This window comes from Hemiscyllium ocellatum, chromosome 28 (assembly GCF_020745735.1).
Source record: "Hemiscyllium ocellatum isolate sHemOce1 chromosome 28, sHemOce1.pat.X.cur, whole genome shotgun sequence".
NCBI lineage: Eukaryota > Metazoa > Chordata > Chondrichthyes > Orectolobiformes > Hemiscylliidae > Hemiscyllium > Hemiscyllium ocellatum.
The window spans coordinates 40,002,361-40,074,449 of record NC_083428.1 but is presented as its reverse complement, the minus strand read 5'-3'; the positions used below and the strand labels follow the sequence as shown (position 1 = coordinate 40,074,449).

At 39.5% G+C, this 72,089-nt stretch overlaps 1 protein-coding gene across 1 annotated transcript; it reads left to right on the top strand.

The window, feature by feature from the left end:
- The first annotated feature begins 32,952 nt into the window (after positions 1-32,952).
- LOC132828987 (ELAV-like protein 1) lies at positions 32,953-66,841 on the top strand. The gene is made up of 6 exons (XM_060846235.1): positions 32,953-33,117; positions 46,355-46,581; positions 58,254-58,357; positions 60,967-61,120; positions 62,058-62,283; positions 65,437-66,841. The coding sequence occupies exons 2-6, from the start codon at positions 46,371-46,373 to the stop codon at positions 65,762-65,764; spliced, it is 1,023 nt and encodes a 340-aa protein (XP_060702218.1). The 5' UTR covers positions 32,953-33,117; positions 46,355-46,370; the 3' UTR covers positions 65,765-66,841.
- Positions 66,842-72,089: the final 5,248 nt, after the last annotated feature.

The following is a 72,089-nucleotide window of genomic DNA, read 5'->3' as shown; positions in this document are numbered from 1 at the left end:
AATTCTATTTGCCTAAGCTATCTCATGTCCCCTTTTTGCCCTCCTGATTTCCCTCTTACGTATACTCCTACTTCCTTTATACTCTTCTAAGGATTCACTCGATCTATGTCTATACCTTACATATGCTTCCTTCTTTTTCTTAACCAAACCCTCAATTTCTTTAGTCATCCAGCATTCCCTATACCTACCAGCCTTTCCTTTCACCCTAACAGGAATATACTTTCTCTGGATTCTCGTTTCTGAAGGCTTCCCATTTTCCAGCCATCCCGTTATCTGCAAACATCTGCCCCCAATCAGCTTTCAAAGGTCCTTGCCGAATACCGTCAAAATTGTCCTTTCTCCAATTTAGAACTTCAACTTTTAGATCTGGTCTATCTTTTTCCATCATTATTTTAAATCTATTAGAATTATAGTCGCTGGCCCCAAAGTGCTCCCCCACTGATACCTCAGTCACCTGCCCTGCCTTACTTCCCAAGAGTAAGTCAAGTTTTGCACCTTCTCTAGTAAGTACATCCACATACTGAATCAGAAAATTGTCTTGTACATACTTAACAAATTCCTCTCCATCTAAACCCTTAACACTATAGCACTGTTCAGAAAGTTAAAATCCCCGACCATAACCACCCTATTTTCCTGACAGATATCTGAGATTTCCTTACAAGTTTATTTCTCAATTTCCCTCTGACTATTAGGGGGTCCATAATACAATCCCAATAAGGTTATCATCCCTTTCTTATTTCTCAGTTCCACACAGATAACTTCCCTGGATGTATTTCCGGGAATATACTCCCTCAGCATAGCTGTAATGCTATCCCTTATCAAAAATCCCCCTACATTTTCCAAAGCAGCATACCTGTTTGAAATGGGTATATCACAAAAGACTCGAGCTCTAGCTGCCTACCTCTCTTACCTTTCCTGGAGTTAGCCCATCTATGTGACTGTATCGAGATTTTCCCGCCTTCCTATAACTGCCATCCATCACATACTGTTGCTGTTGCAAATTCCTCATTGCTTCTGACTGTCTCTCCAACCGATCTATTTGATCTGATAAATGCTGCTGGCAGTGAATCTTATGGCAGATATAAACTGCAGTAACCCTTAAAGTCTCTTTAAACTCCCACATCTGACAAGAAGTAAATATCACTTTATTAAAGGCCATTTTTGCTCCTTCACAATCTACAGACCCAGAAAATAACACCGTCTTATTCCTCTACAAACACTGCCCCAGATTAAATTAATAGTTATGGCATATATTTTAAGTTTAATCAAGAGACATTTCTCCAAAAACATATAATCAAGAAAGAACCTACTCGACTCACTACTGCAGATTCTCTGTAGGCCACACTTAAAACAACGATTAACTTATCTGATTCTGTGCTGTGAACTTCGCCCAACAGTTCCTCCAAGATTAGTTGTGAATTTCACTGTTTGTTAATTTTCCCAGATGCACTGATGTCCAGCGATACACGAATTCAAACAGCTGCAACACCTTTTACACTGATGAGATACATACTGTGTCGAATTGATATTCTATGTGCTTCGTTGGAAAACTATGAGAATTGGCTACATTTCTATTTTAATAGATTTCACTTTTAAAAGTAATGTGTTTAATGCAACTGGAACCCATCTTATTCATTGCAGTCATAAATCTCATGCTGGCATACACATAAAATTGAGATTGTGGATCATTACTTCCATTATGACCATGTGGGTATATGTAAAACTAAACATCAGAACAGGAGGACGTAATTCATTTAGATCGTGGTTGAGCAGCAATATGACACCATCTACCCACCATGGTTCCAACCCTTTCACATTCTTTGTCAAACCAAAGTCTAAACTCCATTTGAAAATTTGCAATTGAACTGACCCCAATGATTTGTCCAGCCCTCCAGAAAAACACGTAAAGTAAGAGAATCCTCAAGTCCATTCCAACATTCAGTAAGGTTGTGGCTGATCTCCTTGTTCTGAACCCCACATTCCTATCAATCCCAATTACCTTTAAGTCCATCATCTAACAACCTGTATGAAGAGCTGATTTCTAACAGTCAGCCTGAATACTGCTCCTCGGATGCTGCCTGAACTGCTGTGCTCTTCCAGCACCTCCAATCTAGTCAGCCTGAATAGCCTAGTTTATATGGTTATAGCTTCTTGTACAGCAAATTATTGGGATTGAAGGCAGCCAAATCCCCAAGGCCTGATGACCTACATCTTAGGATCTTAAACGAAGTGACAGCAGAGACAGTGGATCCATTGTTTATAATATACAAAACTCCCTGGATGCAGTAAAGTTCCAGTGCATTGAAAAATTGCAAATATGATGCGCTTATTCGAGGGGGACAGAACGAAAGAAACTATAGACCAGCTAATTAAACATGCGCCATTTGGAAACTGTTAGAATTCATTATTAAGGGAGGAATAACCGTATGTATTCAGGAAGAAATAACATTTGGAAAATCAAAATGCAATCAAGAGTCAGCATGATTTTAAGAAGGGTAAACCCTGTTTGACTAATTTGCAAGAGTTCTTCAAAGATCTAACAAGCAAGGTAAATAATGGGAATCCTGTAGGCGTAAATTATCTGGATTTCCAGAAAGCTTTGATAAGGTGCTGCACAAAAGATTAAAGCACGAGGCAGGATCATATGAGGCTAGGAGTAATTTATTAGTTTGGATTGCCTAACCAACAGAGGATACATCAGCCTTTTTCCGGTTGACAAGATGTCTCTAGTGGGATGCACAGCAGGTTTTTAGTCCTTAGGACACAACTATTTACTTTTTACTCCTGAGGTTGGTAGAAGAATGTTTTGAACTTTTAAAACAGATTCTGTAACTGCAGTATTTATTTCAACATGCATTATTTGAAAAAAATGAGCAAGATTGCTTCCTTCAAGAGGCAGGAGATGCTTCCACCAGAGTCCACCTGCTAACCAATCTGCAATCTAAAGCAATATAAATGTCAATTTTCTCCTTAAGTTGGTATTTCTTGGGAATTATCCCAATGAGTGTAGGACAAAATCTATGCAGGTCGTTCTGCATAACACACGTTTCGCGAATGCAAATTTACCATAACGCAATTGACAAATTGGGGACACAGTTTCTAAAGTGCAAACTTTTAAAACATGTGTCGGCTGTAGCGCAATTACAACACCATCACTTTAAATGCTGTTTCTAAAGCACAGTTTTTCTACAACACGGGGTTGAACAAAAATGCAACCAACACGTTGTAGAAAAACTACCTGTATTAATGAGGAGGTCATGTCTCACAAATCTGATTGCATTTTTTTCTGAGGAAGTGACAAAGATCACCGAGGGCAGAGCAGTGGATGTTGTCCACTTGGACTTTAGCAAGGGCTTTGACCATGTCAGTCATGGCAAGCTGATACAGAAGGTGAAGTCACATGGAATCTGCAGTGATCTGGTGTGATGGATTTGGAACTGATTTGGCTATAGAAGACAAGGAGCAGTAAAGGGTGGTTTTCTGACTGGAGATCTGTGACCAATGGTGTTCCACAGGGATCAGCCTGCTGATATTTGTATTGTGTATAAATGATTTGGAGGAAAATGTGGGTGGTCTGATTAGTACGTTTGCTAGCCACACAAAAGTTGGGTGAGCTGCAGATGGTGAAGAGGATTGCCAAAGGATACAGCAGGATATAGATGGGCTGGTGACTTGGGCAGAGAAATGGCAGATGGAATGTAATTCAGACAAACGCAAATGAAACATTTTGCAAGATATAATGCAAGACGGTAGTATACAATACAGAATCCTTAGAAACATTCACATCAACAGGGACTTAGACAAAATATCCACAGTTCTTTAAAAGTGGCAGCACAAGTGGATAACGTGGTGTTGTAGGAAAAAACACCAGTCTCAGTCAGAATCGGGGTTCAATGGCAGAGTTTATTGCACAAGGAAATACTGGAGCTACGGGGAGAGAAAGGTACCAACAGCACAGTGGTCAGCTGCGAGTCTTCTCTCGATCAACATGTCAAGAAACTTTTATACATGTTGTGATATGATAGGTCAGTGGTGAGATTATTGTCTTGGTAACATGGTTTGTTTATGGCAATCGTTGCAGAATCGTTGATAGTTTCAATACATTCTTTGTCAGTTCCAGCACAGCCTTTGTTAATTTCCGCATGGTCATTGTCAGTTTCAGTGTAAACATTGTCACTTTCAATGTCTACATGGAAATCCATTGCTGTGGTAATGCATGCTAATTGCTCTTCCTAAGAAGGACGATTACTGCAGACCTGGCTATTAGCATTTTGTATTGAGTATGTATCAAGCTGTTAGCATTTCTATAAGAGGTGTTGGCTGGACCCAGACACTTTGGCGGGCAGTGTTCTTTACTCATGTATATTCTCTCCCCCACCCACCTTAAACTAATCAACTGGGTTGAGTGTGCATTCTGGTGGCCCCAGACAGTGTCTGTATCTGCTCTGCTGTTTCTGTCCATATTGTGATCCGGCATCTATCTTGTATGTCAAGTTGGCCAACTGATGGCTCAGCAGCCATCTTGTGTGTCCATGTGCCTGCTGTCACCCTAGGTAAAAACAATGACTGCAGATGCTGGAAACCAGATTCTGGAGTAGAATGGTGCTGGAAAAGCACAGCAGTTCAGGCAGCATTCGAGGAGCAGGAAAATCCAACGTTTCAAGCAAAAACCCTTCATCAGGATTTTGCCCAAAACGTCGGATTTTCCTGCTTCTCGGATGCTGCCTGAACTGCTGTGCTTTTCCAGCACCACTCTATTCCAGAACCTGGTGTCACCCTGCCCCATGCCATTTCCCTCTTCACTCCTCCCTTTGTGGTTAAGGAGGCAACTTCAGAGGAGCTCAGTGGTTAGCACTGCTGTCTCACAGCTCCAGGTACCCAAGTTCGATCCCTGTCTTGGGTAACTGGCTGTGTGGAGTTTGCACATTCTCCCTGTGTCTGCGTGGGTTTAGTCCAGGTGCTCCAGTTTCCTCCCACAATCCAAAGATTTGCAAGTTAGGTGAATTGGTTCTGCTAAATTGCCCATAGTCAGGGGTGAATATGGGGAATGGGTCTGGGTGGGCTACTCTTCGGAGGGTCAGTATGGACATGTTGGGCCAAAGGGCCTGTTTCCATACTGTAGGGAATCTAACCTAATCTAATGACTTGCATGCAAGTAAACAACGTACTGAACCAAATTTGTCCAAAGGTCACACTAAAATGAGTGGGAAAATAAGTTCCAATGAAGTAATAAAAACTTTACAAATGGAAGTGAATAGGTAAGGTGAATAGGACAAAATTTGATAGATGAAGTTTAACATGAAGGCTATCTATTTTGATCAGAGAAATAGAAAAGCAAAGCAAATTATCTAAATAGAGAGACACCTCAGTGCAGAGGAATCAAAGTATCCTTGTACATGAATCCCAGAAAACTAAAATGCAGGTAACGCGCAGGTGACAAGGACAGCAGATGGAATTTTGGCATTTATTGCTAAAGGAATACAGTTAAAAAAAGTGGAGAAATGCTGCTGCAACTGTACAGTTAATGAAACAGCACCTGCTGTGCCCTTACATGAGAACGGATGTTGTTGCAATGGAGGCAGCTCAGAAAAGATTGATTCCAGAGATGAGGAGGTTCGTCCTATGAAGAGAGAATGGGCAATTTGTGCATATACACACGAGAGATAAGAAGAATGAAAGGAGATCTAATTGATGCATATAAGCCTCTAAATTGACAAAGTAGATGTAGAAAAAATGCTTCCTCATGTAGGGCAATCGAGAACAAGAGGATACAGTTTTAGGATAAGGAGTAGCAGATTTAAAACAGATTAGTAGAAATTACTTCTCTCAAATGGTCGTGAATCTGTGGAATTCATTACCCCAAAATGTAGCAGACACTCTAATGTTATGTTCCACATTTCCCGACCAGAAGATACCATTTCTATCTTGTTTTTATACCACCAACTCCATTAATTACCCACATCCTTCAATTACAGTAGCCTTTAAACATCAATGCTCAAGGATGTGCAAAGCTGGTCTATGCAAACTGTTCTCAATTTAACCCTTTCAGCTCTGGTATCCTTGTGAATCCATAAAGCTAACCTTCAAGGTCAATGTACCCTGAGTTGCAGTACCCAGAACTGAATGCACTGATCCAGATGAGATTTAACTCGATCTCTGGTCAGCTGAGACATATTATTCTAATAGTCTTTGAAAATTATATTTTTCTATTTGTTCACGTGTTTTTAATAGTTGCTGTGGTTGGACCCATTGAAATAACTCTTCATAAGTCAGCATCCCATCATCAATCATCCTTTATTTACAAATGCATAGTATTATGACACAGAGGTGAACACCTCTATTAATTAAACCAAGCACCCAGAAAAGCTTATCTTACATTGTAATCTATTAAAATATGAATGACAGAGAACTCCCAAATTCCACGATATAAAGAAAATAACATGTTTTTACTCTAAAAGTGAACATTAAACAACTCACAACTCTAAGTCTCCCTTTCTCTTAACTGCTTATTATCTGCCCTCAACTCTATAACAGTAAGTTGTGCCAATAACACACTTACTAAAATTACATCAACTTAATTTTTTTTTAAAAAACCACACAGGCATTGTCATTTTCTGTGACTTCCCTCTTCCAGTTGAATTACCTGGGTCATCTTCTTTCTTTATACTGCGAGTATGTTTCATATGAAAAGATACCTTTGATAGAGAGTGTTTCCTAATTTCTCGAAGAACAAGATATTAAATCTCCAGAGGTTTGACTCAATGGTGGCTGTTCTCTGACCAAGTTTCAAAAGATCTGCATTTTATACCCCCCTCAACATCAGATTGTCTCATTGGTTCAATGTTGGCAAAACAATAAATGCAAACTCATTTGGATTTTAGTATAATAATTTATAGCATAATTTAAACTGTTCGGTTAAATTCAAATTGTTGTCAAAATAGCAACCAAAATTCAGGTATCAATTTCACAGCCAAATGTTACATACTTTCAATTTTCCAGTACACTCTGGGACTGCCATCTAGTCATATTCATAGGTGCATGTCAGCGCCCAGTTCAGAACAGCATTCACTCTCTTTTAAAGATACAGTACACATCTTCAACTTCTTAACAATAGCCTTTGAAAATAGCAGTGCTTCTCACTGAGTCAGGCACTCAGGGGCTCAATATCTCCCACATTCAATCTTTTAATGTCATCTAGGTTTCCCTGATTGTGGCTGTTAATCTTGGCAAATCAGGGAACTCATTCATATTCTTGCAATCATTACATCCATAAATTGTTCTCCTCATCCACTTTTAACTTCTGCACAGTGAGAAGATAGCCATCCATTTCTCTTAGGTCCAACTATGATGTTCTCACAGTTGCCTTGTAAAAATCCATTGATCATAGAACTGCCTACACAACTCATCTATCAACTACTCTTTGGAGGTACAGTACCATCAGAAAATTTAGATGAATAGTTCTTTCTTCCTTCAAATCATTTGCAAACAATGAAGAACCAACATTCCTGTAGAGATTCCAATCAAATACCAATCACATCTAACCAATTTCAATATATTATTATGACACTTACTCATAACATCCAAATTCTAACACAAACCAATCAACTTTCATTTTTGTTCAGTCTTTGTTGTTGAGCCTTGTTCAATGATTTTTGGAAGTCAGTGTAAAAAATATCAATAGCTATCCCTACCTTAAGACCTCATAAAACAAATCAACATGGTTAATTGGGGTGTAAAATTGTTCAAAATGTAACCATTTATTGATAGTCTCCTTGAGGGTCATGCACTTTGATGATTGATGCCATTGGGCTCTGTACTCCCAGTAAGAGACAGATTTGAGTGCCCAAAATATCCTCAACAGTAGGATAGCCAAAGAAAGGCCCTGTCTCTCACTAGCTGCAGTGATAGAAGAAGGTTATAATAGTAAGTTGATCCTTGTATCACATATGTTTGACATGTTACCAAAATCTGATGATCGACCCATTAACTTCACAAGGGTGATGACAGCACTCCAAAGACCCCATGTTAAAAAAAAGTCACAAAAAGGCTTTCATTTTCCAAGTCCTGTGACAATGAAAAATTTCAATGAGACAAGTCTGTGAATATAATAGACCATGTACAAGTATTGATACAAGTGACAGATGAATTAATCATACAGTAAAGAGGTCCTTCAAAAAATCGAATTAGATTAGATTCCCTACAGTGTGGAAACAGGCCATTTGGCCAACAAGTCCACACTGACCCTCCGAAGAGTAATCCGCCAGACCTATTTCCATACATTTACTCCTGACTAATGCACCTAACACAATGGGCAATTTAACATGGTCAATTCACCTGACCTCACATCATTGGATTGAAACTGGAACACCCAGAGGACACCCACACAGACACAGGGAGAATATGCAAACACCACACAGACAGTCACCTGAGGCTGGAATTGAACCAGGTTCCACGGCCTGTGAGGCAGCAGCGCTAACCACTGAACCACTGTGCCACCCTAGTTAGTACCACCAAAAATACACCATACTACACTCGACCCACTTTCCCACGCAAAGCCCATAATTCCAAATGGTACAACACTTCAAATGTTCATCCAAATACTTTTTAAAGGTTGTGAGGTTTCCTGTCTGAATCACCTCCGAGATAGTGCATTCCAGACCCTCCATCACATTCTGACTGAAAAAGATTTTCCTCAAATCCCCTCTAAACCTCCTACCTACCATTATAGAAGTGAGTTTCCACATTCTTGACCCTTTAACAAAAATAATAGCTGCTCTCTATTCACCCTGTCCATGCCCTGCATATATCTTACACACCACCATGAGGCATTCCTCAACCTTCTCTGCTCCAAAAAAAAAGCAACCTGAGCTTATCTCGTCTTTCTTCATGGCTGAGATGTTTTTCCCAGGCAACATCCTGGTCAAACTTCTCTGCATCCCTTCCAGTGCAATCACATCCTTCTTAAAATGTAGTGATCACAGCAGCACAATGCTCCAACTATAGCCCAACCAAAATTTTATACAACTCCAATCCTTTGTCTGAACTTACTAATGAAACTTTCTTCCACCTTTGCAGCTGGTGAGACATTCAACCTTCTTTGGCTATTCGACCACAGAGGACATGCAGGACCTCACTTTCTCTGGCATCCCAATCATGCTGTCATGAGCACTCCTGCTCTTATAAGCTCTGTCTTGAATGTTAAAGACAAGCAAATGCCTTAACAAATATCCATATTACAGAGGAGGTGGTGTTGGATGTCCTAAAATGCACAAAGGTGGATAAATCTCAAGGACCTGAGCAGGTGTACCCTAGAACTCTGTGGGAAGCTAGGGAAGTGATTGCTAGGTCCCTTGCTGAGATATTTGTATCGTTGATAGTCACAGGTAAGGTGCCAGAAGACTGGAGATTGGCTAACATGGTGCCACTATTTAAGAAAGATGGTAAGGAAAAGCCAGGGAACTATAGACCAGTGAGCCTGACATTTGTGGTGGGCAAGTTGTTGGAAGAAATCCTGAGGGACAGGATGTATATGTATTTGGAAAGGCAAGAACTGATTAGGAATAGTCAGCATGGCTTTGTGCGTGGGAAATCATGTCTCACAAACATGATTGAGGTTTTTGAAGAAGTAACAAAGAGGATTGATGAGAGCAGAGCAGTGGACGTGATCTATATGTCTTCAGTAAGGTATTCGACAATGATTCTCATGATAGTCTGCTTAGCAAAGTTAGATCTCATGGAATACAGGGAGAACTAGCCATTTGGATACAGAACTGCTCGAAGGTAGAAGCAGAGAGTGGTGGTGGAGGGTTACCTTTCAGACTAGAGGCCTGTGACCAGTGGAGTGCCATAAGGATTGGTGCTGGGTCCACTGCTTTTAAACATCAGTAGTATAGTTAGTAATTTTGCAATGACACTAAAACTGGAGGTGTAGCAAACAGCGAAGACGGTGACATCAGTGTACAATGAGATCTTGATCAGATGGGCTCATGGGCCGAGGAGTGGCAAATGGAGTTTAATTTAGATAAACGTAAGACGCTGGATTTTGGAATGCAAATCATAGCAGGACTTATACACCTAATGGTAAGGTCCAAGGGTGTGTTGCTGAATAAAGACACTTTGGAGTGCAGGTTCATAGCTCCTTGAATGTGGAGTCATAGGTAGATAGGATAGTGAAGAAGATGTTTGGTATGCTTTCCTTTATTGGTCAGAACATTGAGTATAGGTGTTAGGAGGTCATGTTTTGGCTACACAGGACATTGGTTAAGCCACTTTTGGAATATTGTGTGCAATTCTGGTCTCCCTCCTATCAGAAAGATGTTGTGACACTTGAAAGGATTCAGAAAAGATTTACAAGGATGTTGCCAGGTTGGAAGGTTTGAGCTATACGGAGAGGCTGAATAGGCTGTCTTTCCTGGAGCATTGGAGACTATGGGGTGACCTTATAGAGGTTTATAAAATCATGAGGGGCATGGATAGGGTAAATAGACAAGCTCTTTTCCCTCTGGTGGGACAGTCCAGAACTAGAAAGCATAGATTTAGGGTGAGAGGGGAAAGATTTAAAGGGACCTAAAGGGCAAGTATATCACGCAAAAGGAGATGCGTGTATTGAATGAGTTGTCAGAGGAAGTGGTGAAGGCTGGTACAATTACAACATTTAAAAGGCATCTGAATGGGTATACGAATAGGAAGAGTTTAGAGGGATATGAGTCAAGATTAGAGTGGTGTTGGAAATTCACAGCAGGTCAAGCAACATCTGAGCGGCAGGAAAATTGATGTTATGGGCAGGAACCCTTCATCAGGAACCTCTATTTTCCTGCTCCTTGGATGCTGCCTGACCTGCTGTGCATTTCCAGCACCACTTTAATCTTGACTCTAATCTCCAGCATCTGCAGTCCTCACTTTCACCTCAGAGGGATATAGACAAAGTGCTGGCAAATGGGACAAGATCAATTTAGGATATCTGATCAACATGGATGGGTTGGATCGAAGGGTCTGTTTTCGTGCTGTATATCTTTAGGGCAGGACTTGTACTGTTAATGGTAGGACCTTGGGTAATATTATTGAACAGAGATACCTAGGGGGTTCAGGTACACAGATCCTTGAAAGTTGCATCATAGGTAGACAGGGTGGTTCAGAAGCATTTAGCACACTTATCTTTCATTGCTTAAACCACTGAGTATAGAATCTCAGACATCATGTTAAAGTTGTACAGGATGCTGATCAGGCTACTTTTGGAGTATTATGTACAGTTTTGGTCACCCTACTATAGGAAGAGTGTTATGAAATTAGAGAGAGTTCAGAAAAGATTTATCAGAATATTACTGGAATGGAAGGTTTGGATTAAAAGAATAGGCTGGAAAGGATCAGATTTTTTTCATGAAAGCTTAGGAAGTTGAGGGTGACCTTATAGAATTTTAGATAAGATCAATAGCAAAGGTCTTCTCCTTCGGGTGGAGGGAGTTCAAAACTAGATGGCATATTTTTAAGTTGAAAGGAGAAAGATTTAAAAAGGACTTGAGGGACAACATTTTTCAAAACAGACATTAGTTCATATGTGGAATGAACTGCCAAAGAAAGTGGTGGATGTGGGTGCAGTTAGAATGTTTAAAAGATATTTGGATAAGCACATGAATAGGAAAGATTTGGAAAGATATAGGTGAAGCATAGGCAAGTGGGACTAGTTGGACCAAAGGGTCTGATTCCATGCTGCATGATTCGGACTGTAGAAATGGATAAGCTGAAAGAGGAATTGGAAAGTGGCACATGATAAGGCAGTGGTGATTAGCAAAGGTCTTTTCCCTAGGGTGGGTAAGTTCAAAACCTAGGGCACATTTTTAAAAGGTGAGAGGAGAAAGATTTAAAAGGGACACAAGGGGTGTCTTCCATGCAGAGGGTGATATGTGTGGAATGTACTGACAAAGGAAGTGGTAGATGCAGGTACAGTCACAACATTTAAAAGACATTTGAATATGTACATGAATAGGAAAGGTTTAGAAGGATATGGGCCAAATGCAGGCAAGTGGGACTAGTTTAGTTTGGGAAACTTGGGTCAGCGTGGAAAGTTGGACCAAAGGGTATCTTTTCATGCTGTATGACTTCATGACACTTATGATACTCGAAGATTGAGCTTCCACAGTCTTCTATGGTAGAGAACTCAAAAGATTTACAACCCTGAGTTTAAAAAAATTCTCCTCACTTCAGACCTATGCAGCATCCTCCTTATTACTAAATTGTGCTCCCTGGCTCTAGAATTCCCAAGCAGGGATACACAAAAGTGACAGTCAATTCTTTACCAGTAAGTTTCCACAAACAACAATAATTATATAGTCTTTTTTGTGATGCTTCATTAAAATGGGATGGATTATAAATGATAACACGCCTTCCTTTAGGGAACCAAGGTTGTTTGTTAGAGTTGTGATACTAAACAGCCCTGGTATAAATGAATAGCAAAACAAAGGATGCAATATTTAGCTGACCCTTTTCCTATCTTGAAGACATGCCATCAACCCATGTTTAGGCCACCATAGGTGGCATGCTGGCTCAGTGGTTAGCACTGCAACCTCACAGCAACAGGGACCTGAGTTCGATTCCTGCCTCAGGCGACTATGTGTGTGGAGTTTGCACATTCTCACCGTGTCTGCGTGGGTTTCCTCCGGGTGCTCTGGCTTTCTCCCACGTCCAAAGATGTGCAGGCCAGGTGAATTGGGCATGCTAAATTACCCATAGTGTTAGGTGCATTAGTCAGAGGGAAATAGGTCTGATTGGGTTACTCTTCGGAGGGTCGGTGTGGACTGGTTGGGCCGAAGGGCCTGTTTCCACAGTGCAGGGAATCTAATCTAATCGTGTAACCGCTCCATCATTAAGGCTCATCATCTATTCCTTTGGAACACTTTTTGGGAATTATAATTCAAACAAAAATTATCTCATAAATGATGTTGCTGTTGTTCATCGTTCTGGTAACAGGCTAACACCTCTGCTCTCTATATCTCGCATTAACATTCATGATGAGCAACAAGTCTGTTATCAGCACAACAGCAAATGCATGGGACAAGCTTGTCACTTTCATACAACTAAATCCATCTCCTTTAAATAGGCCCATAAACTTGATACCTGCACTTCTTCAGTCTACAATTCTACAAGATTACAAGAAAGCCTCTTTCTTAGAAGATCATTTGTAAAACATGCCTAATGAAGAACGATAATTAACAAAGACCATGTCATGCTGCACAATGTATCAAAACACAAGTCAGAGGACATAGAGATTATGGTTACTTAGCAACACAAGTGCTGCACCCAATTCTGTTCACTGAGGTATACAGATAAGATGCAGATAAGCTGAAGACTGGAGAGGGTTGGATATATCAGCCTTCAAAAGAAGGCATCCAGTGGTAATCTTATAGATTTTAAGCAAATTGAAAAGATATTACGTTGCTTCAAGTAATATTGCAACAGTACAACCTGTGATGAATCCTCAGCAGTGCTCTTTGTAAAATAGATTTCCTGCCAATGTTTTTTTAAGGTTGGGATCTACAGTGCCTTCTTGGTCAAGTATAGTAAAGGAGAACCATGCGGTAATCTAATGAGAAGATGCTCTTATTCTAAGCAAGACATGGTCTATTGCATTATAGCAATCAGGCACAAGTTACATTGTCCATCATATCAATGTTTAAAATACTATAAGGGAGATGTAGATGGTAACTTTAACATGCCTGATCAATCTTTTCAGAGCATAACCCCTATACAGCAGGACAAACTAATGAAAGTAGCATTTAGGATTGATTTTAGAAACTCTCTTCATATAAACTGATACATTTTTGTAATAGATTTCCAAGATTAGTGGAAGTGAAAATCCTGGAGTCTTTAATGAATCCTAAGATGAAGATGGAATGCTAGAGATGAAAAGATTTATCTGGTCAACTAAAATAGGCTGGATTGTTTTACTCGTTCGCAATTTCTTGCAGTTTTGCAAAGCTAGTTAAGAAATTTCGATTGATAGTTTAGGACTGAAATATGTAATATCTAAATATTCCACATTGGTGGCATCAGGTAAAAGCAGACTCCATTGCAAACTGAGCATTCTTTCAGTTTTCCAGCTATTTCTGAAGATTCATTCCTAACGTTCACAATAGGACTATACTATTAGCAAAATAATTGGTTGAGTAGGTTGGGCCTATACACATTGCAATTTAGAAGAATTTGAGATAATCTTATTCAAACATACAAGATTCTTAGAGAAATTAACAGATAAATTCAGTAACATTGTTTCCCCTTGTGGGAGAGTCTAGAACCAAAGGGCATAATCTCAGGCTATCACATAAAACAGAGATAAGGAGGAACTTCTCCACTCAGAGTAATGAATCTGTGAAAACGTAATGGACATCTTACTGCAGGAAATTGGTCAGACTCTGCTGTTCACAATGTTCAAGGCCAAGATAGATTTTTCATCAGTAAAGGAATCAAGGGTTATAGCGAAAAATAATGTTGAGGGTCAGATGAGACATAATTGTATTGAATGGCAGAGCAGATTTGAGCCGAATGGGTCTTCTTCTGCGAAGTCCAATGGCTTTGTATTGAAGATAATGCTATTGGCCAGGGTAGAAAAGACTTTTGTAATTGTAATTAACTACATGCACAAGCTACCAACTATCAAAGTATCAATCTTAGTTAAATGCTAGCACTCTGACCTCTGTGTGAACAAGTCAAGTCTTGCATGTTCAAGTCTTGAAAATTGAACACAGGCTGACACTTCAGTGCAACATAGAGCATGCTAAAATGGTTAGGGGTGCTGTCTTTTGGGTGGGATATTAAGATTAGACTTCAGGACTCTATCATCTCAGGTAAGTGATCCCATGGCACCATTTGAGAAAAAGCAGAGAACTTTTTAAATCCTAAATAATAGTTCTCTCGAATCCAGATTATTTGATCATTACCACACTGCTTTGTGGGTTTTGCTTTTCTTCCTCCTTCCAAAACAAAACCATACTTTATTCATAAAATTTGTAAAAATGCATCACAAAACATTTCAACTCAAATAGTACAGAATCTGAAATAAAATTAAATTTGGCCCCAAATATTATTTTACACATTATATCCGTAATAATAATAATCCGTAACAAATTAACTTTCCACATCAGACATATAGACTGAGGACAAAAACATTTAAAATAGAAATTAAAGAAATTGCAATAGACTTTTCTTTCCCCCTCTATAAACCATGTTCCATTCTGGGACACTTCAATGCATTTTCAATCCTTTATTCAAAATATATATTTCTTTTAAGAAACACAGCTTTTTTTTATCAGCCCTTGTGTGTGTTATAACTGAAAGGTTTTAGACAGTAACCTCTCAACATTGCACCTCTGTAGTGACTGCCAGGAGTTTTAGTAGTCGTTTAGCACTTTGGAACATACCAGTCTGCAACACTGAATTCTTTCTTTGAATGACCAGTAAGTTTTGTGCAATTATCTTTCACCAAGTAGATAGCCCTCCAAGTGGATATGATATTTGTCTCACAGTGCCTCCCTAAGAACAGCATTTACAGCACACAATTCTGCACCATGAAGTTGCTCAGAATGAACCTTACAATTGCATCTTTCTTTAGACATCCTTAAAAAAGGGTCAAAAAGTGTGGTGCTGGAAAAGCACAGCTGGTCAGGCAGCATCTGAGGAGCAGGAGAGTTGACTTTCAAGCATAAACTCTTCATCAGAAATGTAGGAAAGGGGGCTGAGAGATAAATGGGAGGGGTGGGATTGAGGGGACAGCTAGGAATGCGATAGGTAGACAAAGGTGGGCAGTGATTTGATAGGTCAGAGTCGAGGGCGGAGCAGATAGGCGGGAAGGAAAGGCACATTCCTCATGGGAGGTGAACGACAACACTTTCTTCACCACAGTCATCTAGAGGGAGGTGTGTGGTGGGGCTTGTGGAAGAATATCTCACCTGACCGTTAAGGGGACAAAGGATATTTGGCCCTGTTCCCAAAGAACAACGTTCACTCTTGCTTTCATCTACCAATGCTCCTGAGACTACTTCAAACTGGTCATCAATGCAAACTAGACTGTACAGCAACAGTGGATTTGAGCTCAGCTATTATGATCTCAGCTGATGACAATACTGTCAAGTTAAATCCTAGAGTGAGACCTGGATTTATAAATTATAAAGTTTTAATTTTGCAGTGGGGTTACCAGGGTGCTTACTCACACAAGGCTGTTGCCAATGTTCTCTAACAGAAGAACAAAAGTTTATTACAAAACAGAAACAAATAAAACCTTATACAGATAAGACAGTTAAGCTATATATTACTACTATCAGCAAAAATATTCAACACATTTCCAGCAATATCCTTTGCAGATATTTCCAGTGAAGAATTACTCCTATCTTAACTATAGTTTCTTACATGACTGACTTTCTCCAGCTTTAATGATTTAAGAGACTTCTTTCCAGTTCTGACAACTTTGATTCCTTTTTGTCTTCAACAGCCAGACTTTACAAACCCTCACAATGTGGAGGTTTTAAAAACTAACAACCTGCCCTGCTAGGATGAAATTGTTCCCTTGACCTTAAGCTACTAGTGGACCCTGACCATTTGTTTTCTCTTATGTTGTAAAACTCAGCAAAGTAAAATCCAATTAACACCACATGCTTGGCACCAGGAATATGTTTTGTTGGAAAATATATATTTAGTTCATTGTTCCAAATAAGTTTATGACCTCTCAAAAAAGCTACCTTCATAGAATTGAAATCAAAAACCGATTTGTCTCTTCTTTAAAATGCCAAATGATGTTACCTTATACACCTTTATCACAATGGTGACTTAAGCCACATATAAGGCAGCTTTGATCTGATCACTCCAATACCAGAGATAGCTCTAACCCACAACTTTTCCCCCACATCTTTCTTGATGGACTATAGCAAAAAGACAGGATGGAGAGAATGGCAACCCTACCTGACTCCTGATTTAAATCAGGAAGCTTTCTGATTCCCACTCATTGATCAAGACTTATGTTATTGATGTTTGTGTAGTGTACTTGTATCCAACTACAGATCCACTCCCCAAATCCCATTTTGAGCTTTACTGTGCATTAAAAAGAACTCTAGTGCTTTAATCAGACTGCCAGAATAAAAAGATTGTTAACAGCTTCACCACATACTAAGACCATAAAGACCAACATAAAGGATTTCCTCAAAATGGTAAACTGCAACAACTTTACCAAGTCTTCTTTCTTCAGACTGCTGATCAGAGCTCCCTTTGTGTACTGTACTCTAGTAGAAGATTCGTGATTTTGTCTCACTGCTCTGTCAAGAAGAATGAAGGGCAAATTTAACCGTTTATTTCTTCTTAGCCCAAAGGAGACTGTTTCTTTGTTTAAACATTTATTCGTCCACGAGAGATGTATATATCCAAAATTAGCATACAACTTAAATTGGCAGGCAGTATATTTTACTGTTTCCATTAGAAATGTGGAGGTGGCTTCAGAACTTCTACATTCAAATGAGATGCCACTCGCTGTACATTGAACCGGCTCCAATGGAGAATCATTCTGAAAAAGACACATTATAGTGACAAATTCCAACACTTCCACATTAAATACAAATGTAAATTCATGCCTCACAAATACCACATTCACAAATTATATATATAGGGAAAATATAGAATATGAGCCCCAAGTAGCGGCCCATCTTCGTTTCACCAATTATTTGTTCTACATTACAACACTGGCTAAATTTCAAAAGTAATTAGTTAATTGCAGTCATAGAGATGGACATCAATGGAAAGAGGCCGTTCAGTGGATAAATCTGCTGGTCGTAACCAGACATATCCAAGAACACTGCAAGAGGCTGGAGAAGAAATTGCAGTGGCCTTGGCTGATATTTTTGTATCATCGTTAGCCACAGGTGAGGTCCCAGAAGACTAGAGGGTAGCAAATGCCGTGCCTTATTCAAGAGGGCTACAAAGAAAAACCTGGGAACTACAGACCAATAAGCCAAAAATGCATAGGAGGTAGGAGCTGAAAATGTTTTGCTGGAAAAACATAGGTCAGGCAGCATCCAAAGAGCAGGAGAATCGATGTTTCGGGCATGAGCCCTTCTTCAGGAATGAGGAGAGTGTGCCAAGCAGGCTAAGATAAAAGGTAGGGAGGCGGGACTTGGGGGAGGGGCGTTGGAAATGCGATAGGTGGAAGGAGGTGGAATGACTTTTTGCGTGGGAGATTATGCTTCACAAATTTGTTAGAGTTATTGGATGAAGTGACCAGGAAGGTTGACGAGGGCAGGGTGGTAGATGTACTCTATATGATTTCAGTAAGGCCTTTGATAAGGTTTCACATGGTATGCTGCTCTAGAAGGTTAGATCGTATGGAATCCAGGGGAGCTGGCAAATTGGATACACAATTGGCTTGATGGTAGGAAGCAGAGGATAATAGTGGAAAGATGCTTGTCAGACAGGAGACCTGTGACTAGCAGAGTGCTTCGGGTTCGCTGTTGGACCATTACTGTTTGTTATCTATTTCAATGATTTTGATGAAAATGTACAAGGCATGATTAGTAAGTTTGCAAATGACCCTAAAATAAGAGGTATCATGGACAGTGAGGAAGGTTATCAGAAATTGTAGCAGAGCCTTGATCAGCTGGGGAAGTGGGCCAAGAAACGGCAAATGGAATTTAATATAGATATGTGTGTGATCTTGCATTTTGGAAAGTCAAATCAAGGGAGGAGTTTCATGGTGAATGGTAGGTCCTTAAGGAGTGTAGTGGAACGCATGGACCTCCCTTTTAACTGCTAAAAGTCTGGCACGGTCAGTAATCTCAAGTACCAACAGGTGATAGGTCATTCCAACTGTTTTGATCATCAGTCAGCTTTCCATTAAATCACTCTGACACATGGTTGTCTTTTCAGTACCAACGGTCACTCTTACAGCTCCCCGCCGAGATAGTGGCCTCATCAAAGGAGAAAAATACATGCGATATGGGTTTACATTGACAGTTATCACACTAAATAATTAGAGATTCATAAATTAATAAGTAGCCACAGATACAAGGTTTTAATAAAGGATATAAAGTATGTGATAATGCTGTTCCTTTAACAAGGTTAGGTTGTCCTGGTTTTCTTTTTCCAGCGGAGTTGTAAACACATAGATTCCAATGTGTCTGGTTTGTATGGGTTTTAGGGCAAATTTGATTATAGCCAACAGGCAAAAGGGTTTCAAGTTTAAAAAAAACTTGTATAATGAAAAGGGAATGTCCAATTGGCCAAGCTCAACTTTTTCCCCGGTTTGGTCTGGTTTGGTTTGATTTTAGCAACCAGTCAATTTTGGAGACTGCTGGTCAAAGAAACAGCTCCATGCTGATCCTCCCTTTCTCCTACATCTCTCCTCTAAGAACCTGTGTTTAATTTTACATATTTTGCCAAGGGGGTATTTATGGGGATGTTGCAAGTATTTTGAAAAGCATCATTAAGTGGCAATAGAGTCGAATGGGTTTTTAAATAGTTTTTAAATATCCTAAATCCAGTTTTCTTTTGATCATGTGTAAATAAATTCTATTTTGTTTAAAACTGAGTGTTTGGACCAGCTGCATCACTCCTGGAATATAGACTTTAAAACAACTAGAAAAGTTAGGGACCTTCTTGAAATGTTTTGAGTGGGTCTGGCCTGGTCCATAACAGACTGGGGGCTCTTTGTGGGATTTGTTGCATAGCTTAAAATTGGGATTAGGGTTGTTGGACTCAAAGGCAGCGAGTGGTAGGTGTTAGTGGTATTGATTTCAATTGAATTAAACAGCGCTTGGGATAGCAATGGCTCTATCAGTCACTAAGTGCTTTCTGGAGGTGGCAGAAGTGACTTTAGTGGCTTTACAAAAGGTGAACAAGAAAAAGCTGCTGGAATTGGTAGTCAAGCTGGAGTTGGAGCTGCCTCTTTCTGTGGGAAAGGGAGAGATAATTACTGCAATAGCATTTAAATTTGCTGGAAACTCCATCAGAATTTTTAAAGATAGTTAAAATTCAATTGAGAATGAAGCAGCTTCAATTAAAGGCAAAAGAAAAGGAAAGAGAAAAAGAAATGAAACTGTTTGAGTTACAAATAAAAGCAGAGGAAAGAGAACAAGAATGAAAGGCCCTAGAAGAACAAAAAGGACAGTTGTTTTAGCAGAGGAAAAAGAGAGAGAGAGAGAGAGAGAGAGAGAAAAGAGATTCAAAAGGAGAGAGGGGAAAGGAAGAAAGAGGAGTTTGAACTTCAGAAGTTGCTACTTAGACAGAAAAGTCAGCTTAAAAGGATGGAGATGAAGGCTGAAGGTAAACTTAGTGAGGAAGAAAGTGAGGATGAGCAAACCCATGGGCCTGGTGAGGATTTGATTAGATTAGATTTCCTACAGTATGGAAACAGGCCCTTCGGCCCAACAAGTCCAAATTGACCCTCCGAAGAGGAACCCACCCAGACACATTCCCCTACATTTACTCCTGACAATGCACCTAACACTATGGGCAACTTACCATGCCCAATTCACCTGACCTGCACAACTTTGGATTGTGGGAGGAAACTGGAGCATCCAAAGGAAACCCACGCAGACACGGGGAAAATGTGCAAACCTCACACAGGCAGTCACCCGAGGCAGGAATTGAACTCAGATCCCTGGTGCTGAGAGGTAGTAGTGCTAACCACTAAACCACCAAGCCACCTCATTAAACAATATATTTGTTTAAATATATTCATTCATTGCCTAAATTTGATGAGAAGGATGTAGGAGGATTGTTAATCTAATCTGAGAAGGTGGTCAAACAAATGCAGTGACCAGTGATTAGGTGGGTTTTGTTGATCCAAACAAACTTGTAGGTAGAGATAATGAAGTATTCACATCACTATCAGAGGGGGTATCTGGATCCTATGAGGAGGTGAAAAAGCCATTTTAACTGCATATCAGTTTGTGCCAGAAGCCATCAGACAATGTTTCAGGAATCTAAGAAGGGAACCTAGGCATACCAACACTGTTTGATCCTTTCAAACTCAAAGTAATTTTGACAAGTGGATAAGGGTATTAAAAAAAGACCAAACCTATGAAGCTCTTAGAGAGACAATTATTTTTGAGGAGTTCAAAAATTCAAGAACTCACTCATGTGGAAGAGAAGAGAGTTAAAATGGCAAGATTAGCAGCTGAAATGGCTGATGATTCTGAGTTGGTTCATAAACCAAAGTTTGGCTGCCAACACGGTTTCAATCTGTAAGGGATAGAAATTGGTGAAAAGAGAAATCCTCACATGGAAACTGGAAGGTAGATCTTGATGAAGATCATAAGGATAACTTATCACAGGAAAGCCTTGAAGGGGAAGGAAAAGTTAAAAAGCTCTGGTGCTCTCACTGCAATAAGGAGGGCCACATGAAATCGGTGTTGATAGGTTAGAAAAAGCACTGGGGAGCCAGATATAGGAAAACAGGATAAGCCAGTGAAATTTGTTGGTGGCTAGAAATCTGCACCAGAATGTGCAACCTGATCAGAGTTTGGATAAGGAGGAAGTGTCAGATCTTCTTAAACCATATACCTGCGAAGGTAAAGTTTACTCACATAAGCCAGGAGCAGTGGGTAAAGAGATTACAGTATTAAGAGATACAGGATCATCTCAATCCTTGATGTTAAAAGGTGAGGAGGTATGTATCTCTGAAGGACTATTGCCAGAAAACTTGCTAGTAATGAGAATTGACGGTGAGACAAGAAATGCTCAATTACTTAGAGTGAAGCTAAAGTGTCGAGTGAAGAGTGGAGAAGTCATGACATCAAGACAAACACTCAGCTCCAGGAATACAATTTGGCCTTGCTAGCGATATAGCTGATTCAGAGGTAGAAATGCTAACTACTTGGTTGAAAAGCCAGTGGAAACTCTGGCATTTGAACTATTAAAAGACGCACATCCTGGGATTTTTCTTGATTGTGTGGCAACAAGATCACAAAGTCACCAGTTGAAACAGGAGAGATCAAAGAATATAGATAAGAAAGTTGAAGTGGAATTAGCAGAGACCCTGTTTGATCAAATGGTTGACACAAAACAGGAGCAAATGGCTGACAATGTAGAAATCTTTGGTTCAGATAAATTAATTGAATTACAGTAGAAAGATGAAAGTTTAAAGCAATTGTATCAAAGGGTATACATGGAGGAAGAATCCATATGTATCCCTGAATGCTACTACCTTCAAAATTATGTTTTAATAAGGAAATGGAGAACATCACATATTCAGGCAGATGAAAAATGGTCAGAAGTTCATCAATTGTATTGGCAGGGAGTTATGGAAAGGAGGTGTTATGGGTAGTGCACTAACTACCTGTAGAAGGTCACTTAGGGGTAAGAAAAACTCAAGCTAAAATACAAAAACAGTTTTATTGGCCTGGACTACACAAGACTGTACAGGTAGTTGAATTATGCCAGACATGTCATAGATATCAGGTACAGTAGCACATTGACTTACGAACTTAATCCGTTCCGAGACCCGGTTCGCAAACCGAAAAGTTCGTGAACTGAATCAATTTTCCCCCATTGTTCAGATATTTCCGGAGTCTTTTCTGTTTTTTATCTTTTGGAGGTTGGTGAAGCCACAAGAAAATGACCCAGATAAACTTGTTTTTTCCTTTGTTGCAGAATTTTCCAAAAATGGGACATCCCATTGTCATTTAAAATGTTCACTGCTCTGTTGGTCACAGTTTTGTTAGGGTGATGCCTCTCAACAAACTTCACTCCACTTGCTACAAATGTCTTTGATTTGAACACTTGATACATCTTCCCTCTCTTCTTCCTCCTCCCCAGGATGCTCCTGCTGCATAACCTTCACCTGCTCCTGTTGCAATTCAACAAGATCTTCTGTGCTGAGTTCTTGTCTGTGGTCCTCCACCAGCTCCGTCACATCATCCTCATCGACCTCCAAGCCCATATTTTCGCCCAGGGTCACAATCTCGTTCACTACATTTACTGATGTCTCCTCCTCAAAACCCTTGAAGTCTCTCTCAGGAACACAATCTGGCCAAAGTTTCCTCCAGGCCGACTGCAGTGTACGGAAAGAGACCTCGTTCCATGCCTTATCAATAAGGCTTATACAGTGGAGGATATTGAAGTGGTCCTTCCAGTACTGACCAAGGGTCAAATCTGTGTCGTTGGTGACCTGGAAACACCTGGCGAACAGAGCTTTATTATACAATTTTTTGAAATTTGCAATGACATTCTGGTCTATGGGTTGGATGAGAGGAGTGGTGTTGGGAAGAAGGAACTTTACTTTTATGAAGGTGTATTCAATGTCTAAGTCATCTTCCAAATTTGGAGATAGGCAGGAGCAGGAGAAGACACTTAAGTGGCAAATTATTTGTTTCAAGATATTCCTTGACAGCAGGTGCAAAAACTTCCGTCAGCCATTCCATAAAAGTCATTTGCGTGACCCAAGCCTTGCTATTCGCCCTCCACATAACCGGGAGTTTAGCCTTCACCACATTATTGCATTTAAAGACACGAGAATTTTCAGAGTGGTAGACTAATAGAGGCTTAGTCTTGCAATCCCCACTTGCATTCACGCACAATAAAAGCGTTAACCTGTCCTTCATTGGTTTGTGGCCCGGTAGTGCTTTTTTCTCCTGGGTTATGTAGGTCCTTTTGGACATTTTTTCCAGAAAAGTCCAGTTTCATCACAGTTAAAAACTTGATGAGACATAACCTTCATCTTCGACAACTTATTGAATTCCTTCACAAAGTCCTCTGCTGCCTTTTTGTCTGAACTAGCTGCTTCTCCATGCCTTATTACACTATGGATTCCAGTTCGTCGATGAAATTTATCAAACCAACCTCTGCTGGCTTTAAATTCTTCAATGCTAGCTGTACTTGTACTCAGCGGTGTCGCCAACAAATCACGGTGTATGTGTAGAGCCTTCTCACAGATTATAGTCTCGTTAACACTATCTCCAGCAAGCTCTTCTTGATTTATCCAAACTAATAATAATTTTTCAACCTCGTCTAACAATTTAGGCCTTTGCTTCGTTAAAATAGTCACTCCTTTAGCCATATCAGCTGCCTTTAGTGCCTCTTTGTTCTTTAGGATAGTACAGATAGTCGATTTCACCATGTCGTACTGCATAGCGAGATCAGATACGCGAGCACCATTCTCGTGTTTAGCTATTATTTCCTACTTCGCTTCTGCAGTAATACGTTTAGGCTTCTTTACACCACTATCACTACCACTTTTCACTTTCTTGGGAGTCATAATGAGGGCTAATTTAATGCAAAAAACAAAAAAAAGCGTAAGAATGCTTGGATGTTGGATGTTCACAGCGCACGCGCGCGCCCCAAAGACGAACTGAATGAGATCACGTGAGGCCCCGAGAGCTTTTGCGTTCAAAGCACATGTAGCGAAGCAGAACAATGACAATGAAACCACAGGCTTTTTGCGTTCGTACCTTCGCTCGTACCGTGAATTTCGTACATACGTTGAAGCAAAATTTTATTTACAATTCTGTTCGTAAACAGATTTGTTCATGAACGGGGTCGTTCGTATGTCAAGGCACTACTGTAATTGGAAAACCAGAGGTAATAATGAAACCCACACATATGTTTTACTGCATTTGAGGAACCTTTTACAAGAGTCTTTATTGATTGTGTAAGACCCCTATCTAAAACAAAAAGTGAGAATCAGTATTTGTTAATAATGGATGTATCCACGAGATTCCCAGAGGCCTTTCCATTTTGCAATATCATAGCTAAAAGGATTGTCAAGGAGTTACTTAAAGTTTTCACAAGTTACGGACTACCCATAATTTGATGTCAAATTTCACATCAAAATTATTCAAAGAAGTTATGAACAGCTTTGGAGTAAAACAATTCAAATCTACTGCATGCCATCCAGAATTACAGGGAGCGCTAGAAAGGTGGCAACAGACACTTAAGACCCTGTTGAAACTCCATGATCAAGACCATACAGATGATTGGGATAAAGGAATTCTGTTTGTACTGCGCGCCATCAGAGATGCAGCAAATTAAACAACCAAATTCAGTCCATTTGAATTATTTTTTGGGCATGAAGTGAGAGCATTGCTAAAATTGATTAAGGAGAAATTAGTAAGTCATAATTCAAAGACCACACATTTGGACTATGTGTCAGATTTTAGAGAATGGTTAAATAGAGCAGCGGAGTTGGTGAGACAGCATTTAAAAGTATCACAGCATACAATGAAACAGGAAACAAACAAGAAATGAAAAACTCGCAATTTTGCCAACGGAGACAAGGTGTCAGTGTTACTTCCAGTGATAGGTGAACCTTTAAAAACAACACTTAGTGGACATTATCAATTTGAAAAGAAATTGAGTGAGGTGAACTATTTGATAAGCACTCCAGACCCACAGAGTGGGTCATGTGAATATGCTCAAAAGATATTTTGACAGGGAACAAAAGCAAAAGGAGATTGTGTTACTGGATACAACGCAGAGTGAAGAAGTAAGTTCAGAGGATACCGAATTGGACTTTCCTCAAATTAAATTGGACAATGAGGAAGTTATCAAAAATTGGGATAAATTATTGAGTTATCTTCCAGAGGAAAATCAAAATGACGTGAAAGGGTTATTGCTATCGACAATTTGGATTCAGGGTAATCTAAGATAGAGGATGGGAGAAATTTGTGGCTATAACAGCTGCTCCTTTTTTGAGGTATTTTAGGTGTTGGAAGGGATTTCCTTCAATTCGAGGAGTCTTTGCTGTTTGAATTCAAGTATCTCTGAACATCGGAGTGCATCTAAGAAAAATTAACAAACAGCGAAATTCGCAACTGATCTTGGAGGAACCTGTTTGGGAGAGGTCACAGCACAGAAACAGATAAGTGCATAACGTTAAGTGTAGCCGTGAGTAGGTTGGGTACTTTCTTGATTATATGTTTTATTGAGCCCTGTCTCTTGATTATATCTTTAAAATATAAGCCACAAGTATTAAGTTAGCCTGGAGCAGTGCTTTTTAGAGCAATAAGACGGTGCTATTTTCTGGGTCTGTAGATTGTGAAGGAGCAAAAATGGCCTTTAGTAGAGTGATATGCTCTTCTTGTCGGATGTGGGAGTTTAGAGGGAGTTTACATATCTGCAATAAATGTCTTTAGTTGCAAATCCTATCAGATTGAATGGATCGGTTGGAGCACAGTTAAATGCAAGGGGGTGCAATGGATGACAGTTATAGAAAGGAAGAAAAGCCGCAGATATGTCAGATAGATGGGTTAGCTCCAGGAAAAGTAGGCAGGTAGTGCAGGAGTCTTCTGTGGCTATCCCCATTTCAAAAAGTATGTTTTATGAGAAATGTAGGGGGTGATAAGATTCTCAGGGGAATGCAGCATGAACAGCCAAGTTTCTGATATCAAGACAGGCTCTAAAGTAATGAGGGTACATCATGTTCCAAGCGATCGATTGTGTTAGGGGAGTCTCTAGTCAGAGGCACTGTTAGATGTTTCTGTGGCCAGCAGCAAAAAATCAAAATGGTGTATTGCCTCTCTGTTGCCTGGATCAAGGATGTTTCAGAGAAGGTGTAAAATGTTCTCAAAGGAGAGAAGGACCAGAAGGTGGTTATTGTACACACTGGAACCAATGACATAGGAAGGGAAAAGGATGACATTCTGAAGGGAGAATATAGAAAGTTAGACAGGAATTTAAAAAGGAGGTCCTCGAGGGTACTAGTATCTGGATTATTCCCGGTGCTACAAGCTAGTGAGGGTAGGAATAGGAGGATAGAGCAGATGAATGTGTGACTGAGGAGCTTGTGCATGGGAGAAGGGTTCACACTTTTAGACCATTGGAATCTCTTCTGGGGTAGAAATGAAGGATGGATTGCACCCGAGTTAGAAGGGGACTAATATACTAGCAGGGAGATTTGTTAGAGCTGCTCGGCAAGACTTAACTGAGTACGGTGAGGGGTGGGACCCAGGTAGATAGTGAGGAAAGAGATCAATCTGAGACTGGTACAGTTGAGGAAAGAAGCGAGTTGGTCAGGGCAGGCAGGGACAAAGCAGAGAACAAGGCAGGACTGATAAATTAAATTGCATTTACTTCAATGCAAGAAGCCTACCAGGGAAGGCAGATGAACTCAGGGCATGGTTAGGAACGTGGGACTGCGATATCACAGCAATTACAGAAACATGGCTCAAGGATGGACAGGACTGGCAGCTTAATGTTCCAGGATACAAATGCTATAGGAAGGATAGAAAGGGAGGCAAGATAGGATGGGGAATGGCGTTTTGATAAGCGATAGCAATACAGCTGTACTTCGGGAAGATATTCCTGGAAATACATTCAGGGCAGTTACTTGGGTGGAAATGAAAACTAGGAAAGGGATAATCACTGCAATGTGATTATATTATAGACCATCTAAAAGTCAGCGGGAAATTGAGAAACAAATTGGTAAGGAGATTTCAGTTATCTGTAAGAATAACAAGATAGTTATGGTAGAGGATTTTAACTTTCCAAACATATACTGGATTGTGATAAGGGTTAAAATGAAGAGGAATTTGTTATGACTGTACAAGAAAATTTTCTGATTCCGTATGTGGATGTACCTATCAGAGATGGTGCAAAACTTGAACTAACTCTTTGGAAATTTGGCAGGGCAGGTGACTGAGGTGTCAGTGGGGGAGCACTTTGGGGCCAGCGACCATAATTCTATTAGATTTAAAATAGTGATGGAAAAGGATAGACCAGATCTAAAAGTTGAAGTTCTAAATTAGAGGAAGGCTAATTTTGACGGTATTAGACAAGAACTTTCAAAAGCTGATTATGGGTAGATGTTCACAGGGACAAATGGAAAATGGGAAGCCTTCAGAAATGAGATAATGAGAGTCAAGAGACAGTATATTTCTGTTAGGGTGAAAGGAAAGGCTGGTAGGTGTAGGCAATATTGAATGACTAGAGAAATTGAGGGTTTGGTTAAGAAAAAGAAGGAAGCATATGTCAGGTATGGACAGAAAAGATTGTGTGAATCCTTAAAAGAGTATAAAGGAAGTAGGAGTGTACCTAAGAGGGAAATCAAGAGGACAAAAAGGGGACATGAGATAGCTTTGGCAAATAGGGTTAAGGAAAATCCAAAGGGTTTTTTCCACAAATACATCAAGGATAAAAGGGTAACTAGGGAGACAATAGGACTCCCTCAAAGATCAGCTAGGCGGCCTTTATGTGGAGCCGCAGGAGATGGGAGAGATACCAAACAAGTATTTTGCATTAGTGTTTACCATAGAGAAGGATATGGAAGATATAGAATGTAGGGAAATAAATGAACAACATCTTGAAAAATGAGGTGGTGGAGCTGGATGTGTTTAAACACATAAAGATTGATAAATCCCTAGGGCCTGATCAGCTGTACCCTAGAATTTTGTGGGAAGCTAGGGAAGTGATTGCTGGGCCCCTTGCTGAGATATTTGTATCATCGTTAGTCACAGGTGAGATGCCAGAAGACTGCAGGTCTTCTGCAGAGTAGGACCTATACACTTAATGCTACTGTTTAAGAAAGGTGAACTATAGGTTGGTGAGCCTGACTTCTGTGGTGGGAAAATCGGGAGTCCTGAGGAAGAGGATTTACAAGTATTTAGAAAGATAATGACTGATTAGGGATAGTCAACATGGCTTTTTGTGGGAAATCATGTCTCACGAATTTGATTGAGTTTTTTGAAGAAGTAACAAGGAGAATTGATGAGGGCAGAGCGGTGGACCTGATGTATGTGGACTTCAGTAAGGCCTTCAACAGGTTTCCCATGGGAGACGGGTTAGCAAGGTTAATCTAATGGAATACAAGAACTAGCCATTTGGATACACAACTGGCTCGAAGGTAGAAGGCAGAGGGTAGCGGCAGAGGGTTGCTTTTAGACTGGAGGCCTGTGACCAGTGGAGTGCCACAAAGATTGGTGCTGGATCCACTACTTTTTGTCATTTATATAAATAATTTAGATGTGAACATAGGAGATATAGTTTGTAAGTTAGCAAATTACATCAAAATTGGAGGTGTAGTGGACAGCGAAGAAGGTTACCTCAGATTACAACAGGATCTTGATCAGCTGGGCCAATGGACTGAGGAGTGGCAGCTGGAGTTTAATTTAGATAAATACGAGGTGCTGCATTTTAGAAAAGCAAGTCACAGTAGGATCTATACACTTAATGGTAAGGTCCTAAGGAGTGTTGCTGAACAAAAAGACCTTGGAGTGCAGGTTCCTAGCTCCTTGAAAGTAGAGTCGCAGGTAGATAAGATAGTGAAGAAAGTATTTGGTGCTTTCCTTTGTTGGTCAGAGTTTTGAGTATAGGAGTTGGGAGATCATGTTGCGGCTGTGCAGGACGTTGACTAGGCCACTTTTGGAATATTGCGTAAAATTCTATTCAGAAGGATGTTATGAAACCTCAAAGGGCTCAGAAAAGATTTACAAGGATGTTGCCAGGATTGGAGAGTTTGAGCTATAGAGAAAGGTTGAATAGGCTGGGGCTGCTTTCCCTGGAGCATTGGAGGTTGAGGGGTGACCTTATAGAAGTTTATAAAATCATAATGGGCATAGATCAGGCGAATAGACAAAGTCTTTTCCCTGGTGTGGGGGAGCCCAGAACTAGAGGGCAGATGTTTAGGATGAAAGGGAAAAGATAATACAAGGGACCTAAGGGGCAACTTTTCACACAGATCATGGTGCTTGTATGGAATGAGCTGTCAGAGGAAGTGGTGGGGGCTGGCACAGTTGCAACATTTAAGAGGCATCTGGATGGGGATATGACGAGGAAGGCTTGGAGGGATATGGGCTAAGTGCTGGCAAATGGGACTAGATTAGGTTGGCATAACTGGTTGGCATGGACAAGTTGGACCAAAGGGTCTGTTTCCATGCTATACATCTTTAAAACTCTCTGACTCTTATCTGGAAATAAACTGGGAAATTATGCATGATGTAGACATGGGAGATGCTATTCTGATTAAGCAACATCCTTATAGGCATAACCCTCTAAAGCTGGCGCCGGTTCAAAAGGTGATTGAACGCATGCTCCAAGATGACATAACCCAAAGTGAGTTACAGTGACTGGAGCTCACTAACAGCAATGGCGCCAAAAGCAGATAGCACCAAATAGTTATGTCTGGACTATCATAAAGTCAATGCAGTTACAAAGACTGATGCATACCCACATTTGGAAGACTGTGTTGATAAGGTGGGTCAAGCAACTCAGTTGTTTCTGCTCAGACGATACCAGCAGATATCTTTGTCTGAAAGAGTGAAGATAACATTTATCAGAATTGTTTGATCTACTTTGGGAATATGTTTGATGATAAACCTGGCTAAAAGTGAATTTGCCAAAGCCCAAGTCACCTTCCTGGGCCATGTTATTGGACATGGACAAATGGCCCCACAGAGTACAAAAACAAAGTGGGGAGTTTCTCATACTACTGACAGAAACAGCAGTACTATGATTCCTGGCATCGAGTGGATTTTATTGGAAATTTGTACCAAATGTTAGCAGTGTGGCCACTCCATTCACTGAATTGCTAAAGAAAGGCAGGAAATTTCAGTGGACGGCGGACTGTCAGAAGGCATTTGACAGCCTGAAAGCTGTGTTCATCACTGCCCCAGTGTTAGCCACACTTAATTATGCAAAGCCATTCAAGGTGGTTATTTGGGTGTTGGTACTGTGCTCTTACAGAAGGATGATGAGAAAATAGAAAGATCTATCAGGTCTCCAGTAAATTGAACATTCATCAACAGAAATATTTGACAGTTGAGAAGGAGACTTTGAGCTTGGTGTTGGCATTTCAATGCTAATGTTACCAGTAAAGTATCTGAGACAATCATGTACACTGATCATAACCCATTGAAGTTTGTAAAGAAAATTAAGGTGGAAGCTTCCAGATGGCTGATATGGAGCTTGTTGTTACAGCCATTCAATTTGAAAATTGTGCATATGGAAGGCCAAGAGAACGTGATTGTCGAGACTTGGATGAGAAACGGACTGAAACAGAATGCAGTAGTGCATGTTTGCATGTTTATAGTCAATGTAATGGATATGGCTGTTGTAGTTTACTAACAGTGTAAGATTAAGGGGTTTTGAAATCAAGTCATCTTTGGATATTGATGGTTCTTTTTTTTTGCGGGGGGAAGGTGTGATAATGCTGCTTCTTTAACAAGGTTATGTTGTCCTTGGTTTTGTTCAGAGGGGTCATAAACACATAGATTCCGATGTGTGTGGTTTGTATGGGTTTCAGGGCCAATTTGATTACAGCTAAGAGATACTGCCTCAAGCAAAAGGCTTTCAACTTTTAAAACATTTGTAATATGAAAGGGGAGCCGCCAGTTGTCTCAGCTCAGCTTTTAGGAGAAAGTGAGGACTGCAGATGCTGGAGATCAGAGCTGAAAATATGTTGCTGGAAAAGCGCAGGTCAGGCAGCATCCAAGGAGCAGGAGAATCGACGTTTCGGGCATGAGCCCTTCTTCAGGAAGGGCTCATGCCCGAAATGTCGATTCTCCTGCTCCTTGGATGCTGCCTGACCTGCTGTGCTTTTCCAGCAACACATTTCAGCTCAGCTCAGCTTTTCTCTAGTAAAAAATGAGGTCTGCAGATGCGGGAGATGAAGGGCTTATGCTCGAAACGTCGAATTCTCTATTCCTAAGATGCTGCCTGGCCTGCTGTGCTTTGACCAGCAACACATTTTCAGCTTTTCTCTAGTTTGGTTTTAGCAAGCAGTCAGTTTCTGAGGCTGCTGGTCAAAGAAACAGCTCCATGCTGATCCTCTCTCTCTGGCATCTCTCCTGTAAGAACCTGTGTTTGATTTTACCTTTTTTTGCCAAGAATGTTTATGGGGATGTAGCAAGTATTTGGAACAGCACAATTAAGTTGCGATAGAGTCAACTGGGTTTTGTTTGAGTAGTTATGTCGTTCTAAATTCAGTTTTCTTTTGTTCACATGTAAATTAATACTGTTGTGTTTCAAACTGGGTGGTTGAGCCAGCTGCATCATTCCTGGAAATGATGCACCTGCTGAAAACAACTAGAGAAGTTAGGGTCAAGGCGACCTTCTTCAAATGTTTTGAGGGGTCTGGCCTGGTCCATAACAAGTATAATTAACCCTTGGAGAAATATCCTCAAAAGCAAAACTCCTCAAAATACAAAGACGACATTTATTAGTAGTCTTAAATCACGGAGGTCACTCGAAACCATAAATGAAAACAAAAAGCTCAGCAAGTTTGGCAGCAGTTCTCTACAACTATCATCTGGAAGGAACATATATAATTTCCCAAACCTAAAATGCAATTCAGAAAACGTTATACATATCAATTTTGGAACATATCAAGAAATCAATGGTTTAGAAATTACAGATCGATGCTGGGGAGTATTGTCTGTCAGATAGCAATTCCAAACGTTAAAACTAAATGAATAACAACTTTCAATGACTAGCAATCACAGCCTAAGAGCACGGGCTATGCGCACAGCATATTAAAACATTTAAAGACTCACGTCTAATTCCAATTTACGAAACAACAAAAAAAATGCTGGGGAAACTAGAGTCGAGCAATCTCTGGCCAGAGAAACAGAGTTAACGTCTGAAGTCTTGTATAATTGACTGTTCTTCATCACTACGTTTGCTTTCATTTATGAAAAACTTTTCGACAACATGTTGAGGCAATTTCAGTGATATTTCTATCTAGCTCTCAACGCACAGCTGTATTAATATTTACTTCAGTGATGTTGAATCACAATACTACCAAGTTCCAGAGAGCCTGGTTTAAACAATTTGATTGACAGACAATCCAGCCCTTCGTGACTCGCCTCTTTCCCGATTGGGAGTGGACGTCATAACCGGATTCATCGCGCACCACTGCCCTTTAGACCAATAGAAATGATCGGTGACGGCAGGGGTTATAATTGACGTGAAATCTAACCAATAGAGTGAAAGAACGCCCCGTTACGGGAGCGTGATGGACAAACAGATTATCCAATGGAGTAGGAGAGGGCGGTGCTTCGCTTGCTGGCGGCGCGCGGGGTTGACTTTGTTTGATTTTAACGGATATTTTTTCCGCGTCTCCGTTCGGCCTGGGCTTTCCCTTTTCTCAGTTCGAGTCCCGGGGAGACATCAGCGCCGCCCGGCACTCTCACCCCGTACCGAGTACGGGGCTCAGACGGAGTGAGTGTGAACTTGCCGAATAAGAAAGATCATAAGTACTCGGTGTGCACCGAGAAGCAGGCCTAGGCCATGCGGCACAGGGCCTGTGCTACTGGAAGTTAGGCCTCGGCTTTGGAGTGATTAGTTACCCCCAAGCCGAACGCTGCTGGCTAGAAAAGCCAAAAAGTTGGAGTGATGGACGGGAAGTCGGGAGATTTATTGCGCCTATAGCGAAGAGAATGCGATGGCGATAGGTGTGCTTTCTAGATGGAGGGCTGTTGAGCAAATCCTAAATCGAGATCGGGGATGTAAGCCGGTAGCGTAGGCCCCTTTTAGATAAGAGTAATGGTTATAATATGGAACCGGCAGGAGGGGGGTAAATGTCCCCGATGGGTGGGATGTTAGTGACCCGGAGACTTCAGTTTAATGCTGCAAAAAAAATTGGATGGTGGAACGGGGCCAATGCATTCGTTGGAACAATGCGCTTTGCGCCCGGACTTTGTATCCAACAGCCTCCAATCACTTCATTGCACAAAGCCCTTTAAGCATATATTAAAAACAATAATAATTATTTTGAATTGGAATATAAGATATATTTTTGAACTCAATGTTTGTAATACCTTTTTAAAAATGCTAATTAAACATTTGCCTAAAACCCACACTTTCATCACATAAACTTAAATTTCCCAAAGACTGATTTCCCTTCACCCCAGAAATATCTTTTTTTTTCCCAGCGGTTTTTATTCACCAAATTTCTACCTCGGGTAAATTAGCAATTGATTGCAGATGTTTTGCATGCTTGAATGAATGTGCAGATACTGTTGGCTTACCAAGTAAAAGTAGATAAAGTGTGCTTCGCCTGCTTCTTGTTCTTTTTAAGGTTTCCCCTTTTACTTGTAGCTATTCAGTTCACGAATCTAAATGACAATGACACAATAACCATGTTTGTTTATCCTACGAGGCACTTGTGTGCAATTTTTTTTATTTAAAGCTATTTTGATATTTTGAAGTTTCAACAACTATGCTATGCTTTTTTTTCCATTGTGTAGCTCAGATTGCCTGGTCCAATAATATCATTGATCTAGAATGGGGTTTACTTTGACTCATAGTCATAGAGTTGTACAGCAGGAAGACAGATCCTTCAATCCAACTTGTCCGTTGACCAGATATTCTAAACTGATTTAGTCCCATTTGCCAGCGTTTGGTCCAAATCCCTCTAAACCTTTTCTATTTGTGTACCCATCTAAATGTCTTTTAACCGTTGTAATTGTACCAGTCTTCACCATTTCCTCTGGCAGTTCATTTCTACACACATGAAAAAGTTGCCCCTTAGGTCCATTTTACATCTTTCCCCTCTCTCTTTAAACCTATGCCTTCGGGCTTTGGATTTCCCATTGCAATTTGCGAAGAACCCAAAGTGTCATAGAGTTAAAGTTGGTGTTTGGAACTCTGTTTCTAAGCAATTTCTTCAGAGGCTGACTGTACAAAACAATTATTGTGAAGAACAATGTATCCAAAAGAAAGCCTTTTTAAATATAGCAACGTTCGATAAACTGAAATGACAGTAATGATAAAAAGTGTAAAGTAGTGGTTAAGTGTACAGTGTTGACCAATCCGCTGGTGTGACTTACTGCATTGTTTAATATTTGCTTTATTTAACTTTCTGGTAAAGATATTGCAGGTGAATCATTGTGTTTAAAATAACCTACTCTACCGCATCTGAAACATTTCTGTGAAGGGTTGAGTTGAGTAAAACAATGTCAAACTGGTAAAGTATAATTTATGATTGTGGGCCTACCCTTTGATGCATTTGGTGGCTTTTATGTTATAGAGTCTTAGAGATGTACAGCACACAAACTGACTCTTTGGTCCAACACATCCGTGACAACCAAATATCCTAAACTAACCTAGTCCCATTTGCCGGCACTTGGCCCATATCCCTCTAAACCCTTCCTATTCATGTACCCATCCAGATGCCTTTTAACTGTTGTAATTGTACCAATTGCCACTACTTCCTCTGACAGCTCATTCCATGCGCACGTTGTCGTCTGTGTGAAAAAGTTGCCCCTTAGACCCCTTTTAATTTTTTTCCCCTCTCATCTTAAACATATGGCCTCTAGTTCTAGACTCATCCACCCCAGGGTAAAAGATGTTGTCCATTTACCATATCTATGCCCCTCATGATTTTATAAACCTCTATAAGGTCACCCCTCAGCCGTTGTAGAATATTAATGCCAGAGTTGTTTGTCATTTTTTTACAGGCATGGAGAGTGCAATTAGTTTGCATTCATATAGTTCCACTGTGAAAATATTAAAGATGATTAATGAGGCAGAAAGAAGAGGTACAGTAATATAAAGACAACATTAACTAGTGTCAATGCTGAGAGTTGGGGTGTGTGGATAAGTGGTAACAATTAAAGAATGGATATCAGGACAAAGATTTTAAATGCAACCTGTCAGGAGCATGTTGCCATTGTACATCAGAGAAGGCATTAGTGGTAAGTGAATGGAGACTAGAAGCATACAGATGATTTTTGATTAAGTTTTGCTTTTGGAGATGGAATATGTAAGGTTTCAAAAAGAGCATTAGAGTATTTTTTTCACTTAAGTATTCCACAATCAAAAGTGTTATTACAGTGCAGAAGGTATCAATTTGGCTCATCATGTCTACTACACTGGCTGTCCAAAAGAGCATTCAATTAGTGCTGTTTTGCTGCTTTTCCCCATAATCCTGCATATTGTTGTTTTTCAAGTAAAAATATAGATCTCTTTCAAGTGTTTAATTAAATCTTCCTCCACCATATTCTCTGTTCGTGTTTTCCGGACCCAAACCATTTAATGCATAAAAATTGCTTTTGATCCTTCTAACAAAAAACTTTAAATGTGTGCTTCATTCATGATTCTGTCCTGAGTGGGGATAGTTTTTCCATATCGACTCTGCCCAGATTTTCTGTCTATCTCCTCTCTACGTTCTCATCTCCAAAGAAAGCAGTCCTTCCTTCTCTAATCTTATATTAATAATGATGGTGCCCAAAATTGGATGCACTACCCCAATCGAAACTGAAGTAGTATCTTGTGAAAGTTCAATATAACTTCCTTGCTGTCGTGCTCTGTTGATGCAGTCTAGGATACAGTAGGCTTAATTAACCATGGTCGCAACTTGACCTGCCACTTACTGACTAGGGCGTACATGTGCAAGATGTTGTTTCTGAGACCTTATTGATGTGTATAATTTATTAGATCAAGATCTATTAAAATATCCTTTTTTAAAATTTATTCATTTGTGGAATGTGGATGTTGCTGGCTGGCCAGCATTTTATTTTACCGTCGCTAGTTACCCTTGAGAAGGTGGTGGTGAGCTGCCTTCTTGAATTACTGCAGACCACAATGCCAGTAGGAGGGAATTCCAGGATTTTGACCTAGCAACAGTGAAAGACTGACGATATATTTCTGTCAGGATGGTGAGTGCCTTGGAGAAGATCTTGACGGTGGTGGTGTTACCATGTATCTGCTACCCTTGTAGATGGAAGTGATTGTGACATTGGCAGGTACTGCCTGAGGATGTTTTAGTTGCTATAGCGCATCTTGTAGATAGCACACCCTGCTGCTACTGAGTGTCATAATGATAATCATAGAGTCATAGAGATGTGCAGCATGGAAACAAACCATTCGATTCAACTCATCAATGCCGACCAGATATCCCAACATAATCTAGTCCCATTTGCCAGCATTTGGCCCATATCTCTCGCAACATTCCTATTCATTTACCCATCCAGATACATAATAATGCAGGGTTTTTGCCTTTGACTCGGTCGTGGAGGGATTGAATGCTCGTGGACGTAGTGCCAATCAAACAGGCTGTTTTATCCTGGATGGTGTCAAGTTTCTTAAGTGTTGTTAGAACTGCACCCATCCAGGCAAGTGGGAAGTAATTCATCACGGTACTGACTTGCACCTTGTAGATGATGGAGATGCTTTGGGGAGGCAGGAGTTTGTAAGATGCCACAGTATTCCTAACCTCTGAACTGTACTTGTAGCTACTGTTCTTATGTGATGAATTCAGTTGAGTTTCTGATCAATGATAACCCAAGAAAGTTGACCACGGGGGATTCAGTGATGGTAACCCCACTGAATGTCAAGGGACAGTGTTAAATCATCCCTTATTGGTAATGGTCATAACCTGGCATTTGTGTGGCACAAATGTTACTTGTCACTTGTCAGCCTAAGCTAGTGTTGCCAGTGTTCCTGTTCAGAAGCAGCACTGATATAATTAATCATTGTGCTTATCTTAACTTTGTGATACATTTTCCTAAAAGCAATATTTACATTGTCATGTTTCAAAACAAAAACACTAAAGAACCTGCTCATCACTTTTGAAAGGCATAAGTTTTGAATTTTGATGCAATGTCATGTACTTTGTTGTTTAGTTATAAGCAGCTGCACAAAAGAATCAAATTGGCACAGAACAGGAGTTCAAAATAAGTTACTGAAGTCAAGACTAAGTGAAAGAAAGGGATCTGGGTGTGCAGTTAAATAGGAGAAGCAGTTAGATTAACATAATGGAACTATGATATAACATGTTGAACTCCTATAAATTAAAACACATTGCCAAACTTATCTGTTAAACAAATAATATTCAAATCAACCTTGCCATTTGTCAAGTGGACATATAGTAGTGCTACAGAATCTATTTTGTCATTTGAATTTAGATATTTAAAATATTTATTGTTGCAAATCGAGACTTTGACCAATCTATCCATGAGAATGTTTTCTCAGAATATCCCCTATTGGCTGATTGTGGGTGAAAAAATTTAGGGAGATGAGATTTAAAGAGTTCTGTACCTGAGTACAGCATTTGCAGGTTTAACTAAGTCATTGTACAGTGTTGATACTAGTAGTATGCCTTTTATTGTCATTGTAATAGCCCTAGGCAAAACTGCAGTCAGCAGATGATGTTCAAAGTGCAGTGCTCCAATTTTGAATTTGCAAATGCTTTAATGTCATTCATCTGGCCAGTTAAACTTATTCATCATATTTAACTTAGCTGAAGTAAATCACTAGATGGGCTCTGACTTTTGATTGATGTCTGTATCTTTTACTGAGTGACCCTTCCATTTAAGGTTGGAGAAAAATGTAAGTTTTAGGAAGGAAGAACTATGAAAATTGTGTTCACCCAGCTTTTTTCAGGTTTTGAGTAGATGTGTTGCAGAAAAGTGAAGAAATCCCTTGTAGGCTGAAGGGAAAGTGTGATAATGAAAGGCGGCAGTGATGAACAGAATAAACCAAGGCTATATTTAAATTGAGTTTTTTCTCCTTCTGATTCTGAGTGTTTTCTTCTCCCTTTTTCATTTGGTTGTGATCCAGTTCTTTCACTCGTGCATTTATTTATTGCTAATAATGCAGAATGTTTAGATGTTTAGAATACAGAGGAACTCTGGAATTTATTTACTAGGATTAGACTGACCTTAATTTGTGCCATTTCTCTAAGTACAGTCTCGGGTTTTGCACAAGCTGTACTTCAGATGAGTAACTTGTATTGATTAGATTCTTGGTGCTACTGGTCAAAATGTAAACAAGATTTTTTCTTTGCATCTTTCTCAATTTGAATTTCCAACCAATCTACTTGGAGGAATCTTTTCGCAAGGTAATAATGTAATTAGGAGAAATAACATTTTTAAGTGATTAAATCCTTTTAAACACCTTAAAGAACTGAATTATTTTGTTACTTCACTGTTAGTAAAGATTTCTTTTGTATTGCTTCCAATAAATACAATGCAATGCTTGCTACTCTTGACCAGTTTCCCTTGTGTATTCTGTATTAAATTGACACCATGATTCTATGATACTGAAAGAAAAATGTTTTTTATGCAGAGTAAGTGGTAACAGTAATTGACCTTTTGCTGTTATGATGTTAAATCTATGATGATTTTAGATGATGCTTCCAAATACCAGCATTACCAATAGTACTACTTCACTAAAATAAAAGCTGTATTATATTAAAAAATGTAAGGAATATTACAGATTTTGGATTTTTTTATTCATGCATGGGACATGGCAACACTGACTGGTCAGCATTTTATTGCCCATCCCGAGTTGCCCTTGAGAAGGCAGTGGCTTCTTGAACCACTGCAGTCCACGTGTTGCAGGTTGATCCATAATGTTGTTAGGAAGGTAATTTAAAAATATTTGCCCCAGTGAAACGGCAATATATTTCCAAATCAGGGTGGTGAATGGATTAGATTAGATTACTTAGAGTGTGGAAACAGGCCCTTCGGCCCAACAAGTCCACACCGACCCGCTGAAGCCCAACCCACCCATACCCCTACCCCTACATTTACCCCTTACCTAACACTACGGGCAATTTAGCATGGCCAATTCACCTGACCCGCACATCTTTGGACTGTGGGAGAAAACCGGAGCACCCGGAGGAAACCCACGCAGACACGGGGAGAACGTGCAAACTCCACACAGTCAGTCGCCTGAGTCGGGAATTGAACCCGGGTCTCAGGCGCTGTGAGGCAGCAGTGCTAACCACTGTGCCACCTGCAAGTTTCTTGGAAAGAAACTTGCAGGTGGTGATATTTCCACTTATCTGCTGCCCTTGCCCTTGTAGATGAAAGTGGTCCTGGGTTTGGAAGGTCTGTCTCAGGATTTTTGATGAATTTTTGCAGTGCATCTTGTGAATTGTACGCACTGCTGCTGAGTGTCAGTGGTAGAGAGAATTAATGTTTGTGGATGTGGTGCCAATCAAGCATGTTGCTTTGTCCTGGATGGTGTCAAGCTTACTGATTGTTGCAGCTACAAGAAGTGGGAAGTATTCCATGTGCCCTGTAGATGACGGACAGACTCTCTAGAGAGTCAGGAGGTAAATTACTCATCGTAGTATTCTTAACCTCTGATCTACTCGTGTAGCCACTGTTTGTGTGGCAAGTCCAACTGAGTAGCTGGACAATAGTAACCCCAAGAATATTGATAGTGGGGGACTAAGTGATGGTAACAGCATTGAATGTCAAGGGACAGTGATTAGATTGTCTCTCGTTTGATCATTATCTGGCATTTATATGGTGCAAATGTTACTTGCCACTTGTCAGCTCAAGTATTGATATCGTTTAGATCTTGTTGCCCTTAACATGGACTGCTTCGGTATCTGAGGAGTCGTGACTAGTACTGAACATTGTGTGATCATCGGTAAACTCTCCACTTCTGACTTATGATGGAGGGAAAGTCGTTGAAGCAGCTGAAGGTGTTTGGGCCTAGGACACTACCCTGAGGAATTCCTGCATAGGTGTCCTGGAGCTGAGAGGACTGTCATACAGCAATCATAACCATCTTCCAACCAGCAGCAAGTCCCCACCCTGTTACGTTTTGATTCCAGTTTTACATGGGATCCTCGATGCCACACTCAGTCAGAAATGGCCTTGATGTCAAGGGCTCTTATTCATCTCCTTTGTCCATGTTTGAATCAAGATGGTAATGAAGTCAGGATCTGATTGACCATGGTAGTACACAAACTGGGCATCAGTAAGCAGGTTATTGTTGAATAGATGTTGCTTGATAGTTCTGTTGATGACACCTTCCATCGCTTTACTTAAGAGTAGACTGATGCAGCCAGTTTGGCTTTGTCCTTTTTCTGTACCTGGCATAAGACAATTTCCAAACGGTCGGGTAGATCCCAGTGTTGTAGCTGTACTGGAAGAGCTTGGCTCGGTGAGAGGCAAGTTCAAGAGCACCACTCTTCAGTGGTGGAACAAACTTGATTGAGTTTTTTGAAGAAGTAACAAAGAGGATTGTAACTTCTTCAAAAAGTAACAACTTTTTAATCTGTATGATCTATATGGACTTCAGGAAGGCGTTTGACAAGGTTCCCCATGGTTAACAAGATTAGATCTCCTGGAAAAAAGATCTAGCCATTTGGATACAGAACTGGCTGAAAGGTAGAAGACAGAGGGTAGTGGTGGTGGAGGGTTGTTTTTCAGAATGGAGGCCTGTGACCAGTGGAGTGCCGAAAGGATCCTCTACTTTTCGTCATTTATATAGTGATTTGGATGCAAGCATAAGATGTATAGTTAGTAAGTTTGCAGATGACAACAAAATTGGAGGTGTAGTGGACAGTGAAGAAGGTTACCTCAGATTGCAATAGGATCTTTATCACATGGGCCAATGGACTGAGAAATGGCAGATGGAGTTTAATTCGAATAAATGTGAGGTGCTGCATTTTGGGAAAGCAAATCTTAGCAGGACTTATACACTTAATGGTAAGGTCTTAGAGAGTGTTGCTGAACAAAGAGATCTTGGAGTGCAGGTTCCTAGCTCCTTGAAAGTAGAGTTGCAGGTAGATAGGATAGTGAAGAGGACGTTTTGTATGCTTTCCTTTATTGGTCAGAGTATTGAGTACAGGAGTTGGGAGGTCATGTTGCACCATACAGGACATTGGTTAGGTCACTGTTGGAATATTGCATGCAATTCTGGTCTCCTTCCTATCGGAAAGATGTTGTGAAACTTGAAATGGTTCAGAAAAGATTTACAAGATGTTGCCAGGGTTGGAGGATTTGAGCTATATAGAGAAGCAGAACAGGCTGTGTTTTCCCTGGAGCATTGGAGGCTGAGGGCTGACCTTATAGAGGTTTACAAAACAATGAGGGGCATGGATAGGATAAATAGACAAAGTCTTTTCCCTGGGGTGGAGTGGTCCAGAACTAGAGGGCATAGGTTTAGTGTGAGAGGAGAAAGATGTAAAAGAGACCTAAGGGGCAACTTTTTCACACAGAGGGTGGTATGTGTATGGAATGAGCTGCCAGAAGAAGTGGTGGAGGCTGGTACAATTGCAGCATTTAAAAGGCATTTAGATGGGTATATGAATAGGAAGGGTTTGGAGGGATATGGGCCGGGTGCTGGCAGGTGGGACCAGATCGGGTTGGGATATCTGGTCGGCATTGACGGGTTGGACCGAAGGGTCTGTTCCATGCTGTATGTCTCTATGACTCTATGATTGGACTGGCATCTGTGATGTGGGGGACCACTGGAGGAGGCACTAATGGATTATGCACTTGACGCGTATGGCTGAAGATTGCTGTGAATGCTTCACCCTTATCTTTTGCACTGAGGATTGTGGATGGGGATATTTGTAGAGCCACTTCATCCATTAAGTTGTTTAATTATCCACACCATTCATGACTCTACGTGGCAGGACTGCTAATTTTAGATCTGATCTGTTGGCTGTGATATCACTATATTCTGACTGTCACTTGCTACTTGTGTTGTTTGGCATCCAAATAGTCCTGTTTGTTGCCTTGCCAAGTTGGTGCCTCATCTTCAGGTATGCCTGGTGCTGCACACTCCATTGAACTAGGATAGATACCCTGGCTTAATGGTAATGGTTGAATGGGGGATATGTAGGGCCAAGAGGTTGCAGCTTGTGCTGAAGTTCAGTTCTGCTGCTATTGATGGCCCACAGTGCTTTGTGGATGCTCAGTCTTGAATTACTGTATCTGAAATACAACTAGAAGTGCTGGTGAAACACAGCATGTCTGGCAGCATCTGTGGGGAGAGAAACGGAATTGGCATTTTGCTTCTGAAATTACTGTTCTTCAGGATTGTGAGGGGCTGGGAAAAGCGTTCTTTCAAATGTTGACAGCGGGGGAACAAATGGAACAGATGCTGAGTGTCCCCAGAACAAAAACACAAGGGAATACTCAGGGCGGTAAAGGAGTACTAAAAATGCTAAAAAGTGCAAATGATAAGTGTGGAAAAGAGAAGATGAGTACTGTATGAGCAATATCAACCAGACAAGACCAGGATGGATGTAAGACTGAGATTGTGCCCTGAAGTTGTGGAACTGAATGTTGAGTCCTCAAAGTTGTCAGTGAAAAATGAGGCATTGCTCCTCCAGCTTGCATTAAGCTTCATTGGAACACTGTTCAGGCTCAGGTGAGAAATGTTATCTTGGTAACAAAATTGTTAATTGAAACAGCAAACAGCTGGGAGGTTAGGATCATTCTTTGGACGAGGTGGAGGTGTTCTGCAAAGTGGTTTCCCAGTCCCGTGTTGGGTCTTGCTGATGTAAAAGAGGCCATTATTGTGTGCAGCAAACACAGTAGACTAAATTGAAAGAAATATCAGTCTATGTTTGCTGACACACGGAGCATGCATGCCGATCAATGGGCTGGGTGGGGAAAGGATCAAGATTTTGGGAGAGGAACTCCTGGGACGGCAGGAAGGAGCCAATAATAGGCCAAAATAAGATTAAGAAAGGCAAATTTGATTTTTACAACTCTACGCAAGACCAGGAGCCAGCACACAATTTAATCATCAGTATATCTGAGAAAGTGTTATGGATGGGAGCTCAGATAGAACTGGAACAAGGAATGTTCCACATACCTTATAATTAGGTCTCATGGATACCCATAGCCACACAAATCCATTGGATGAAATGGGGCTTGTTCAAGAAAGACTGCAAGACTAATCCCATCAACAGTTTTACTTTAGTAGTGGGGAAGCCTCTAGAAATAATTATTCGGGATAGAATTAGCCGCATGGAAAAAGAGTTGATTAGAAGATTCAGCATGGAATTCTTAAGGGAAAATTGTGTTTGACTAATTTCTGATTTGAAGTAGTAACAAAAAGGCTCAAGGATGTTAGTGCTGTTGGTGTGATATACATGGATGTCCAGTAAATGGTTGATATAGTGCCATGCAGCAGAATTGAGAGCAATTCTGTATGTCATGGTATAAAAAAACAATAACAAGTTGGATATAAAATTGGTCAACTGATACGAAACACGGTCAATGGAAATTTTTCAGAATGGAGGCAGGTTTGTAATAGAATTCCTTAGGGAACCCTTGTTTTTCCTGTTACGTATTAATGATCTGGATATTGATTTGTAGATATTAATTTCAAAGTTTGCAGTTGATGTAAAACTTGTAAGAATTATAAACTGTGAGGAGGACTGTTAAACTCCAGAAGGATATTGACCTATTGACTGGGCAGAGAGGTTAGAGTTGATACACTTTGGTAGGAAGAACATTGAAAGGCAATACAAAATAAGTGTTATAATAAATGGATGCAGGAACACAGGAACCTCTACATATTTGCAAATCATTGAAGACAGCAAAAAGGGTCAAGTGAGCATACAGTTTTCTTGATTTTATTAATAGGGTTCAAGAGCAAGGAGATAATATTGTTATGTACTTTCCTTTTTCCTCTGAGATTCTTGATGCAACTGGAACATGCCAACTTCTGTGAACAACCAAAATTTTATTAAGCGCAGTGCAGTACAAGCTTTGGAGAAGCTCTTATCGTACACTTCGCAAGGCTTGCAGAGTTGTGTGGAAAGATCTCTCTGAACAAAATAAACAATCCTTCCTTTATACAAAATCTTTACATGACAGTCAGTAATGCCCACAAGACAACCCCCCCCCCCCCCCCCCCCAGGTACTCCCCACAGTCATATGCCCCTCAAGACACAATGCCATGACATCATTTCCAGAAACAACATCATGTAAATCATCCCTTAATTGTCAAATCTGTTGTGAATCATTTTTATTAACTACAGGGCATAGATAAAATTCCGACCGCAATGTTCTTATTGATTTTGAATAGGATGATGATGAAAAGGCTCTGGATGGCAAAGGATGAGAATGTAAATTCACTCTGAATAACAAGGAAATGGCAATTTAAATGGCTCGGAATGGCAAGGGATCAGATTGTAAATTCCTTACGTTGTACCTGAAAGTCAGAGACGTATCACCCTACCCTCAGGACATCAAATTTCCTGCGGGTCAGCAGAGCAGAGTAACTCTTTAATATCTCTGTATAAAACACTTGTTAGACCTCAGTTGGAATATTATGCATGGTTGCAGGCACCACATTATAGAAAAGATGTGAATGAATTGAAAAGAATGCAGAAGCAGTTTTACGAGAATAATTTTAGAAATGAAGAATTTCATTTCAGAGGATAGATTGAACTAGTTGGGTCTGTCTTCCTGAGAGAGAAGGAGACAAAGAGAAATTTGATAGAGGTTTTCGAAGTCAAATGCAGGCTGGATAGAGTAGATATGGAGCCTCTGCTATCGCTTGTAAAAGGAACAAGAGCAAAAGGGTACAGTTTTCAGGTGGTGAGCAAAAGAAGCAAGAGTGATGTGAGGAAAAAACCTTAGTTGCACAGCTATAATCAGGGTATGCAATGTAGTGCTTGGAAATGTAGGCAGGTTCAGTTGGAGTATCCAAGACCGTATTTGATGATTATTTGGTTAGAAGTAGAATGCAAGAGTATGGGAGAAAAGCAAAACATTGGCACCACATAATAGTGCTCATCTGAAGAGCCAGTGCAGACATGATGATTGAATGGACTCCTGCATCATTGTGATTCTGTGGCTTAAAGGAAAAGTTCTTCAAAATAAGCATGGGTTCAGCCAGACAAAGGATGTGGTGGTAGATGGGAACAGCTCTGGCCTGTTTTCAAGCAAAAACAGTAAGCCTTAACAGCATCTTGAGGGGAGTTGGACATATAGCAATTTCAATTAGTAGTTAATAATAAAATGCACATAGGTTAAAAGTTATGTACTCTTCGGAGAGACTGGAGTTTTGTTTCAGTCATAGAAACCGGATTTGTTTTGACAAAATGGTTGGTGGTATGTATGATATAAAAGGTTGGAAACAACAGCTCTGAGCTCTCCAGCTACTTGGAATTGGAAATTTGAAATTTAGTTGTGGTACAGATTGTTTGTTTGTTTTTTCTTTCCACGTTCAAATGAACATAGTATGCTTATTTCATTGTTCCTGCTGTTTCAACTGATATAAAAAGAAAGTTCTGACATCACCAGGAGACCTGAGTTCGAGTCCTACCTGTTCCAAAGGTATATAATAACATCTCAACACGTTGAATAGAAAGTAAAATTTTCCCTCAATCTGCACAAGGGTTCTGTTCTGGAGAATCTCAAACCCCTCCCTTGGTAAAATTCACAAGTGTAGACTCATTAAAAATACAGGTTAAAAGTTGTGGATCTGCAAGCTTTGCCCACAGATGTTGAATTTTATTGCTTCTTTTTTGGCACAGATAAGTGAATTTGCAAGTTATGATCTCACAGATATAAAGGATTTATTGTAATGTAAAATAAATTCAACACCTGCTGGGTCAATGTTACATGCTATTGCACTCTTGTTTGTAACTCCTCCTATTCACTGATTCTGAGGATGCTGATTTGTAGACTATCTGGGAAATGGACATTGTGATATATTTGCATGCTTATTCTTTTTACAGGTGAGCTCTTTTTGAAATGTCAAACGGCCAATCTTGCTACAGTAACGGTTACCTGGTAGACCTTGATCTCATGGCTGAGGAATGCAAAGATCATGGGGATGACAATATCAGAACCAACTTAATTGTCAATTACCTGCCACAGAATATGACACAGGATGAGCTGCGAAGCCTTTTTGGAAGTATAGGTGAAGTGGAATCTGCCAAACTTATCCGTGACAAGGTTGCAGGTAAGGACCTTTAAACTAAAGTTGCCGTCATTGTTGCTTTTTGTTGTAAATTAAGATTTATTACAAATCTTTGAAAGTCAGTTAGGCTATTTTTCATCTGAATCTCACCTTAGAGTCAGTTTCTGGAATATTTTAGCAAAGTCAAATCTAATCAAAGATGGAAGGTTAATTAATTGATACCATGCCACCAACCTCCGAATCCAACACATTGTCCTCCAACATTTCTGCCACTGACAATCAGAACCCACCAAAAAAAGATATTTCCTTCCCTTCCTGTCCGCTTTCCGCAGGGACTCCCTCATCCACTCTACACTCCCCACCAGCCTCTCCACCACACCTGGTACCATTCTCTGCAAGCACAAGAGGTGCAACACCTGTCCCTACACATCCCATCTCTCCTCTGTTCAAGGCCCCAGACAATCCTTCCAGATTAGCAGAGTTTCACCTGCACTTCATCCAACCTGATGTATTGGATTCCATTGCTCCCAATGTGGTCCTTCTATATCAGGAAGATCAAACACAGACTCTGAGACCAGTTTGCAGCGTATCTGTGCTCTGCTTGCATCAACCACTCGACCTTCTGTTTGCCATCCATTTCAATTCTCCCTCCTACTCCCCGGATGGCCTTGAGAGAACCCTTGACTAGAACTCCCAGGTTACTTTGCACTTTAGACTTCTGAATTTTCTCCCCATTTAGAAAATAGTCAATGCCTTAATTCTTTCTGCTGTCTAGGAAAGAAAGTCCAAGAAAAATAGCTCTTGGGTGATAAGGCATAAAGGGTATGCATGCCAAAGTGACTATATGGAATGTTGTGCTTTTGCTTATGTCTTAATTTTAAAATCAGAAGGACTTGCACTTTTCCATGTTTTTGCACATATACTAGTTAAATAATTTTGATGTCATTTTATCTTGTACCTGTCCTAAGCTGTATTTTTTGATGTATACATACATCTGATTCAATAGATATAATAGTTAAAATTTTGACATGCAGATATTTGTGTGGCATACTAGTAATGTCCCTAGATCTGGGCCAGAGGACCCCGTTCAAGTCTCACCTGCTGCAGAGTGCATCATGCCATGTTTGGACAGGTTGATTTAAAAACATTCTCTAGTATTTAATTAACATCATTATGACAAAGTTAGGAAACCCTTGTTCAGTTTGACAATCAAACATCAAACTGTTTATTGAATTTGTTTAAATCATTGTTTTCAATAATTCAGAGTACAAAGTAGACTATTTGAAACTTTTAATTTATGGGATAATTCTGATTGCAATGCATTCGAATGTGAAAATCAGAAGCAAAAGACATTTTACCCTCTTAACTAGCTCTGCCATTTGATATGATGGCTGATTTTGCCTCAGCCTCAACTCCACTTTCATAAACTATGGTTGATGCTTATACATTTTCCCATCTTTGTGATTAGTTAATTTAAGACCTTCATATATAAAGCTTTGTGGCTATACTTAATGACCAGCTCTGGATCTATGTCGGTAGCTACTAATTAGCACATTGATAAACAAGACCTCTTTACCCCAATGGTTGAAGCAGAACCGAAAGCTCTCAACTTCTGGACTGCTGCTGACAGCTTATTAAACAAACCTCTGGTCTCCTGTCTGAATGCCCAACCAATAGAAACAACATTATTGTTTTCTACTCCCTATTTTGTGCTTCATTCAAAGTGAGGTCCCAGGTGTTCTTGAGGTTTGGGTTTTTGTGTGTTGTTGGTTGAAAGCAAATTACTATATCATTGATGAATGTCAATTAATGCATTTTCATTGCATGCTCCAGTTTAAATTTAAACTGGACTCTCCAGTGTGTGAGCATGTTGCCATGACTCACTGGGGTCATGTGTTAGAAGTCAAACCCCATTATTCTTGGAGGTGTCACAAAAGTTCTAATTTTAAAGTTATTCCTCCTAGTTCTGGACTTCCCACTACAGAAGGAGGTAGAGACATTTTTTGAAAAGAAATGTGCAAAGTCTCCCATTTGCATGATTTTCAGACCCATGCTAACAGGCATGGACCAGGTTTTTGTGCTGGGAGAGCAGTTCTCTAGTCTTTGTTTCCAGGAACTAGTAGTTGATTCTTGCTGATATGCATGTTTCTTCTCAGCCTTCCTTTTTCTGAATGCTTTTCTGCTTGCTAAGAGGCACAAGGTGACTCCTAAAATATCTGACTTGCTCAATTAAAAATCAGAGCTTCCAGCATGAGCTGAAGGAAATATAAGCTGGTTTTCATCTGGTTGAAAGTGGCTTGCTGCTGAGATGTTTTTGGCTGCTGCAGATTTACTAGTTTCTCTCCTGCTCTGAAAACTAGCCTCATTCTCTCTTGCTCTCAGACCAAACTGGTTGCTAACTGACAACCAATAACCCTGTTGTTGGCCGACTGGACCATTGTCTATGGTTGTAGATTAAAGACCAGTTATCAATCAGCTTCACTTGCAAACAGCCCCTCAGCTTCAGTTTGTCTGCACATTGCTGGAACCTTCGCTATTCAAACAGGTTTCATAAAAGGTATCAATATCCTTTTAAAACATACAATCATATTGTAAATTCCTGCATTTCAAGACAGTTCTTTCTCATTTCAGTCAACAGTTAAAACACAAGGTCTTTATGATTCTATCTTCCGACTCTGTCTCCACAGCTGTACTGTTTAATAAGCATTTTGTATCTCTCAGTATTTCTAATAGATGCTGTCTCCTTATTCTTTTGCTGAGATTGGGCAGGTTTTCTAGCATTAACAAAGTATGGATTCATTCAGTTTAACAAAGGATAGAAAGGTAGCATAACCAACTTTTAAAAATGCATTCATGGGTTATAAGTGTTACTGCTGCAGTTCAGTAGACTCTTAATGCTATTAGGGAGGGAATTACAGGGTTTTCACTGTGACACTAAAGGAACAGCGATATATTTTGACATCAGGATGGTAAGCAGCTTGGGAGGGAAATGTAGATGGTGATGTTCCCATAGATCTGCTGCCTTCATTCTTTTAGATCGTAGAGGTCACGTATTTGAAATTTGTTATTTAAGAAATTTAGGTGGATCTTTGTAATGCATTTTGTAGATAGTACACACTGTTGTTACTAAGGTGGTAGAAGGAGCAAACGTTTATGGATTTGATGCCAATCAGGACTGGCTGCTTTTCTCTGATGGTCATAGAGATGTACAGCTTGGAAACAGACCCTTCAGTCCAACCTGTCCATGCCGACCAGATATCCCAATCCAATCTAGTTCCACCTGTCAGCACCCGGCCCATATCCCTCCAAACCCTTCCTATTCATATACCCATCCAAATGCCTCTTAAATGTTGCAATTGTACCAGCCTCCACCACTTCCTCTGGCAGCTCATTCCATACACATACCACTGTCTGCATGAAAAAGTTGCCCCTTAGGTCTCTTTATATCTTTCCCCTCTCACCCTAAACCTATGCCCTGTAGTTCTGGACCACTCCATCCCAGGGAAAAGACTTTGTCTATTTATCCTATCCGTGCCCCTCATTGTTTTGTAAACCTCTATAAGGTCAGCCCTCAGCCTCCAATGCTCCAGGGAAAGCACAGCCTGTTCAGCCTCTCTCTGTAGCTGAAATCCTCCAACCCTGGCAACATCCTTGTAAATCTTTCCTGAACCCTTTCAAGTTTCACATCTTTCCGATAGGAAGGAGACCATGTGTCAAGCATCTTGAATGTTGTTGGAGCAGCACTCATCCACAACTCTTGTGTTTTACATATGGCTTTGAGAAATCAGGTGAGTTATTCACTGAAGGTTTCCTGCATCTGATCTGTGCTTGTAACATTTATATGGCTAGTCTAGTTCAGTTTCTGCTCAATGGTAACCCCGGGATGATGTTAGTGGGAGTTCAGTGATGGTAATGCCTTTAAATGTCATGGGGCAGTAGTTAGATTCTCTGGTGATAGTCATTGACTGGCACTTGGGTAGAGTCGTTCAGTTGCCACTTATCAAACTCGGAAGTTATGCAGATCTTTCTGCATTTGAGTATCGACTGTTTCAGCAACTGAGGAGTTGTGATTTTTGCTGAACGTTGTGCAATCATCAGCAAATTGCCCGACTCTGATCATTGACACAGCTGAATAGGTTGAACCAAGGACAAGTTCCTCTGTCCTGAGGAACTTGAGCTGAGGTAACTGCCCTTTATCAACCACAACCATTTTTGTGCTAGGTATGACTCTAAGCAGTAGAGAGTTTTATCCTGAGATCCATTGATTCTTGTTTTGCAAGGGCTTCTTGTCATATTCAATCAAATGTGGCCTTGGTGTCAAAGGTAGTCACTCTCACCTCAGATGAATGGAATTTGGGATGTTCATAAAGACAGGAATTAGTAACCGCAAAGTAAGTGCATTAAGCTCCACTTTTCCAATTGTACCAAACACAAATGAAAATAAACATTACCATTCTACTCTTAGGTAAAAACAATTTTAAAAGTGAAAATATTTGGTACTGAATCTGCGTAACTGTTTGTGCTGCTACATTTAAAGGGAGTATAAACATGAATGTTAGAAGAATCACTTGTGCTTAATCTGTTGATCATTAAAGGCAATCGACTATTTTTAACATGTTGAAATTAAAATCTTGTTTTTCTACAGCCACACTAATTCCATCCATCATCTTGTCGAACAATTTTGACTCATTGAGGATAATTTTAATTTTCAGTTGTTTAATATGTACCCGGGTCCTAAGTTTGATCTCCTAGCATTGGGAAAGGGAAAGATATTTTACATTGAAGTCATTTACATTTGTCTCCCATCCCTATGATAATACTGCAAGTGAGCTCACTGTAAAAGAGATCACTTATCTTTGCTTCCTTTTCTTCTCTCTGTCCTCTTTCTCCCCCCCCCCCCCCCCCCCCCCCCCCATTGCTAATATATTCATTTTATTTAAACAAATGAGAAATTAGCACTACAGATGAAACTGTTCAATAGGATGAATATCCTACAGGAAGAAGAAAAGGATCATAATTTTGGCTCAATCGTGCAATTTTCTACAATCCACAATTTTTAAATGCAGGTCCAGTGAAGAATCTGTTCAGATCCCTCTCTGCTGGTAAGAAGGAACTGACAGCTTCTACCAGTGGTGTCTTAGAGGTGTATGGTGTTGATCCATTCTTCTCTTTCAGTAGATGCAGTAGCTTCATCCCAGTATGAAGCATTAGGCCACAAAATGGATACTGAGGTGTGCAAGTAGTTACCAGCAAAGGTATATTGATGTCTTCTTACACAACATGTTACTTTCCAACACTTTATTCTAACAGCTATCTTATGTTTTCATGCCTGTAAAACAAATCGCAGTTAAACTATTTATAGAGATGTTCTTCTGGTTTGTTCTGTTAGTAAATACACCATATTGATGATACAGTCTATTCGGATAGGTAGATTACATCTTTGTTTTAGATTGAATTACCTTTAAGTTATGATTCATTTGAAGCAAATATGGGGATTGCTGGCAAGGCCAGTGTTTGTCAGTCTAGGACTTCCCTGGAGAAAGTGATGATGATTTCCCTTCTTGAGCCACATCAATCCTTGTGAACAACCACATTACTATTAGATACAGAGTTGCAGGATTTTGACCCGGTGATTATGAAGGAACACCAATATGGTTCCTAGTCAGGATGTTGTGAGACTTGGAGAGGACCTTGCATCTGGTGGTGTTCTCATGCACCTGCTGTCCTTATCCTTCTGGATGGTAGAAGTTGTACTTTGGAAGGATCATTAATGAGTTACTGAGTCCATCTTTTGGTGCACACGGTGCCACTGTGCATTAGTATGAAGGGAGCCAATGTTCAAGATGGTGGATGGGATGCCAGTCAGACGGATTGCTATGTTCCAGAATGATGGCAAACTCGTAGAGCTATTGTTGCTGCACTCATCCAGGCATGTGGAGAGTCTACTGTCACACTCTTGACTTGTGCCCCGTTAATGATGATGTTAGAATCTTGCTGATTTTTCATTATTTTTGTTTTATTTTATCATAAGGTCAGGACTGAAAATAAACTGCAGGTTGGTTCTTAATCAAAAGGTTTCCTCTGATGCTTCAACACTGGGTGGAGCAGTATATTTAAACCGATACCAGATATTGGCCATTAATCTGGGAATTGGTTCCAGCAAGTCCAAAAGAAACCTTAGCTTCAGTATTTTGCAGATGTTGAATGGCAACTGGAATGTTGTTTGTGGGAAAAAAGTCAGTCTGATAGAGGCCGGAGTTTTGGACTGTATTTTCTGAAGGAAGGGGTTTGACTGTTGCTGCAACTGCTGATTTGAAAGCTCACTGACCATTGTCCTGTTATCAGCTATTGGAAGTTCAAAGCATAGAAACTTGTGTTGTAACTATTACTGATTTGCTCTGAGTGAGATGAAAAGGTCCTGATTTTCTGAGTATGTCAATCATTCATGCCTGTGAATAATCCATCATGAATACAGGTGAATCCTATAACGCCCTGGTTACATTCCAGCAAAACCTGGCTTAACAGAAAATCGCTTAACAAATAATGGGGCCTATGGGAAACGTGGGGTTGGGGCAGACCAGCAAAAAAATCACCCCACAATCGGGCAAAAATGACCCAAAAGTCTAATACAAAATATACTACAGCCTGAATGAAGGTTGAAGTCACTTTTGTTAACGAAACCAAAGGAAATTTGACACTGTAATTTAGAAAATATAAGAAAGCTGCTCCGTAGGCCGCTGACAACGGCGCATGTGCAGATCGACATGAACACCGGCGCTGACATCGCACATGCGCAGAACGGCACAGACGCTGGCTTATGTGTAGAGATCTCAGCGCATGCGCGGAATGAAGCGCATGAACTGATACCTGTTGGAATTGCGCTATTGCCAACGGAGGTAAGCGTTTTCCGAAATAGAGTTCCGTACTTCAGAAACGTTACAGCCAAATTGTACTGCCGAAACGTGCGTTATCTCAGAACTATCTGTACAAGTAGTTTTCCTATAACATTAGTTGCATTCCAGTGAAACCTTGCTCATGGAAAATCACATAATAGAAATAATGGGGCCGAAGGGAAAAGTAGGGTTGGGGCAGACAGCAAAAAATATCACGATCACTCAAAAATGACCCAAATGTCTAAAACACAAGTATAACACAGCATGAATGAAGGTTGAAATCGTATTTATTAACGAAACTAAAGTAAACTTAACACAGTATATTTTTAAAATTAAGAATGCTGCACAGTACCACTCACAAAAAGCTGCTGTCCGCAGCTGATTGCGGCATATGCGCAGTATGGCAGGAAGACTGGCGCCAACATTGGGCATGCGCAGAGATTTTGCCACTGACATCAGCACATACACAGAACAAGTGCGCTAACCAATCCTCGTGGAATCGTGTGATCCTAAACAGAGGTAAGCATTCTCGAAAGTACAGTTAATCAGTGACAATATAGCCAAAGCACACTGCCGAAATGTGTGTTATCACAGAACTACCTATACCACTTGAATAATCTGGTCAGTTTTGTTATTTTTTTTACGTCCCTTAACTGTGTTTGCCTGTCTGTCTTTTGCTTGAATGAGGCTGAAAACAAAGGTTCTTGAGTTTTAAGGAAAACATCAATTTGATTACTTTGTTTAATTTTGCATTGTAAAAATTACTTTGTTTTTGGAAAATTGCTAAGTATTTTGTTTAAGCTACAAATCAGAGCCTAGATTTGATTATTCGCGGAGTTTGTGATTATTTAAAAAGCCCGGTTAGGAATCATTGCGGTTAATTTTAAGAGTTTTGAAGGGTTAGATTTTACTGTGCTGTGGTTACAGAAAAAGAAAGCTTGATTTGCTTCAGCTGTCTGCCTGTGTCATAACAACAGAAGGTATTGGGGAAACATGGAGAATTACTCACTACAGATTTCCTAGCCTCTGATCCACTCTTGCAGCCATGATATTTATTAGTTTGGTCCATTTCAGTTGCTAGCCAGTGGTTAAAATAGAATTTTGAAAGTGGAGGATTTAGTAATCGTAAAACTTCTTTCTGGTGATGTGCACAGGCTGCTTCAGTATCTGAAGAGTCGCAAATGGTGCTGAACATTATGCAATCAACAGCAACCATCCTCACTTCTGACCTTTACATTGGAGTAAAGTCGTCAAAGCAGCTGAAGATGGTTTGAGCTTTGGATCATACCCTGAGGAACTGAGGGCCCCTGTTGTGCACTGGTAGTGCCCCTGCCTCTGTCAGGAGGCCCAGGTTCAAGGAACAACCACACACGTGCACACGCACGCACGCAGCAGGTAATCACCTAAGACTAATGGAATGTTGGTCTCATTTCAAGAGAGTTGGAGTATAAGAGTATGGAGGTCTTACTGCAACTGAACAGTATGCAGGTGAGATCATAGCTGCAGTGCAATGAGCGGTTTTGGTCCCCTTATTTAAGGAAAGACATTTTATTGGAGATAGTTCAGAGAACGTTTGTGAGGATGATCTCTGGTATGAAGGGATTGTCTTATGAGGATAGGTTAAATAGGTTGGGACTGTACTCACTGGAGTTTAGAAGAACGAGAGGTGATCTCATTGAAATATATAGGATTCTAAACGGGCTTGACGGTAAATTATGAGAAGATGCTTCCCATCATAAGAGAATTTAGGACCGGGAGCATAGTCTCAGAATAAAGAAGTGCCAACTTAAGACTGTGATAAAATTTTCTCTGAGAGGGTTGTGTGTCTTCAGATCTCTTTGCCATAGAGAACTGTAGGGATAGAGTCCTTGTGTATCTTTAAGGCTGGGATAGATAAGTTTGTGATAAGTTGAGGAATAAAGAATTATAGGGAAAATGCAGGAAAGTGAATATGCAGAATGTGAGATCAGCCATGATCCTGTCGAGGGTCCAAATGACCTACTCTTGATCCTACTTCTTATGTTCTTATGACCTCTTCCATCATTTTGCTAATAATCAAGAGTAGAGTGATAGGGTAGTGATTGATCCATTTGGAGTTATCCAGCTTTTTGTGCACAGAATATATGTGAGCAAATTTTCATTGTCAGATAAATTTCAGTTTGTAACAGTACTGGGACGACGTGGCTAGGAACCCAGATAATTCTGTTGCACAAGCCTCCAGTACTATTCATGCAATATTGTCAAGACCTATAGCCTTTGCAAAATCCATTGTCATTCGGCTATTTCTATTCGGCATTTGAAGTGAAGTGAATTGAATTGATTGAAAACTGGAATTTGTGTTTTTGAGGACCAGGAATCCAATCTGGTTCTAGTGTTTCCGATATTTTCCAATAAACTTGTTAAGATGTGGTATTACACACCTGTGGAGCAGGTGGATTTTGAACCAGGGCTGCTTAGTTCAGAGGAAGGTACAGTACCACTGTGCCAGGAAACTCCCCCCAGTGCTTGTGTTCTATGCTCTGAATGGGGAAGAAGGAACTGACAACTCTAATCCTAGATTATCTACTCATAGTGACAAAGTTTGAAAATCAGTAGAATACCTAACTGACTCCTTTTGTCCTGAGGTTGCAGAAAACACCAGAATACTTTGTTCCCCCTCGCCTGTTCCCTTGTTTTCTACACTCTTTCTCTCAATGACTTTCTTAGTGGACTTAAAGTTACTGGATGTACTGTGATGTCCCACACTGCCTGGTTAAGCAATAACTTATTGATAACTTCTTGATGTTGTCCTCCTGTTTTCAATTGGAAGACATTTCAAAACCAATGAATGTTTTAATCCTAACTTTACCATGTCTCCCTTCCAAGCCAAATAAAAAGTCATTGATCACCTTTTATATTTTGAACATAAAAAGTTCTCTCATATTACTAAATTAAGTTAAATTTTAAACTTTTATTTTATTAAGTCCAGTATGTTTGATGATTGAAAATTAATCCTATGTTGTTGAATTGCAGTGCGGATTTGCCTTTTTAAAAACTGTAGCAATAGTTTCACTGTAAATATCTATGTATAAATATTTGCTGTTTATGGTGTTGCTAACTAAATGGAACAGTGCAAATTTGAAGAAATCTTAGTACTGAAAAAGATTAATTTTAATCTGTTCTGCACTAATTTTGAGGTGTATAAAGGCGAGGCAATAATGGCAAAAATCTTTGATACAGGATAGTCTGGTTGACCGTTCTTCACTTTTGACCATCAGGAGACATCTGGTGGATTGCTTGGCCATTGGAAGAGGAAAGAACAGAGGGATTGATAGGAAAACAGCTGGTGTAAACTTTAGTTACTACTTCTGGATAGATCTGTCCAAAGCTTGGAGTGTGGTTGGGGATAAGATAGGATAGAGGAGAAGAGTTGTGCTCAGTGTCAGAGCAATCAGTACTTTGATCCATCCAGCTTTTTGTCGTGAGGTCAGACTACCACACCTGTTTCACTCTTTTTTGTGATTTCCTCAATTCTGTGATCAAACGTATGCTATTTCGGAGTAAATTTCTAAGTTAAAATGGAGGTTTTATAAAGAGCAGTTTGCTTAATCCCAGCAGTGTGTAAAGTGTGCTTGTTTGATTTTTTTTTTGAACTTCCCAGACAGTTGTCTTCTGTTTAAATTTGCTCCCAAATCAAGATGACAAGTAGCCCTTTCTGTGGGGTTATTAATTCTCTTTTTCAGTAGTCACTGTTCCTTTGTTGTGACTCTAGACTTCCTACCAGATATAACGAGCCTCAATCCTTTTCTTTTTCACATCTTATTTGGACAGGAGCAGGCCAAGTATTCATCCAGCCCTCCTCAAAGGTTGCTGTCAGCTGCACATAGGAAGTGTAAAATGGGATCTTGATGGCTAGGGGAAAATAGTATTCAATTCATTAATAGAAACTAATGGAAACAAGATTCAGAATAAAACTTGGCTCCTGCATGTACGTTTTTAAAAAGCACGATTCTACAAATGGTGAAAAATCTGAAATAGAGACAGAATATCTATATATTTAGCAATGCCGGTAAATATTTATGAAATATACCTAATTTAGAATTAAAACTGTAAGGATTTTTAGTTATGGTGTTAATCTCATGAGAGAATAGTTAGTGAAATATTAGTTGCAATAATTGAATATTTTAAATTTCAAGATAACGTGACATTTTCAATTTTTATGCAAGAACCAACTTCTTTCTAATAAATGTGCGATGAGTAAACTATATATCAGTACTTTTCTCCTGACTAAGTGTATTCTGCAGTTTTTTTAATGTTAAGTTGATTAACTACTAATCATACTTTTCTTAATCTGGTGCAGCATGCACTGTTAAATATATATTACTGGTTCATATTGCAGTGCAATTTATATGCTGAACATGTTGGCAAGATAAATATTTGCATAGTGAATTTAGAGGGAGCAGGTGGTGTTTTGTCTTTCAACTATTTGGTCCTCAGTACTTTGGCAGTATGTGAAAGACTCATTCTGTTAATATGTCTCTCATGTTGCTCAGTTGTTAGTTGAAGTTAAATTGGGGCTGGAGGTTTAGATTGGGGTCTTCTGCAGAGTATGCTTTAGTAATAAAATATAACGTGGGATGAGTGGGCTTCAGAAATTACGTAACTAACAGTACTTTATTTCAGTACCTATTTATATAAACAGATGCTTTTGCTTGATATAGCTAACAAACTTTAGGTGCACATTTTTCATTTAAATTTGAAATAACATATAATAAAATAATAGATTTTCCTACCAGGGAGATGAACTACAATGTTGCTGACCAAATGCTCACTTTTCAATAGGTCACAGCCTCGGATATGGGTTTGTGAATTATGTGGCTGCCAAAGATGCAGAACGAGCTATTAATACACTTAATGGTTTACGGCTGCAATCAAAAACTATAAAGGTAAGATTCCTGCAACCATAACTTAGTGAATGTTTCATAGTATGTCAGTATTTAATATTTTCTTACACTAGCCCCCCACCCCTCCCCCTGACCTCTTCAAAAAAAAAAGCATTGTTCATTTGTGCTGTTAAGTGTGTGTTTTGTCCTTTTCTGTATCCCAGAAGTGAAGCTAGTAGTGGCAAGCTACTGCTGCCCTCACTGAGATCAATATATTAGTCAAACATTGTCCCTATTTTTGCTCTATTCTATGCTGGATGATGTTCATTAACTGATTGGTCATGGTGCTCAAATATTTGGTTATCAATATGTTGCACAAAATATCACCACTGAGTCATTAAGTCAGAGAGATGCACAACATGGAAGTAGACCCTTTAGTCCAAGTTGAAAATGTTGACTAGATATCCTAAATTAATCTCGTCCCATTTGCCAGCATTTGGCCCAGATCCCTCTAAACCATTCCTATTGTTGTAACCATCAGATGCCTTTTAAATGTTGTAATTGTACCTCCACTTCCTCTGGCACCTTATTCCATATACGCATCACTCTTTGCGTGAAGACATTGCCTTTTAGGTCCCTTTTATATCTTTCCACTCTCATCCTAAACTTAAACCCTAATAGTGTTGTATTCCCCTACCCTAAGAAAAAGACCTTAGCTATTCAGCCTTTCCATCCCCTTCATGATTTTATAACCTCTCTAAGGTCACCCTGTTGTCCTGTTCCTGCCTCAGTCGAAGCAAAACACTCAGACACAGTATAGTTGTACCTCCTTAATCTCTATTCTGGTCCCTGGAGGGCTAGAGAACGATCACCCATGTGCACAGAGGCATGAGTTCTCAGTCTCTCGAACAGCAGTTTCTTAATGAAATATTGTCACTAACCGGGAACAGCATCTAGAAAAGGCAGCAAACATATTGATTAGGTGACCGTTGCAATCAGCGAGTACCAACAGTAATGATTAAGCCATCTGGCATTAACCATTGAATAACTGGCTTTACATAATGAATGCTTTTTCCACCTTGTTAACCCACTACCTTGCCTCGAGCATCTCATTGTTCACTGCAATTCTTCTCTGATCTGAGTTATGCTAGTTGAATCTTTTGTTTCACAAAGTATTAAAACTTAACTCTTTCTTTACCTGCTCATACCCTATACATATTTTGAACCTCTCAGCTTCCAACGCTGCAGCGAAAAATAGCCCCAGCCTATTCAACCTCTCCCTATAGCTAATACCCTCCAACACTAGCAAAATCTTTGCAAATCTTTCCTGAACCCTTTGAAGATTCACAACGTCCTCACTATTAGGAGAGAGAACAGTATTGCACTCTGTATTCCTAAAGTGACCTAACAATATCCAGTACAGCCGCAATATGATATCTCAACTCCGATATTCAATGCACTGATCAATAAAGGGAATCATATAAAATGCCTTGTTTACTACCCTGTAAGCCTGTGAGACCACCTTCAAGGAACTACGAACCTGCGCCCCTTGGTCTCTTTGTTTGGCAATATGCCCAGGGTCCTACCATTAAGTATCCTAGGTTGAGTTGCCTTACCGTAGTGCAACATGTCACGTTTTATCTAAATTATACTCTGTCTGCAACTCTCCGGCCCATCTGATCAAGATCCCAATGTATTCTTCACTATTTACTACACCACCAATTTTGCTGTTGTCTGCAAATTTACTAACCATTGTTAACATACATAAAAAGCAGTGGAGCCAACACCAATTCTTGCAATACACAATTTGTCTGAAAAGCAACCCTCTACCACCACTCTGTCTCCTGCTTTATGCCACAAGATTAAATCTCGTGGCAATAATAGTTTATAAGTTGAAGTTTTAGTGAGTTTTGAAGCCTTGAGATCCAGCAAAGAGGTTGTCTCCAGTAAAGCATTTGAGCTTATGACTGAAGGTGAGGTCTTTCTTTGAAATTGGAGGAAAAACTAAAAACGGCACTGTGGTTCAGAGGTTAGAACTGTTGCCTCACAACTTCATGAAACAGAGTTCAATTCAGGGTTCTGGGATCGGTAGAGGGTTGGTTCTGGGTAGGATGCTCTTTGAAGGGTCGGTGTTGATTTGATGCGCTGAATAGCCTGTTTTACACTGTAGGGATTCAATGATTCTAAATACTGTCATTGCTGATTTTATATTTGTACATTTTGTCAGCCATCCTGTCATCTGCAGATTCAACATTTGAACCCCAATGTCAAATTTAAGGAAAAAAGTGACCGTATACGGTGTACACTCAAAACAAACTAATTATAACTGAAGTTATCCACAGATATGCGCTTCAAAAGGAAATACTCTGATTAGTATGTTAATATTGTCAATTAAATTAATAAACTAAGTTTCTAGTTTTCAGTGTTTTCATTAGGATCTCATGATGTACAAAGAAACAAAACTCCTTTCTCACTTTGCCTTCAAGTTATTTCCTACATTTTCCATTATAACTTAATATTTTGCAGTTGAAACTGGGCTGTTCAGATACAGTGTAATTTTAGGTTAAAATCTGTCCTTCACACTTCAAATCGACATATCCAATATCATATTTTAGAAAAGTGCTTGCAGCAATTAACCTGAAATTATTTTAAAGAGTGATGTTATTTGAAAGGTTTCGTATGCCCGGCCAAGCTCGGACAGCATTAAGGATGCAAACCTGTATGTAAGTGGTCTGCCAAAGACAATGACTCAAAAGGATTTGGAGCAACTTTTTGGACGTTATGGGCGAATCATCACATCTCGTGTTCTTGTTGACCAAGTCACAGGTGGGGAGCATTTTTGTTTTATTAATTATCAATATTGTTGAGGTATGGGCAGGGTGGGTAGAAAGCAGCTGTTCCCCTTTGTTGAGGGAAGAATAACAATGGGATATGATTTTAACATGAAAGGCAGGAAGTTTAGAGGGAATTTTGAGGAAACTATATGTTTACCCAGAGGGTGGTGAGAATCTGGAATGCACTGCCTGGGAGGATAGTTGCGGCAGGAAACCTCGCAACCTCTTAAAAAGCATTTGGATGAGCACTTGAAATATAACATTCAAGAGTATGGGCCACATGTTGGAAAGTGGGACTAGTGTAGATTTAGAATAGCTTTGGTCTGTGCAGACCCTGATCTAAAGGGCCTCTTCTGTGCCCCAATTCTATATGTAAATATTTCTAGAAATTACATTGTAATTCTAAGGCTTTAATGTCAACAGAAAAGTGGACCTCAACTAATCTAGTCTAATGTACATCTTTTAAAAACTTGCTTAATTCTGAGTGTTAAAAATCTCAGGGAACATGCACCCCTACCTATTTTCCTTCCCTTATCTCTCTTGTCCAGGAGTGGTTCAACTGGTTCCATAGTTTCTTCCAAGTGCGGGTCCATTTCCTTCATGTTTAATATAATTTCTAGTGTTAAACATTCAAATGTTATTCAGTAGTGTCAACCCCTCGGTCCATCGCCAGACTATATATACTGAGTTACATATTTGAAAACCTTATTTTTAATTCTCTTTGCTATTTATTTCCCATCCCGTGCTGGAGATAACTATGACTGCGTATCTGAGGGTAGCATTAAAGAATGTAACTTAAACGATATTGGAACAAATGAACAGGTTACATTTTAACTATCGGTCTCAAATGGATTGGGAGCACACAATACTATTTTTTTCAGTTCTCTTCTCGGTAGGAAAGTAGTTTAGTAATTCTCATGTGTTTTCAGGTATGTCCAGGGGAGTGGCTTTTATTCGCTTTGACAGGAAATCTGAAGCAGATGAAGCTATCAACAACCTGAATGGGCACAAACCACCTGGTGCTGTCGAACCTATTACAGTAAAACTTGCAGCCAATCCCAATCAGAAAACAAATGCATCCTTGTTGGCACAGCTGTACCATTCACCAGCAAGGCGCTTTCCAGGACCATTGCACCATCAGGCACAGAGATTCAGGTGTGTTCTGTCGCCCATTTGTGCTAATTCTGAATTACTCTTATGCATTGATGGGACGAAGGCAGGAAGTAACATGAAGGACTGCTTGACCTTTTATGGATTTCAACCATCTTTACTTCAAGGTTGCTTCATATGGTGATTCATTTAGTGCCAGAAAAATAACTTTAATCCTCCTGGACTTCCGGGCAAGGACACTGTTTTGCCATCCTTTCCCTATTCGAATGAATCATGGACTCTTTGGAATGTAATACCAAACTTTAGAACTGATATATTGGCTAGTCACTAATTAACCTTTGCTGAATGAACGTAAATTTGGACACTGATTAACTTAAATAATTTATTAAATTTCTGTTCATATTATAGATGAATTTGTCAGTAGCTCATTGCTCATTTTAAAAATGAATGCTGGAAACAGAATGGGCATGATCAGAAAGGAATGGGTATCCAAATGTTTGAGGGAGTAGGCTAGATCCATTCTTCACAACTATTAAATGATGTACAAACAATTAAACCATTCTGTCCGTTCTGATATAGGTGGAATCATCATTCAACACATGGCATCACCCAGTATATATTATGGTCTTTGGAGTTTTGAACCCACACCTTGTCTGTATTTCCTCTCCATTTTCCCCTTTATTTTTCTCATTTTTACCTGTTTGGTTTGCTTGTCTCGGCTGCCATGGGGAAAAGGTGAGGTGACAACATCATTTCTATCACGTCTGAGACTCAAAGGAAGTGCTGTATCTAAGAGAAGATGACAGACCGAAAATAGCTTTTGTGCAGTGTTGAGGAGGAATTATTGGACCACAATCCTTGAACACACTGGCTTTCTAACAGTCATTTTGGGTAATACTAAGTAAATTTTCCAAATGCCAATAACATTCCTTCTCACAACTAGCTGTATCTGAGGAAGGACTTTGAGAGCAAAGGATTTGCTTACAGAACTGGCATAAAGATTTAAACTCCCAGGGAGGAATTAAAAATATCAAGCAGACACTTGTAATAGAATAGACAATAATGCATTTTGCTTTATCCTTTATGTGGGGACATTCGTCAAATAATTACAATACCTCATTTCTGACTGGATAGGATTAACAAATTCCTTGTGACAAACTTCATCTATTGAAGGCAGGCTTTGAACTACTATGGTAGGAGTGATCCTTGCTAAAAAGGCTTAATATTGACACGGTCCATGTGCAGTCCACCTCTCAAGGTGAGGCCTCTGCCTTCGTGTATGTTTGAATGGACATAAAAGACAGTGCACTTTATTGAAAGTATCCCCCTTTACAAGCTATGTTGTAGACTTTAAACTCTACACATGAAATTATATTGCTTAGCTTTAGGGATTTGCGCTTGCTAAATAAAATCAGGTGGGTGAAAATAGTTGAAAATGTGTTGCTGGAAAAGCGCAGCAGGTCAGGCAGCATCCAAGGAGCAGGAGAATCAACGTTTCGGGCATGAGTCCTTCTTCAGGAATGAGGAAAGTGTGTCCAGCAGGCTAAGATAAAAGGTGGGAGGAGGGACTTGGAGGAGGGGCGTTGGAAATGCAATAGGTGGAAGGAGGTAAAGCTGAGGGTGATAGGTGGGGGGCGGAGAGGTCAGGAAGAAGATTGCAGGTTAGGAAGGCAGTGCTGAGTTCGAGGGATTTGACTGAGACAAGGTTGGGAGAGGGGAAATGAGGAAACTGGAGAAATCTGAGTTCATCCCTTGTGGTTGGAGGGTTCCTAGGCGGAAGATGAGGGGCTCTTCCTCCAGCCGTCGTGTTACTATGGTCTGGCGATGGTCCTCCTTGGACTCCTCCATCACCAGACCATAGCCCTTGGACTCCTCCATTGCCAGACCATAGCAACACGACAACTGGAGGAAGAGAGCCTCATCTTCCGCCTAGGAACCCTCCAACCACAAGGGATGAACTCAGATTTTTCCAGTTTCCTCATTTCCCCTCCCCCCCCACCTTGTCTCAGTCAAATCCCTCGAACTCAGCACCGCCTTCCTAACCTGCAATCTTCTTCCTGACCTCTCCACCCTCACCCCCACTCCGGCCTATCACCCTCACCTTGACCTCCTTCCACCTATCGCATTTCCAACGCCCCTCCCCCAAGTCCGTCCTCCCAACTTTTATCTTAGCCTGCTTGGTACACTCTCCTCATTCCTGAAGAAGGGCTCATGCCCGAAACGCGATTCTCCTGCTTTTTGGATGCTGCCTGACCTGCTACGCTTTTCCAGCAACACATTTTCAGCTCTGATCTCCAGCATCTGCAGTCCTCACTTTCTCCTGGGTGAAAATAGTTGTTGAGAAATGTGTACTTACTAATCTGCAGCAATGCTGCAAGACTGATAGTTCAGGACTGCACTGATAAGTGACAAAAGGAAATTTGGTGATCTAGCCACCTCCCTGTAATATAGATGTACTACATATTCCAAACTTTATGCTGTTTTTTGATTTGCATATGACATCTGAAAATGTTTTCTTCGTAGATATGTTTGACAAGACAATTGTCGGTCCTTTTTTTTTGCATCAAATCTACCTAGTTACAATGGGGGTTTGTTCAGGTGTTATCTTTGTAAAGAAATCTCTCACAATTAGTATTAGGCACGTTTACCAATATTTTGTAATTTCAGTTTTTAGCTGGTAATCAATAGAAGTTTGAATGCTTTTACGTTTGGTGATTCACTAGTTTTCATTCCAGGAAAGCCAAGTTTGTAAAATCAGGCCTTTGTGTTTGCATTCATAAAGCAGCTCCTTTGTCCCAAAAGGTCTTTTTTACATAAATAGAATAGACTGAAAACTATTCTTGGTTATCTAATACAAAGGGACTTCGTGTTGTTTGGTATTGTTTGGCTATGTTTTTTAAAAACCCTCAATAGAGTTGTGTTGGAACACAGTGTAGGATTTGCAGTACCATAAAATGCTTTTAAATGAAGGATTTGTGCTGTGGGTGACCTGTTAATTCCTGTTTATCTAGGTGGATCAGCACTGCTTAAATCAAAGCTTAATGCCAGTAATCTTCCCAATTCCCTATATTGAAATTTTTATTACCCTTTTTGTTTTTAGCAAGCCAGGGTATGCAAATTCTTTTACTAATTTTCATTTGTTTTGTCCCTTTTGAAGCTTTTGACTTAAAAGTTAATTTTTTTTTGTTTGTTTGTTAGGTTTTCGCCGATGAGTGTTGACAATATGAGTAGTTTGTCAGGTGTGAACGTTGGTGGTCACAATCCATCTGGCTGGTGCATCTTCATCTACAACCTGGGCCAAGACGCAGATGAGGGAATCCTGTGGCAGATGTTTGGCCCATTCGGAGCCGTGACTAATGTCAAAGTTATACGTGATTTCAACACCAACAAATGCAAAGGGTTTGGCTTTGTAACCATGACAAACTATGAAGAGGCTGCCATGGCCATTGCTAGCCTGAATGGCTATCGCCTCGGAGACAAAATTCTCCAGGTCTCCTTTAAAACCAGCAAGTCACACAAGGTGTAATTTAAAGCTTGTGCTCATTTGTAAGCATTTGATTAGAAATACACTGCTGAAAGGTAAATAAGTCCACTAGTGTAAAGCAACTCTTATTGTTGTGACAGAAGTGTTTTGTCTACCATTCTAGAAGAATAAGTGAAAAGGATTTTTTTATATTAGTAATCTGGGATGCAACTAATATGAAATGTTCAAATGTTTGATACATTTCCTTCCATATTCCCCTCCTTTCTTCCTGAGCACCCAAAAAAGGAGGGTAAAATGCTGAACTATATTGTAGTTCTATGGATTTAAAATAATATCTCTTTGAGTTGCAATATTCATCCCATTATCAGTTGACTAATAACCAGCTCTTGGTTGATTCCTGCTTGCATTGGAAAAGCAATTTCATAAATGCGCTACTTGCTAGCATAGGTTTAATACATTAATACTTTTTGAATTAAAATGCTGATTGTCCCTGTAAGATTAATATGTTGCATATTAAGTTAATCCAGATCTCAGAGCCATAGCTGTAATAAGTTTTCTGTAGATAAGTAAAAATGGCACCTTCTGTCCCTCTCTTATCATGACATGGAGGTAGATGCAAAGCAGTTCAATTTTAATTCCTGACATTAGTAGACCAGTGAATCATATTAATGAGATTTAGAGTGTCAGCACAAAACCTGAGCAGGTTTATACAACATTTGCCAAATCTTCGGATGAAAGGAACGTTTTGGTTGGAAAGTGTAGTGTAGAATTATTCTGCTTGTAATATTATCTTGGAGGTTTAAACCTTTGAACATTTGTAAGTTTGTTGCACCCCACTTAGTGAACTCCATTTCTTTTTTTAAAAAAAGTTTTTTTTGTTTTTTGCATAATTGACATGCTAAGTTGGGATAATGCGTCAGAATAGAAAGTACTTAAATGTTTTTCTCATACAGGTTAGCTGTCAACACAAAGCTTTGTTAAAATAGATTTAAAAAAGACTAATCTAAAAGTTTTTACAACTGCCTTTGAAATTAGTTAATGTTCTGTTATATAATTTCTTTTCATTTTGTTTCCTTTGTTTTGTTTGACTATTGATTTTACTTTTGCATTTATGATCATTAAATTTGTTTTGTTTTGCTCCAATTTTGTTTAGTTTTTTGTTATTTTTCTGTTTTAAAATTAATTTGCTGTTTAGCGCTTCAAAATTTTGTTTTACAATTAAGGGTAGGGATTGAGGGGCCAGTGTGCAGACAGGCACCTGATCTTTAGGTACCCTACCAAAGAGTTTTACACCTTTTGCTGAAGTGGGCTTCACAGAGCATCTATTTTTATAAACAAACTTTTTACAGGCGTGCTAGCAGGGGATTTTGAGTGGAAAGTTTTGTATGCCAACTGATGAGCTTTTAAATAAATTAACCAGACTTGAACCTTCGATAGACAGTTAGCTGTAGCTGACTTTTAAATCTTTGTCAGAATTTAATGCAGACACAAATCCACTGGTCCTGTTTGAATGAAGACAGGTTGCAAAAAGGAATGTGAAGTTGTATTGCATATGTTTAGCACATGGTTGCGAATAATGGTTGGAGAAACTAAGCTACTTCAACCCATGGTAATTGTGCAGTCAAACATAGTTTCAAATGTGTATAGCAAAGAGAGCAGACACCAATTATGCCATTGCTTTAGACTTGTTTACCGTTGTGCCATACGCACTGACATGTTGAACACCAAAATATGATTTTTGAATATTTTTGGAACATTTCAGTAAGTGAACAGTCAAGGCAAATGAATGTTAGTCAACCTCCTCTTTTCAGTTCCCAAATTTCCAGTACAAAACACTTGGAGGAAGAACTTTGAGAAAAACATACTTGTTTTAAAAAATTAAAATGTTTTTTTTTAATAAAAGGTGTAGGAAAGCTAATTGCAGTTTTTGGAAGTTGAGCGTAGTTGCCAAATTTAGTCAAGACTGATCTAAGGTTTGCATTTCTTAGATGAAGTCCTTTTTCTTCTAACTTTGTCCAACTCATTAAGTTTCCAGTGCTAGATCTCATTTAGTCTTACTTCAGAAAGGGAAAAAAAAGTAGATGTTTCCAAATTTCCTTAAATGCCAATTACATGACAGTTTTCCACACAATAAGTTATATTTGAGATATAATTTATACCTGAAACAATTAGGAATAGTCTGCTAGAGGAGGATAAAAACAGTTGGAATATGTGTGAGAGAGAGTGAGTAGATTTTTTAATGACAATCTAACTTCTTAAATTTTGTTCAGAGATAATTGTTCATTTATAAACTGATTTCCTTATTCCACTACCTAAATTCCTTCTGTTATGCAGCCACTCAGAACTTGTATGTAAGGAAACCCTGTTATGAAAAGATAATCTGGTTGATGGTATGTGCGTTTGTTTGAGATTTTCTGGTAAAATCAGTTTTAGTGTGTATGAAAATTGAATTTTGCTCAGACTTTCTAGTACTTAGCAATATACCTCTTTGCCACAAATACTTGTGACAAAAGTTGTTTTGGTATTTTGGGTGACTGAATGGAGAAAACTTGTGATATCTGAATTTTTTAAGCCCATTTCTAGGCCAATTTGTCTGTAGTAATGAGACAGTAATTCTACACATAACTGAAAGATCAGCAAAACTAATTTTGTGACTTGAGGACTGATAGTATATTTTTCAAACTAAAGAGTATTGTGCAGTTACTGCTTTGGCGCACATCATGACCATTGTTTTTCGTTCCCCCATCTACACTTCAGAATACTGTACAACTGGATTCTAGTTGTGCTGATCTTAATCCATAATTTGTTCTTGCTGTCCACATATTTACAGCACAACATCTAATTGATACAAATTGAATTCTGTCTAATACCATGTTAGCTTGCACATTGTGTATAATACCAACTCTGCACTTTTTCCAAAATACAAACTGAAAACAATAGTGAACAAATATCGGACAGTGCTGCAGCTAGTTGCATATACTGTCTTCTTTTTTGTGCCCACAGTTTCTTTTTTCTGGTGGGAAATTGGGAAAACTTTATCCCAAAAGGACACTAAATTATTTTCTTAATTTTAAGCAAAAAGCCAATTAATTTGATGCACCAGAGTTGCATCTCCTTATAGTGATTCACAACAGATTAGTTGCCTTAATTTAAAAAATTTATAAGTCAAGATTATAACTTTGTTTGCAAATCCCATTAATTCCTGAATTGCAGGGATATCCGTGTCAGTACTTCTACTTTCTTACTATCCTAATTGATTATTCTAAAATTCCAAACAATTGTTTATAATGGTACTTCTTTAGTCTGTGATAGATATTTAAGTGTAGCTGTAAAGGATTTCTGATCAGTTTAGAATGTTTTCGATATTTTTAATTTTAAAATACCATCCATCAGTGCTTGAGTTCTTAACAATTCCTATGAAGGCTGGACAACTGTGCAGATGAGATTAGTTTATCAACAAAATGGTTGCATTTAATACCATGTTCTTCTCCCCTCCCTTCCCCATCTCCCATTTATACATCTTGTACCTAAACTAAGATTTCAGTGCTTTTCTTTAGCTCAATTACTCAGTGCTTCAAAACAAATTCCTAACCATATATTTATTTGTCTATTTATTATTCCAACCATCCCTGCTGTCATTTGCTATCCCACTACCAGTACCATCGAACAATTTAGCATAATTCCAGTATTAATTTTATTTTCAACTGCAACACTTCGGCCTGGAGGAATGATGGGTTGTTGTTTTTAGTGACGTTATCAGAAGAAGAGTGGTGTCTGAAATATTTTGGACTATTTTTAAAAAGGAAATTTAAACGGTTCCTTTCTTTCTTCATTAGTTCTCACCAAATAGTTTTGTCCTTTTATTCATTCCTAAGATAGAGCTGTAAATATATTTTGAAGCGACCTGATTTTTCCAGTCAGTTTTCTACTTTGCAGTCATTCAATGGCCATTGCAACGGCCGAAGCCCCACTATTTATTTTCCCCTGCAAGTTCTACTTTGGCATGAATAATTTAAGTTCTAACACTTGAGCTAGACCTTTAAAATGTTATTCAATTGAAGTGTCATCATAAAGATTGGTTAGGGACAGCTGAATTATACCACTTGGAGTATGAGATTTGCATAGTGCTAATCAGGCTGTTTGATGGAAACTCTGGCAATCTAGTTTTGAAGTTAAAAATCACACAACACCAGATTATAGTCCAACAGGTTTATTTGGAAGTACAAGCTTTCAGAGCATTGCTCCTTTGTCAGGTAGCTAGTTTCCTAGTTTCAAGCCATTGGATCTCTTATGATTCTTGTTTAGTTTGTAATGGGATATAAAAGAACTGTACCAGAGCTGAGGAATTTTGGATTACGCAATCAGATGCATTTTCCAGGACTTCAGTCTTTCTGAATTAGGCTGATTATTGCAAATGCCTGTGCCTCCTTCGATTTTTCACCCCTTAGCAGAATCTGCCTCTTATCACCTCAAAAACACACTGTTGTTTGTCATGTTGCTATTGCTTATGTTTTCAAAAATGTATTTAAAACCTATTTGTGGACTTCTGTGACATAAGTCAATTTTTTTTTAGGAAAGGACAAGCTAAATCTCTGCAAATCTCAATTTCTATTTGACATGGAAATAGCACGATTTTCTTTTTAGTTCACTGCAGGCTTAAGGTTATGGAAGTAAGCTTGTTTCCACTGTCATTATTTTAATTGGGGAAAGAAGCAAGTCAAGTAGAAAATTTTGTCTGGCATGTAGCAATTTTGATATTATCTATTGCAATTTAAACATCATGGACAAAATCTTTCAAGTTTGGATGTACTGCAGATGCAATTAATTTGGGATCATTTTCTACCTTCCGTATTTTATTCAGGGCTTAGACTAGCTTCGTTATTTACTTTTAGCAAGTTTAGGAAGTATAATTATGAAACTCCTTTGCGTTTTAGGAAGAGACCATGAAGAGCTCAGTGAGTTTATCTAGTGAGTAGCAAAGACAAAAAAGTAAGGATGGCTCTGATTTTAATTCTGATCTGTGCTAAGCTAGCTGGTCTGAGCCAAATGGTTGCGTTGCAGTTAGCTTCAGTGGTCTTGGTTTGAGGAAATTAGTCACTGTAGCCATTTACGATCCCAGTGCAAAAGTCCCTGCTGGAAGTGATGTTGAAAGAAGTTAGAATGTTTTTGGCTCCAATGATCTCTCTTCTGAATTTTACTTTCCCTTTTACCCTACAATTGAAGTTGTTATAAGTACTCCATAAGCAAGCTACTGGAGGACAAAAAGCATCACAACAGCAAGGCTTCATCTTCAGGGCAGAAGAAACAGAAAACTCTCAAAAAAGGTGTTGTTTCTGACCCAGTAGGTTTTTTTAGAGCAGTTATATGTTGCTCAGTGCTCATCACTGTGAAGTAATGTGAATTATCTTTATTACTCCTGAGGAATTTAACCAGTCATTTGGGAACTTACATTCTTTAGCATTTTGAGTAAAGGAATTTATATTAAGAGTAAGCTTATTTTACAATAAATGTTCCTTTTATAATTCTTGCTCCATCTTAACTAGTGAATATATTTATTCCATGAAGTTTGACATAATTTGAGTGAAAGCATATAAGGAAGAGCATTCGTGTTTTCTTTCCACTACTCATAAAGGATTATGTGTTGTTGGTTTTCACCTCCCTATATAGGTGTCCATTAAAACACTTGCAAAGATGACCTTTCTAATAGTCTGTGGTCATTGTCCCACTCAGCACTGAACAAACTTTACTTATCAAGAATTGCCACCATTCTAAGGCTGTTGTATAAAAACAAAAGTCATGATAACTGAAAGGCTATTAATTTGGGGACTTGGAAAAGGGGGGCAGAAAGAGATTGTTTGGACAATGCCATTTTCCCTGATCCTAAGATGAAATACTTAGATGGTAGTCTATCTGTATTCTTTGCAAGATTTTTGAAAAGAACAAGGCCAATACACTCCATTCCAAACTAAGCAGGTACAATGGAGACAGGACCAGTGGATATCAAAAGCATACATTAGCTGAAATGGAAGCAGTGCTAGCAGAGCTGTGTAATATGAAAAAATAACCTCCAAAAAGAGAACAGTAAAGGCTTCATGTATCATCTTAAATAACATTAAGAATGGAAATGGGACCAAGGATTAGTTATTAGCACCATCTTAAGAAACAACATGGCAAGTCAGAGATGTGCTAAGAGGTGAAGTATGCAGTTTCCTAATCAACTTATAAGATTGGCTGCAGCGCTGGGCCTTTCATTTATTTTGGTTGCCTCATTTTATTTAATTTTGTACTTTAAGTATTACTGTGACTAAAAGTTAAATATATTCAACTGTAGTGTCCTCTGCAGAATACTTTCAGATTTGATGTTACC

Excerpts from the sequence above, each read along its gene's own strand:
- LOC132828987 (XM_060846235.1), top strand. The coding sequence starts at position 46,371 with ATGTCAAACGGCCAATCTTGCTACAGTAACGGTTACCTGGTAGACCTT. Across the intron at positions 46,582-58,253 it reads TATCCGTGACAAGGTTGCAG|GTCACAGCCTCGGATATGGG; the intron begins GTAAGGACCTTT and ends ACTTTTCAATAG. Across the intron at positions 58,358-60,966 it reads TGCAATCAAAAACTATAAAG|GTTTCGTATGCCCGGCCAAG; the intron begins GTAAGATTCCTG and ends GTTATTTGAAAG.